The sequence below is a fragment of the Convolutriloba macropyga genome, chromosome 13, assembly GCF_964194025.1.
Source record: "Convolutriloba macropyga chromosome 13, txConMacr16.3, whole genome shotgun sequence".
Lineage (NCBI taxonomy): Eukaryota > Metazoa > Xenacoelomorpha > Acoela > Convolutidae > Convolutriloba > Convolutriloba macropyga.
This window is the reverse complement of record NC_134480.1, coordinates 38,157,823-38,213,641: the sequence shown is the minus strand read 5'-3', so window position 1 is coordinate 38,213,641 and position 55,819 is coordinate 38,157,823. Positions and strand designations below refer to the sequence as shown.

Genomic DNA, 55,819 nt, shown 5'->3' with positions numbered 1-55,819 from the left:
CGTGAAAATTTCAGACGCAAAAAAAGTGGCCAAAGTCACCAAAAAAAGAGCAATGCTGCTCATAAAAAGAACAGTCTGAAATGTGGGGTATAATAAGAAAAAGGGCAGCTGAGAACAGGCTACAGTAGGCCTAATGCTGTTCCGCTGCGATTACGCAGGAACCAAAATTATTATTATTATTATTATTATTATTATTATTATTATTATTATTATTATTATTATTATTATTTATTATTTTCGCTATCAAGACTGCTCTTGTTTCTATGTGGACAAAAGTCTACTAATTCGTTAAAGTACCTCACACAAGATTTGGGGTAATAAAATTTTTAAGAATTAGCGCTAACCTCAACAATGTTTCAGTGAGCAATTACAACTGCGTGAACAATGGAAGTCTCGAGTGCAGAAGGAGGATGAGGAGATCTTGTTCAGACATAGAGGGAGGAGTATTGTGTGGGGAGTGTCTCAGTGGATCTGAGGGGTCTCTCATCACTGTAACTGCATATGGACAAAAGAGAATAATAGAGGAAGAGGAATGCAGAGGTTTGAGAGAAAATTATATATAATGTAATAAATAAAATAATTATATAAATAAATATATAAAAATAACAAAATAATTGTATATGTATATTATATATATATATATATATATATATATATATATATATATATATATATATATATATAATTTAAGCCGTAAATAAGAGTAAAATAACTTAACAACCCGAAAAACAAAGACAAAGCGACAACTTAGCATTTTTTAGTTCAGTAGAATATATATATATATATATATATATATATATATATATATATATATATAAATAAATATATTCTACTGAACTAGAAAATGCTAAATTGTCGCTTTATCTTTGTTTTTTCGGGGTTTTATATTAGTTTGCTCTTGACTTACGGCTGGTTATAGTATACTGTGGCGTTAACAACTCCAGTTCTGCACTTGCAAATTGCTTTGGTTAGGAAGAATACTGCGTGACTGTTTCGAATTAACCAAGACGCATAATCAAGCAGCAGTTAATCTTGTGATGATGGTTTTCAGCTCAATAAACGCTAGCTCAGTTTGACCACTGAGCGTTAATGGTTTGTGCATGACTTGCAAGAAATATTTTTAGGTCTTGTTTTTATCGATTTAATGTGATTCAATTTTTTAGACAAAGTAGTAACGCCGATGAAAATTTATGCAACTACTTGTAAAACTGAATCAATTACAGAACAATTTTTGGTATGGTGTATTTATATAATAATAGTCAAATTAAATAATAAAGCAAAGTGTCACGACTTTTTCCTGAATTATTATGAAGTGTAATTACACTTCAATGACAACAATGTTTTTTATTGCTGTAAATTGATGGCAGATAATTTTTTAGACCTGTTCTCAAATATCGTGCAAAAAAAATTTGCTCGTGAGGTTAAGCATGAGGAAACGCGTGTTATCAATGAACAAACGGCAATATTAAAATTTGGTGTCAGGACAATTTACCCAGTTCCATTATACCCAATGCCATTTTACCCAATGCCAATTTACCCAATGCCACTTGACCCCATTTACCCCATTGCTAAATTAACCAGAACGACTATTTAGCCGACTATAAAATAAATGGCCCGTGGGACTTGGTATGAAACTATCACATCCGAACATGGGATTATATTGTCCACAAATATTTTAAATCATCCTTCTAATAGCGACTGCTAATTTGTAATCGGATAATTGAACGAAAAGATCAAAGAGCATTGGGTAAGTTGGTATTGGGTAAGTTGGTGTTGGGTAAAATGGCAGGTTGGGTAAAATGGCGTAGGGTAAAATGGAATTGGGCAAAATGGAATTGGGTAAATTGTCATGTAACCTTAAAATTTTATGCTTCAATTAGCGTGTAAGAAATCAGGGTTTCCAGTTTCATAGAAAATTATCTCTGAGGGGTGTATATAACTAAGATAAGATGTAACTATCTTTTTAAAATTAAAAGTTTTGACGCATAATTTTTTTATCCGGTGGTGAATGCGTTAAAAGAATTAAATTTTCAATGTTTTCATTGCATTTACCAAAAAATATAGCGGGAAAATTCAAAACTTTAAAACGCTAATTGCGTCTTATCGTACATAGTTTTTAAAGTTTCATCGGCTCGGGGCGGATGAGTTGGCCGGCAGATCCAAAAATTCTCTAATTAGACCATTCGCCAAGCATTCGCTTTGGATTAGACCAGAGTCCAGACTTTTTATAATTTAGATTTTTCCAGATACAGTTCGTTTCTGATGACGGAACGATACGGACCAGAGAAGATTTAATTCTGGCCCTTCAGCCTATATACATCAAATATGTAATATGTGATTTTTCAGACATTGACGAGTGTGACCTTGGCTATTGTGACCCAGACCCGTGTCAGAACCAGGATCCTGGATTCAACTGCATCTGTGGAGCTGGATTTGTCCCCAATGAGCAAAACAAGCGTCTTGGATGCATAGGTAGTTAAAATAGTTACCTCTAAATAAACTAATTTAATTCCGCAATAACGCTTTTTTGGCTCTTTTTTGTTAGAAAACTGGGATAGGAAATAACTTACTCGGCTTTTTTGGATTACATTATCTTAAAAATTACCTTAACTTCGCCTTAACTAAGCCAGAAATTTACCTTAAAATTACCTAATTACCTAAACTTTTTTTAGTGTGTATTGAGGGAAAACTTGACAGAATCATAAAAATCAAACAATGTTGCAATTGCATCCATTTTACACTCATTTGGTCAACAGCGAATGGTGACTGTCTTATGAAATACCGGCATATCACGTCCGTTCCAAGATACTGAACATTAAAACGTGTGCATTGGAGACTTGGTGAAAATTGAAGTGCACCCGTGAATATTTGGCTCTACGTCAATTTGACTGCAAAGGAAGGGCGTCATTAATGCGTGCACAAAAAATTCCGGCACACTTCGTTCACATTCTTGTGTTAATTTCTACCGAATGAAGCACAGATAATAATTTTTTTTAAAAAAAAAACCAAAGAAAATAATTCATCCTTTGTGATGCAAAACTGGATGGATTTTCAAATATGGACAGACATGTACACCATTGGGTTCAATACCAGTGAAGACAAACTTTCAATTCACTAGAATGAAGAAAAATTGAACCAGCGAAATATTTGGTGAAAAAAGTGAAACGAAGTATATTACTTTACGAAGGCCCCAACATTTTATTAAGTAGACACTTAATTTTTAATTATCAAGGCGAAACAAAAAAAGCTTGGTTGACCTCTAATTAAATTCAAATAAAATTTCAATTCTCAACATAAAATTATTAGATGAGAGCATAGGCTTCTTTTTCATGAAAACTCGAAACAAATGAACTAATGCTCTCCAAATACAATGGTTATCCGTAGTTTTCATCTTTAAAATTGTTCTTTAGTGTTTTGGCATTTGGTAAGCTGGCCGTAACGAAAATAAAGCATGACCACGTATAAAAAATACATTAGATCTTGTAAGAAAAATTTTAAAGAAAGAATTAAACTAATGACTTGAGTGGCAAACATGCTTAGTGTAACGACAGCCTTTGAAAGCCAACATGACATTTGACAATACAAACGCAGAAGCAGATAACAAAAATGAAAAAAATCCGGAAATGAAAGTTCCGTTCTATTCACAAATAATAGATTCTGAATTGACTTAACGATGAGATTAGAAAAAGATCCAGAAAATGGCGACAGAACACAACAAATCAACAAATTTTTACAACTCAAATAGTGTCAAAATTATAGAAAAATTTATTAATGGAACAGTTTTTTGCCAAGATTTAATTAACCATCATCATAAGCAAATGATAAAAAAAACCTGAAAGACTAGAGAAGAATTCAAAACCTACAACAAATACGGGCAAAAATCGATTATTCAGGACAATTTTATTAATACAAATACCACAAACAATGATACTATTTGAAAAACTCTGTGTACCTCGTTCGAAATCTTATACTGTAGATTACTAAATCAGGTTACTGACACAGGTCACTAAATCAGCTTACAGAAAAAAAGGGAGGCTAAATCCAAAAAATGATACTCAGATCTTTCAAAACAAGTAGTGAATAGTTTCAATCAACCCTCATTTAAAAGCTTATAGAATTTAAGTACCAAAAAGAACGAAATATTGGGCAAAAATTCCAAATTTGAAGTTAAACAAAAATTGCTAAAGTATCAGGACAATTTTTTAGCGGAACGCTGAAACTATTGAAAGTAAATTCTCTGTCCCAACATACAGCCAATTTAATTTGTCATTCAATTAACTGAGCGATCAAAAAAACAAAAGAACACTCATGATTTGAAAAAAATAAAAAAACACTAATCAATTTTTTGAAAAAGAAAAGTCAAAATCATTCAAACCAATTAATATAACTTGAAATTTTCAATTAGACACACGTAGGCTCTCTGGATACATTTTAATTAGATACATTTAGGCTCTCTGGGACAAACTTCGAAAAGGACTAATGTTTTCTTGAAAAAAGAAGATCATAGTAAGAAAAAAATCAAATCGCTTGCTAAAGAACAACACAGGTTCAAAAAAATTCAATGGTAAGCCACTGTAATCTGTCATTATTCAACGTAATTCATATTGTCAAAAAGAGCAAGTTCTAAAAAGCACGATTACCTTATGAACGCAAGGAGAATAAATGTTATTAAAAATCAACTGTTTTTTCAGGTTTAGAATGTCCTCTTATTTTAAAGCAAATGCAATACATTTTTTTGCCTTCGCAAGAAAATTTGAGAAAAACAGAAACAACACAAAATTAAAAGACAAGTTGCTTCAAGCGTTAAAACTTATAGGTGAGAAACCGATAAAATTTCCAAATAAAATTTCTCACTCGACTATGAGAGAACGTTGAAAAAACTCAAGCTTCGAACTCCCTTTACGACTACAAACAACACAGTTATTCGTCATCTCAATGACACCATAGCGTCAAAAAGAAGCAAATAAAAATCAAATAGCTGCGGCAATCGATTACATTTATTAAAAAGTGACTATTGAAACATTTTATTACTCGAAAATAAAAACAAACGTGCACAGAAGTTATTGAAATTGATCAGAAATGACCGCAAAATTTGAAAAATCTTCCAACTATACCATTCCCTTGGTTTTGGAAAAAAACTACCAACAACCCTATATTAAAAAGTCTTTCGCACTAATAAATCTCTACGGTAAATAAATCAGCCGACCAAAATTGAGAGAACTAAAAATGTTGAGCATATAGTTTCTGCAGCCCCCTCTAGCCCTCTAAGTTTTTTGGGGACTGGAACAAATATTCAATCCATTTTCATTCACAAAATAAACAAAGGACTATTACCAATTATGAACAGCTTACAAATGGGTTACCATTTATAAGTTTTACTTAAAAAAACGCGGCCACTGAGAGTGATCAATAAAACAAATCAATCTCACTCCAACTATGCAAAATTATGCTCAAAAAGAAAGAAGGTACTCAAAATGTCCGTTTGTGTCTTTAGATAGAAACCGGCAGATTCTGAAAGCTTTTTTCGTGGGATCTTTGATCCATTTATATTCCTTAGTTGAAAGTATCTTTAGAAAATTAGATCGAATCATTAAAACAAATTAAGTCCGCATCAAATCGCATAAAATCATTCGGTTTTCAGTGACAACAGATTACGTTTCTGCACGATACTGATGACCCGGTCAAAATATGACAGTCTTATGTTGCAGAAAAAACTTTAGTAGGAAGCTTGCACGGCTCCTTAAATAAGATCTAATGAGCCCTGTTACCTAATCCGATTTTGACATTCAGATTCGAACAGGATATCTCATCAATTACACTAAAAGAAGATAATATTCACAAATTTTTTTCAACTATTCCAGTCGTTGTATTACAGAAACGCCAAAGTTGAATTGTTGAAGCACTCTCGGTAGAAATTTTAGGATGGTTTAACTTAAAAAAGCTACAAGATTCAAAACACAGAACAAAAAATTGAAAGAAACGAATGCAAGCTAATGAGTAATAACAGGCGGATAGCAAAAACCTTAAACTAGACTCAGCGAAAGATAAAAAGAATCACTCAACTCTTCTCAAATTTCATTCCTGATTTTTTTTTAATTTGGTGGTTCGGGGTTAGGTTTCAAACAACTGTGAGCACCAAGTGAGAATCGAAAAAAAGGATTCAACTCTAATTTTAATGATTGGATTAGTTCGCGCTAAACTGACCAACTAAAATTTTACAATACTGGAGAAGATACTGCAGAGATACTGAAAGTTACAAAGATGCACATCAATATAAATGAAAAGGGATCAAACACCGTTTTGATTGATTACGTTTAATTTTTGAAAACAACTTAATTGTGAAATGGAAAATGATGCTATGGTGGAACATATTGGTGAAAAAAATTTCGATAAAAACAAACAATTGAAAATTGCTGCAGTGTGATCACACCCCTTGCAGCAAAAAATCTGGTATTTGAATAAAAACTGGACGAGGGTCAATTAAGCCCAAGAAATTGTTGAATTTTTATAAAATTAGTAGGGGTTATACCCAAAGAAAAACTGGTCTACGAAAAACAGATGAAGTCAGAATTCAGGCTACAAGTAATTCAGGAAAATCTGCAGTTACTACTTGGTTATAAATACCATTAAATATAAAATGAAGAATTTTAATCTAAAAACAATCGGCTTGTACTATAATTTATTTACTTACAGACTTGGAAATTTTGAGATTCTTTGTTATATTTCAAGCAGAAAAGATATTAGATATTTTGAGAATGCTTCAAATAATTTCATTAACAAACAAGGAGGCTCGATATTGTGCGTTTGTGATGAGATATGCCATTAAAAAGAATACGAGAAAGGACAAACAAAATCAAATAGAAAAGTAATGAAAACCATTATTTATCAACTGAAATAGTTAAATGCGTGCATTTGTACTCCAGAAGAAGTCATTGATACCTCTCATTATCCAGATTATGTTTTGTGACCAATAAAAGGAAAACAAATGCCAAAAACAAGGAAAATTTTGATAAACATTTTTTTTAAAATCATTGTCCAATCCATTAAAAACCTAAGTTTTGACATAGCTAAAATTACATATATTTAATTGATCCTGCGTTCAGTCCCAATAGGACTTGAGTTTGGATTGCTAATCTGACAAAACACCCGAAATCAAATCTCAAATATGGGCAAAATTTCCTAAATCACAAAAAGTTTTAACAGGGCACTCCTAGAATCCAAACCAGAAACCATTATTTCAAGCATTAAAAGGCTATTTTAAAATTATATTTAAGTTCTCAAAAATATGCAAGGTGTTAATGATAAAATGAAGCTGCAAGTTAACAGAATTAAGAAAATAAGAAGAAAATGCAAGATATGTTAAAAAATGATATTATGGAAACAAACAAAACAAAGTCACGAAGACATCTTTTCATGGACGCACACACCCTTGGAAGTTAGAGGACTGTCATCATCCAGAATATAGAATATGACTACAAAGAGCACAACATATGGACGGCGGTTAAAACCATTGCCTTTTGACTAAGAATCATAGGTTTGTTCAAATGCGCTTTCAACGGCGTTGTTGTGATTTTCGTCCCAGCCTTCAGCCTAAACATGTAACTGAAGGAAAAAAATCAATTGTGCAGAAATTAAAAAACTGACGAATGCACAAAAGTGAAAAAAAAAGAGAAAACTCTTAATCTCAAAGCCAAAACCTTTTCCGAAAATATTAAGCGCAGTAACTACAAAACCTTTATTCACTAAAAAGTTTATGCAATCTCTTTGATGGTATTGAGCAACAAGTGGGCTGAAATAAGATACAAATATGGCAAAAGCTCAAAAAGCTCGAACTTTTTTGTTTTGAGAAAAAAATATATTTGAAAAACAAAAGAACAATTAGCTTTCATTTAGGGAAAATTGATAGATTTTGTTTTTTTTATTCAATAGGAGGTCAGTTGGACGTTTCATAAGCGAGACTACGTCTGATGACTACGAAATACCAACAAACCAAAAATACAAAAAAAAAAACAATTTTACGCAAACAAGTGTAGAAACCAAAAAATTTCAATTTCTTAGTGAATATTATATATAATCACTGGCCTCATTTGTACGTAAAAACGATTTGTCGGTAATTGAGCAATAAAATGAAATCTTTCCGGAATAATAACAATCTGGTAATTAACTTAAAAGAAAAAAAACGAAAATAAATATAAAAATTAAAGAAACAGAAAACAGCGACCTATGCACTTAGATCAACTGATTGGATGAAAGCTGGCCCTGATATTGTTGTTTGAAACAGATATTTGTTCCGAATGTTAGCAAAATACATAATTTTACGAAAAAAAAATCAATTCATCAAAAGTAATTGAGGAATTTTTGATAACTATTGAGTTAAATTGAAAAAAAACCGATGAAGAATTTATTTCAGAACAACCCATAGCAAGCAAAAATAAAAATTTCCATTGTTGAAGTTTGAGAAGATAAATTTGCTATAGAAAAGCATTTTTGTAGGAAAAACGGCTAAATTTTGAAAAATTTAGCCAAAAAGCTATTGAAAATTCTGGATCAAGCTGTTCAGAAACATTGTTCTGTCTTTAAGATTAAAATCATTTACATTTTTGTTGACAATTTTGAAAGTTTTTCGAATGTTCGAAAAACCTGAAACCTCGATAACTCTGTGCACAAACCAAATCAAAAAAAATTTTTTGATTCTCTATTCTACGCAAGCTGGACGGGCTTTTTGATGTTACCACACATAAATCTCTCCGATTAATTTATCAATCAGCGAAAATTGGCGAAACAAAAAAACCCATTTGAGTATATAGTTCCTCCCACGCCAAGGTGGCTCGGAACAACAAGAGCAATAGGAGGTCAGCTTGGATGAGTACAGACGTCCCCCTCCCCTCCGCCAAGTACCGTACATAAGTAGTCCTATTTTGAGGTGATGGGGTCTAATGTTAAGGACCCGACCACTGTTTTATTTGCTTTTGTTTATCTGTGAGAATACTTTACAAAATTGAACTCAAATGTGAAGCAAACAAAACACACGGAGAAGAGGCCTATTGAATTTTCACACTTTATTCACTGGTTGTTCACTTGACGACGTGGAGGTTTAGGTAAACGGGAGGGGGGGAGTTAGGTTGGCAGTAATATAAAAAAACTGTGTGGTGTGGTAACAAGTTGATCATTGTTCAGAAGTTGACGAATGTGGATCCGATATGAGTCTTTGCAATTCGACCAACATGTGGTGTGAGAATACAGTGGGTTCTTACGAGTGTGTCTGCGATGATGGATTTCAACTGTCATCCGACGAACCAGCCTGCATCGGTATACTTTTAGATCTTTTGCAACTGTCTCAAATCAAAGTTATGAAGACGGATTCGAAAATACCGTTGTTGAAAAGTGAGGAATTTATTCACCAACAATAGCCAGGGAAAAATAGTAGACAGACGATTTTACAGCTGATTCTGTCTTTTATTAGGGTGAAAACATTTGAAAATAATTCAGCAATAATTTTGAACATTTGAAGAAGAATTCATTTTGAAGTTTTAGGCGCGGAGTTGAAATGAAATATTTATCCTTACGCTGTTTTAATTACACAGTAAAACCTTCTGAATTCATTTTTTCAAAATAACCTTATCAACTGAACTTCATACACCTTGATACACGCTAAAACAATGTAAATGTTGTCAAGATTTTGACTTGGTACGTACTAAGCAAATATCAGGATTTGTTCTAACTTGCAAGATCTTTGCAAGATAACTAATAAAATTAACCATGGCAAAGGTGCTGTTTTAAAATTTATAATAAGCATTATAAATTTCACAACTTAGTATGTGTTGCCATGTCTTAAGACATGGCAACACATACTAAGTTGTGAAATTTATAATGCTTATTATAAATTTTAAAACAGCACCTTTATATTCAACTCTTCCCTTAGTTATCACCCCCATTCTAATCGAAAAACAGAGGGGATATCCTCTCATGCACAACATAAGCCAAAAATTATAATCTAGAGTAGGCCTTTTACTATTTTCGACCTCTGTTAAAACTTCTGTTTAAAAAACTTCTGTTAAACATAGTATGATTGTTTTAACCGTATTTTAAACTTTGGTGATTATCGTCATTAGGAGTAGTTAGACCATGCAATTATGGTGCAAATTTGCATTGATTCGTGAGTGAATCTCAGAACCAGTCTTAGAAAATGCATTCTTGATTAACCCTTGTTAACAGCGGTTACCTTAATATTAACTGCCGGCTTTTGAAACATATAAGCAAGAAAACGTGAGCAGAGTTCACAACAAAGAAACTGTTACGGAAAGTGGTCATTAGATTTCACGCTCTCAACGTAAGTACGTTTGGAAGGTTCTACTTCTTTTCACCCCGATTTATTTAACCCCCTATAATTTCACCCCGTATATAATCACCCCTCAGTCATTTAACCCCGCAATTTATTCACCCCGAAATCGGTTTAACACCGAAATCTTTTATCTATTTCGGCATCCAAAAGAACAATTAGCAAAGCTAAAGTTCAAAGTACACAAAACTACTGACCTTCAAGAGTGCGGCATTGAACAGCTTGCGTTTGTTTCAAATCAAAGAATAATGACGAGACTGCTTTTTAGAACAATGCTTTTGATCGAAAAAGAACACTTGACATGTCTGACCTCTTTTATGTCGCACTTTGATTTGAATCAAAAAATTCAAAAACTGTCCTAGTCTAGAAGACGGAAGAACCGGTACTTTTCAAATGAAAAGTTGTAAGCTAAATTTTAAAACCTACGTTCTGGGCAGGCATAAAATAGCAATTCAAAACATAATTCAACCGTGTAATTAACAGAATTTCCAATGAAATCCAGATTGATATTTTTGCTAGCAGCTACGCTGTGCAAGCTTCATATCTAAATGTTGCAAAACTGTGTTCCCAATTAGGGGTCCCATCACAGGGTTAACGCCCGGGATCAAACTCCCTAATAAGTCACGATATGAGGCTTTGACGTAACTCCATGAGGACGCAAGGAGGGTGCCAACTCAAAAATATTAAGATGGATTTCGAATTTAAATTTACACAAAAACAAACACAATAAAATACACAATAAATACACAACTAAATCAAACTGGCAATAGCCCTTAAAAATTGCATATCAGTTTCATCCCTGTAAATTTGCATCAAGTTTTGCACTTTCCCTTTCAAATTCTCATACTTCCTCTTCTTTGGGAATTTGTGACCGGATGAGGCATTCAAAAATTTTAATTTTTGCACCGCAGCGTCTTTTTGTAATTTAGTCAAAAGTTTCCAAATTCCGGGTTGGGATCCGCTGAATAAGGCCTGTATCCCATAATGCCAGACCTCATTGCATTGGCTGTTCTGGCAATTCCCTCAATGGCTGCGTCTCTTTGATTCCATATTTGTGGGGGGAATGTGGCAGGACGGTTCACTAGTGGACACTTGATATAATTTCTATTGAAATATAAACAAAGCTCGTCTATTTTCTCAATAACGAAGCTATCTAACTTCTGCTGATCCGCCACATTAGTTATTTCCTCAACAATCAATTCAAAAGATTTTTCTATTTGCTCATTTTTTTCGAAAGCTAGAGCAGGGATCGTTTTAAGCGCCATGGCCACTTCATGATTTTCTGACACCAGCTTTTTTTAGTCCAAGTTCTCCAATTTTTCTAACAAAATTTTGAGTTAAATGGAAATATCAGCCCAAAAACCTTGAAGCTGGATGATGTTTTTGAAAGGCAATAATAGGGGCAATTTCAAAATCCAACAGAATCGTATCCGGCTTATAACCTGGGGCAAAGGTGTCTAAGGCAACAAGTAATCGGCTGTACGTTTTTTCCGTTTTGTTGGGAAGGAGGGCATATAAACAAGCTGGGGCAATACCGAGAACATATACATGAAGGGTATACATTTGATAGAAGTTTTTGAGAGATAGTTTAAACGTTCCCACCCCGAGCCAAAACTTGGAGCTTTTGAGAACCGATGTCATATAGGGATCGCCGAAAACTAAAATACGCTCGTGGTCATCTTTTCCGCTATCATACCGCAAAAACTCTTGAAATTTATCAGTTATATCAAAATGCCGGTCCGATGGCTCATGAATTGACACTGTTTGTATAACCTGTCTCAAGCGCTGCGAGGTTTGTATTAAATTTGGTATTGACGGCAACGCATACTGGGTCGAAAGAACATCAGTTACTGGTAAAATTGCGGAAGCTACGGCTGCTGCGTGTGTTAGATTTTCACTCAGGGCTTTAATATCTTTTATAACTTCTCGTGTGGTTGGCTTTCCAATCGAAGCACTATGATTGTGCTCACCGTTCACGCGAATTAGTTGGTCATCTTGTGTTAAAGCGGAAACGCGGCACTTGTAACTTTGATATTTTGAGCAATTCCAAGCAGTGGTAAACTTATTTAATCTTTTAACATGAAACTCATGGCCTTCTACAACCAATATTTCTTTGTTTTTTAAAGAAATAGTAAACTCAAAGTCGGCAGTTATCATGCAGAATTCACAATGCAATAAAACAAGAAATGTTCTTGAGTTCGATCCACTTTTCAATTGCTCTTAATTGCCCCATTAAGGATTAGTTGAGATAACTAATTCGCTAATTGTTATAGTTTTGCATTAAACTATTGTGTCGTTAGCTCTATGTCCCTGACGTTTATGATCCATGAGTTCACAGATTAAAATCGGGTTAAAATGATTGAGGTGTGAAAAGTATGTTTACACCTCAGTCATTTCACCCCAATATTAATCTCCATTTATTAAATTAAAATTAATTGAGGCTTAATTATCCTCAATTATAGGAAGCTTAAAATCGGGGTGAAACAATATAGGGGTTAAATAATTGAGGGGTTAAATGATGTAGGGGTTAAAAAATCGGGGTTAAAATATAGGGGGTTAAAAGAATAGGGGTGAAAAAACAGGATACCCGTTTGGAAGATTTAATATAATTAGAAGTAATTACATTCCACGCGCTTTGTAATTAAAATCCGCGCTTAAAGTAATTGAGGTTCACGCTTAGTGTAACTAAAATTCATGCCCTCGATATTTACAGCTTTTATGTAGCTAGATTTCTAAAAATTAATGTATTTCGTTTAGACTATTTTTGATTTTTTTTCACAAAGATTCCTCAGCTGTCATTATGAATTTTAAGTAGAAAAATTTTTTGAAAGTACTTACAAAGCAACGTTTCAAATTGTCCAGCTAAAATGGTAAGTAGGTATCACGTCAACTCTACTTACGAAAGATAGCAATTGGAGTTTAAGAATTCAAAATGCGTAGTCCTCGGCCCCCCAATAGGGAAGCGAACTTCGCGTAGGGTCAAACAACTACTATTGGTTTTCGATTAGATTTTTTTAATTATTTAACCGCCTTTGACCAAACAGTCTTTACAATAACCGTATCTGACAAGGTCCTCCTCTAGTAATTTTTTAAGTTATGACACCTTTGGCACACTTTTGGTTTGATTTGCAGATCTTAGTTAACGATAAAAAAGAGTAAAGTTTGGTTTCTTAAGATAACAGACAACTGGGCTAAAAAAAATGAAAAAATGTAATCAAAGAAATAATTTAAGGATTTTTTGAAACATAGGAAAAACGATCAAAATTGTCTTCTAGAGAAATACATGTCAAAGTTGATGACCTCCTAAAAAAATGTGGTTAAAAACGACCATTACCTAAAATAAAGATTCAGTAGAAGAGATTTAAGACAGTATTTGATACTTTTTGTATAATGGGCTAATTTTTCATCAGACATTGACGAATGCAGTGAAGGTCACTGTGGTCACTTCCAATGTGTGAACACTGAGCCTGGATACCACTGTGTCTGTCCTGCGGGGTACGAAGTGAACATGCAAAATTACAGTGACACCAACGTGGAGCCATGCTCAGGTACCCAGCACCTTTTATCTTGCCTTAGCAGTTCATTGAGCTCAAAGTTGTATGAATTGTGGATTAAATCGTGCAAATTCATAATTCTCAAATTTTTCATGAAAGAATCTTTTAACTTAACAAAAACATCCAGCGCTCAATTTAATTGCGAAGTTTGCAAAGGTTTTGACATATATAAACTGTAGGTTTTGTTGCATAATTGTTGGTTGTGTTGCATTTTTGATTGAGAGCATTGCCCTAGACAAGAGGTCTACTTTAAAAAAAGACCTCGGGATTTGTTGACGGAGATTTTAATCTTTTTTTGGTAAGGTATCTACTCCAGAAAATAATTAATCCTTTCCGTTTGTGCACCCCGGGAAAAACTTAGTGGTTGCAGATTATTTCCATCCCTGCCCAGCCCCCCCCCCCCCCAGTGCACGTGCCATAGGTTTTATAAGTATAATGACACGTGCTCTGTAACTGGAGGTGCCCAGTGCTCGAACCCACTACATCCACGCCAAATCCACGCAAGATCTTGGATTCCATGCGTAAAATACTGGAGCGGGGGGGGGGGGTCGAGGAAAAATCGGAAAAATATGTAAGATATTGATAAAAAAAAAAGTTGTTTTTCACCGCAAAATTTGTACATAATTTCGCGGTGAAATTAATATGCGGTGAGCTTACAAAAAGTCGCCACATTTCACCACCTACTACTTATTACCGGCCTTACACGGATTCGAACCTCTCACCTCTTGCATGTCAGCCACTTCTTCTTCTTCCACTGGTCAATCTCTTACTAAATTCTAGCATATTTGTTTTGAATTTATATCAAATTCACTCTACTTTCTGTAAATCATGTGCGTTGAATTTTTGTAAGATTAGCAATGAAATTACAAATTTTAGCGGTGAAATGGGGTGACTTTTTGTAAATTCACAGCTTACTCTAGTAGTGGAATTACATAAATGTGCCGCTTAAAAAAGTTTCAAAAAGATGTATGATTATTCGACGATGAAATTTTCCGTGCGTCTTTTAATAAATGCATCTTTAGTTCTTTGACAAAAACAATTCGAAGCGTTTTCTAAACGGTGAAATTGTGTTATTTCACCACTATGTTAAGCGGTGAATTTATGTAATTTCACCGCATTCACCGCTTATCTCACATAATTCGGACGCTTTTTTCAAAGCGATGAATTTGTGTAATTTCACCGCTAAATTCAGCTGTGAAATTATGTAATTTCACTGCTACAGGCGATAAAGTTTTTTTTCACCGCATTCACCGCTTATGTTACACAATGTTGCGTTGAATGGCGGTGACACTTCGACCCGGGGGCAGACGGAAAAGATCCAGAGTTAGCATCGAAGTTTTAATCACTGCTCATTATTCGCAGACATAGACGAGTGTTCTAATGACGCGCAATTGTGCTCTGGTGAAAGCCAAACTTGCTACAACACACCAGGGTCCTATGAGTGCACGTGCCCTCTAGGATATGAAATCAGAAATGACAGTTGCAAAGGTAAGTTCAGTATAGACCCCAAAGTTGAGTCGTGTATTCATCAATCGAAATTCTGGAGATAAAAACATTAAATGGAGGACGCCGGTAGAGCCGAACGGGCGCAGAGCAGAATGCCATAAAATGAGGCTAAAAGGCGAATTTCCTGTGCCCTGATTGGTTTATCTTAGTCTCAGGACTTTAGAGGTGATTTTAATGAAAAAACACCACACCCACCACGCGAAAAATTCAGAGCGACAAAGAAATATAAAATAATTAATTCGCCATTTATTACATTTGTTGTAACTTAGTGTAAACCAAACAGATTATTTGCCCAATCAATTTTAAGCATTTGACCCTGATTCTCTTTTTTTCCAATTCGGCTCTGCTCCCAGTGCCTTCTGCTCTAATTCCTAGCTCTCATTGGTTTGGACAAAAACCGTACGAAATTTGGGCCATTGTGACCGCTAATGACCGTTTTTAATAAAAATAGTTTGCGGCTCTGGACTAAAATTACCATCTGTCAAGGTTTGCGAGAAATAACTGGTGTTGAACTGCTGGTAGAATTAGGAACTGTGCGATTTTAGACAACGATTGACAATTATTAGTCACTCAAGTAAAAAGTTATGCATGATTCGAAGTTTTTCCCAAATCTGGGTCCAGCTTTCAACGCTAAAAACTTTCCAGTATTGCTGCGAATGCGTTGAATGGTTGTAAGAATTCCGCTTTTAGCACTGAACTCATCGAAAACGGCGAAATATAAAGTATCACGGCTAAAAACCGCGCAACATATGTCAAATCACATGTAAAAAATCAGCGCCATTTTTGCAGCGAGAATTTTTTGTAACATTTGCGGTTCCTTGATATGGAATTTTAATATTTTTTGCTTTCTGTTAGTAGAAGTGGATTGTTTTCTTTTCAATGTTACTAATTTAAGCGGTGAAAAGAATGATTTAACTGTTAAAATTGCATATAAAATCAAAACCCATGTTTTCTGATTAAAATTCCATCTCTGATGAGGCTTAGTTATCACAACAATCGTCAGAAAATGCATTAGCATAAAAAATTGAGATAGGAAAACACTTTTGTATTAGTTGCTTTTTATTCATCGCAACAGTCCTAGTTTTAGTTATAGCTATTAGTATTCATAGTCACGTGATATGGAGGAGAAGAGTGAAATAACAAAAGCTACACCACACCACATAGCAGAAGCAGCCACAGAAAACGGATTTCTTGCTATACAGCAGCAAAGGATTGCAAAAATAAACTTACTTGAGCTTTAAATAACGTGTTACTGTGTCTTCCATTTAAATTTTTCTGGAACAGTAAATTGATAATGTGTCTTGTATTGAAATTTGTTCTTGAGCAATATATTATTTGTTACTTTGTCTTGTATCTTTAAGATATTGGAGATGCATTTCAATTGTGACTAATGCAATCTTTTGGTTTCTGAAATCGTCAGTACAACAAGCAAAACTGATATAAGATTAAATTTAAATTTTTTTGCATGGACAGGTCTTAGACATATATCTTTGTCTTCTATTTGTTTTCCAACGGAAATAATTGGCATACTCATAGGGATTCCGCATTTTGCGATCTGCAGCAATCCAGCCTGATTCGATACTGAATGAACTAAGAATAGCACTTAGTTCCGAACTGAATTGTAATGGTAGGAACAAAGCGGATATACGGTTACAAAAGCGATCTGCAAAAAAAAAACAGATATCCGGACACATTTTGAACCACTGAAACGATCTGGTCAGTGAAAAATTTTCTTTATAGCAACAAATTGGAAGATCAGCCGTTACATTGGGTCCGCATACCCGGACAATGGAAAACAAACTGCTGCCCAATTTATTGAGAGAAATCCGAAGGTAACTTATTAACAAGGTCAACAGAAAAAAACCAGGCTGCTTCCTGAACTACGGAACAAAATGACTCATTCAGAGGGTAGAAACAAGCTGGATAAGCAGATTAGGACCTACTCAGAACAAAAGCGACAAAAAACACAAATGTGTTACCATATTATAAAGAACAAAGACTGACTCACCCAACTCAAAACAGTTTATCAAGAGATACAATATATCAACAATCGAGTTCAGCAACTGCATGACAAACAGAGTGGTTTGAATTCATATCGCTCAGAACAACAGAAAGTCATTAAGCGCTAAAATAACTATTGGTTACTATATATATTCACGGAAAAAACGTATGTCAAAACAACAAAATCAGGAAAATGTTTCTGCGTATGAAGTAGAACAGCCAGTTAATGATTCAATTCCTACTGATCAAAACCGTTGTCTCTCAGAAAAAAAGACAACACGACCCACAGGAGACTGAAAGCCATTAAACGAAACGCACAATGAAACAATCAAAATAAAAAGAACGTTTTGGAAACATCCTCAGCGAAATGAAGTATTGAACAAAAAATAAGGGATTTCTAAAAAAGAATTCGAAACGAAATTGCAACTCGAAAGAATACAATTTGAGAGAAAGAAGCTTAGGTTGGAAATGCAGATAAAAAATTTGGAGATGTAGCATCAATTTCAGGAAAGAGAGTTAGAGCACAAAGTGCAAATCACAACACTGGAGAAGAATGATGTACATTCTCAGTCAACAAAAGAAAAGCTCGTTACAATTGGCCTCTAAATTGGATCATAAAAGGGAGAGATGTCTCGGCGAACACGTTGAGCGAAACCCATCAACTCGACCAAAAACCCATTTTGAGTTCAGCCCTTAGCGGAATGAAAATAGGCATTTTTCACGGTATCTATAATATACGGGTCGTTCATCAAGTGTTGAAGACAGAGATATTTTGCAGAAACTACGTATGCAAACAACATCGGACATTCAAGCAGTAGCAGTTTGCCAAACTTCGAGTTGATTAGTTTTAACGGAAACCCACGGGAGCGCCTGAATGGTCCAGCATGTTTATTGCAACAATAGCTAAACGCACGATTCCAATTTCCGCGGAAAAGGACCACTTGAAGACGCTACTTATTTGCGAAGCAAAATCCGCTATCTTTGGAATGGGATATTCTGGAGAGTTTTAAATCGCTGCCTGGAGCATACTAGAAGAAAAATTAGAAATCCGCATAAAATTATAGATGCGCGCTCGATAGCTTACGAAAAACAAATCAAGTGAAGCCTCATGACCAGCAAGCCTAATTCACTTTTCTGTTACTGTCTCTAACTTTGTGAACGTGCTCGAAGAGTAAAAACAAATTGGTTATCTGCAAAGAAGTCCAACATTGTAAACGGAAGTTGATAAGCTACCACATCAATGTCCGCTTGTTGATGGCACTCATCGTTTTGGGAACAGTCCAATATTCAAGAACATGGATATTAAAAATCGATACCTGGCAGCAAGGAAGCAACGCTTATGTTATGGATATCTCGGAAAGAAGCATGCAATCAAGTATTGCAAAGTCAACCCATCGGGTATAAATGGATCTTTCAAGAACCACAACTAAACGCTACATTCAGAAAACCCACTGAACGAGGGTAATCACCCCGTCAACGTAAGCGCTGCAACAATAAATCAAAGTAGCGAAAATACCAGCTTTCTTCAGATGGCTCCCGTCTCAATCCAGACAAGACGGAATTGGATAAAACATATGCTTTCCTCGATAGTGCTGCAACACTGTCATTTATTGATCAAAACAATCAAAAAGAAGTTGCAAGCCAAATTTAGCAAGGTAACGTTTTAACATAGCCGGCATACACGGAATGAAGGATCTGAAGAGATAAAAAGGTTCTGCGGGGAAAAACTAAGGGGACTGCATTCAATGGTGCATTCAATTGAAGCGTTTGTACATACGTCGATTTCATTGGGAAATAAAAACTATGACTACAACAAACTGAAACAAAGTTTCAACAACTTGAGTGTACTTCCGAATAAAAGTTTCAATTCGGTTGAAGTTGGAATAATTCTAGGTCAAGATTCCTATGAACTACAAAATTCATTATACTACAAGACAGGAGCACAAAGTGAACCTGTCGCTCTATTGTCGGAATTAGGATGAGTAATCAGTGAAGCACCACAGACGACGAAATGTTTGTCGTTTCGCCAGCACAGCAGACGTGAAAATGGTAGAGAACATTCAATACCGTTGGGACCTAGATGTCTATGCTTCCCATATAAATGTTGTAATTCAATCAAAGAGAGAACCCAGAAGTTCTTAGAGTGCGCGACAACGTTTACAGGCGAGCGGTGCAAAGTAGGCAAGCTCTGGAGTGAACCGGAACCTAATCTTCCGAACAATTACAGCTCAGCACAAGATTAGATCTACTAACTGGGACAATGATTCTATCGAGACCCAAATTTGAAAGAAATGTAGGAACAGTCAATTGATACAGATGTTGAAAAGGGATTTGTGAAGATCCTCGGTATATCGAAAATCAAACGAACTCTGAAAAAGGAATGGTTTTTGCCACATCAATCATTTGTGGACCCAAAAAGCCTGGAAATGCTCGCTGTGTTTGCAACTCTGCAGTAAAATACAAAAATGTATGCCTGAATAACAAGTTGTAAGCCGGACCCGATCTACTACACGGATTGGAACAATATTTGGATTTCTAGAAGGACAAATAGCCCTAACCGAAATGGAAAGACCAGCTTCAAGAAGTTGCGGAAACCACCATCGATAGAAGATACTTCGGCACAACTAAGAAAAAAATAGAACTTAATTTTTTAGCGGACGCATCGGAATACAATTTGTGCAGTGACAAATCTGCCTTCGCAGCCCAAGGAAAACTCAGCAGAAAATATCTTGTTGGAACTGCAAGCGGCAATCAAGGCAGTGAGGCTGAAAGAACAGATAGTTAAAGAACACGAATCAAATATTCAAAGTTATAACTTTTGCACAGACTCTACTACTGTTCTGCAATGGATACACAGCTCTCGCCGTAAACAACAATTGTTTGTAGCAAATCGAATTGCGGAGGTTTTAGATACTACTGACGTTTCACAGTGGAATCATGTGAGTGGTATCAACAATCCAGCTAGGAGCCATCAAAACCATCAACAACCATCGGGAGAGGAGCCATCAATGTTGATGAACTCAAGAGAAGTGAATGGCTCACTGAGAGTGCCTGCTTGAAGCAACAAGATAAAGTATGGCCTGAACAGGTGAATTTAGAGTTTACCTCAGAAAAACAAAAACGATAGGCCTCAATATCTTCAACAAAAGAAAAGGAACCAATCGGTCAATGGGAATGACGCAGAAATTTCAACCGACTGGTTAATACAATAGCAAATGTGCAGCCAGCGTTGAGCAAAACGAGAGAATTCAAAGCAACCATCTTCAAGTTACTGCAATAAGAAAGTTTGCTGAAGAGATGAAATCTTGTTATCAAAACATCTTAATTTGGGTGGGGGTTATCGTTCGAAAGTGCTAATAAAAAATGTTGTTGGTTATTTTGATTTAGATTAAATATATTAGCTTCTTTTGATTGCGAGTGTTTTGTATGATTGTAATTTGTGTTGTGTGGCTCGTGTCGAAAATCACTTCCGTTCGTTTTCGACAAAAGAAGTCATGTCAGTGACATCCTAGGCCCCAAGTGTAAGGTCACGAATTGTTGCTGAACTGTATGCTATCGGTGTAAAATCAGCAAGATAAGACAAGATAAGATAATCGATTGCAAATATAATAATTGGAAAAGGAAGTTTGGGAGGAACCAAATTTATGGGCGACTGAAAGGGACAAAAGGACGGACTGCAAATATGGTAACAATGCTTGACTAATGATCGCAAAAATTAGACAATCGATGTGAAACTTTGCAATAATGTAACTGGTTGCATCAACTTTTGGAGACGACTTGACTTACAATTCTATACTTTTTCCTATTGAAAACTAAAGTATACATCTTCTCGTGAGAACGAGAACACAAAATAATTCATTTGTTTATTAAGACTTTGCTTAGCTTGATGACTGGTCTTACTTTCTCACCATGTGGAGTTCTCAGTTTCACGGAGCATACTACACCATCTGAACCGGGGTAGATTTCTATAACTTTTGCAAGAGGCCAGAGACCTCGTTGCGTGAAGTCTTCAAGTAGCCAAACCAAATCATTTACCTTGAGGTTTTCAGAAGTTTTGTTCCACTTCGACCTTGTCTGTTGATTAGGGATGTATTCGCGAAGAAATCTATTCCAAAAGTGCGAGGCTAGTTCTTGAGCAGATTTCCATGACCTGGACACGGTGACTTTTTGCGATTCGAAGAGACCAGGAGGGTAGTTAAGTGACGCTCTTCCGAGTAAAAAGTGGTTAGGCGTGAGAGGCAGAGGATCGTTAATTTCACTCGGGACATTAGTTAGAGGTCTAGAATTCATATTGGATTCAATCTCACATACCAGTGTCCACAAAATGTCATCTGAAAGGGTTCTTGACCCAATTACTTTGTACAGAGATAACTTGAATATCTGCACTAGGCGTTCCCAACTTCCACCGAAGTGTTGAGCCGCAGGAGGGTTAAACACCCACTCAATTTCAACCTGCATCAGATGCAAGTGACTTGCAAAGTCTTGGTAATTTCTAAGGCTTGCAATACTGGATTGCAAAGAGTTATTTGATCCAACAAAAGATTTTCCACAATCGGAAAAGAACTTTTTTGGTTTTTCTCTACGGCTTATAAAGCGACGGATGCAATTGATTGTTGAATTTGAATCTGTTGTCAAGTATACGGCAACTTCTAGATGGACAGCGCGTACTACTAAGCACGTGAAGAGGAGTATGTATCTAGTCCTGTTTCTTCCATGTTCTTTAACTGGAAAGGGTCCTATGAAGTCTAAGCCTGTGGTTTGGAAAACGTGATGATTTTCTCTTGGTAGTCTGAACTCTGGGAGGTCAGCCATTTGGGGGGCAGCTACTTCTTGGATCATACGTCTGCATAGAATACATTGTCTAACTGTTTGTTTGACTACCGCCCTGCATCTAAGAATCCAATAGAGTTCCATTAATAAACTTCTAGTTTGTTCTGTGCCACAATGCATGTTTGTTCGGTGAAAATGTTTTATCAGTAGTTTAACACTCTGATTATTTCTATCTAGGATCAACGGGAAGCGCGCAGTTTCTAGTCTCAATGCTTTAGACAATCGTCCTCGAGCACGCAAGTGCTAGTTATGATCGACGTATGGTGATAAAGAGACAATTCTACTGGTAGATGATACTGCAATACCTTTTCTTAAGTTCGAAATTTCCAATTTAAAATCTTGATTTTGGGCACTTTTTATCAAGTAATTGTAAGCTTTTGTATAATGTGCTAGTAACAACTTGGATTCCTTTTTCCGGCATTTATCTGCAAACAAAAAGCAAAGCGCTGCAACTCTAATCAAACGATTCCAGTTGCTGAAAAGCGATATGTCAATTTGGCATTTCAGTTCTTTATAGAGGATCTGCCATTATAATTTTAACATGTTGAGCAGAGAGTAAATCTTGTTTCGGCCACGTGTTTTTATTTTGACACAAGAAGGATGGACCTAATAGCCAACGTGAGTTGACATTCATTTGGTGAACGTTGTAGCCTCGGGTACCATCGTCAGCGGGATTTCTGGTAGACGATATGTAAAACCAATCTTGGGCGGAGGAAACGTATAAAATTTTGGCTAGTCTGTTAGCAATGAAGATCCGATGGCGAATCTCAGGAGTCCGTAGCCAATACAAAACGGTCGTGCTATCCGACCAAAAAACTTGTTTATGGATTTCAATATCCATCTCATCTCTGACAAATTGCGCTAGTTGAGCACCATATACTGCAGCCTGTAGTTCCAAATTAGGAATCGTCATCCGTTTTATTGGCGCAACTCTTGCTTTACCGATCACAAATGCGACTGAGACGGATTCGTCAATGTGTTCAATTCGTAGATAACTGACTGCTGATAATGCTAACTCGGATGCATCTGTGAACGTGTGTAGTTCAATCGATGAAATCGGTATCTCGTTTAACAGTTTGCGAGGAAGATGTACATCCTTGAAAGAGGAAAGTTCTTTTTTCAGATTCTCGAAATCAGAATTCTCATCAAGTTGTAATGGCTTGTCCCATTTTGGACCGTGGTTCCATGCTGCTTGGAGAACTTTGCGGAATCTTATTGTAAAGGGGACGATAATTCCTAAGGGATCAAAGATGGAAGCAACAAAACGAAGTAGTTTACGCTGACTCGTTTTTTCATCGAGTTTGATCTTATGGAACAATTTTTGCTCTATAACAAATGTATCTGCTTCTGGAAACCAGGGCAAACCAAGAACCTTTTGACTTTGTGGTGCGGATGTTTCTGGATTAAGTCGGATATCCGGATTCAGCAGGCCAAGAACTTGATGACTATTTGAATTCCACTTTGTCAGATTGAAGCCACCAGTAGCAAGAACCTTGCGAGTGTCAGGGATAATGTTTGTAGCTTCATTTGGACTTGATACGGCAACAAACAAATCATCCATGTAAACGTTCCGCTCTATAACCTTTTGAACACTTGGATATGTTTTTGCATTGTCCTGAGCAGATCTTCTGAGCGCGTAAGAAGCTATGCAGGGTGAATCTGTTGCCCGAAAAATATGCCCTGTGTATTCGTAAGTCTCTATGCGTCCATTGTTCTTCCAGAGGAAGCGTAAGTAGGGTCGGTCTTCAGGGTCAACTTTCACCTGCATGAACATTTGTTCTATGTCTGCGCACAGCGCAATTCGATTCTCACGAAACCTCATAATGACACCAGTTAAATTGCTGAGCAGATCTGGCCCTTTCAGTAAATTAGAGTTGAGGGACTGACCCTGGAAAATGCTGGAGGCATTTGCAACTCTAAAAACCTTACCAGAATTATTTTCATTGGTCACTGGGTGATGAGGCAAAAAGGAGACATTCGGAATAATGAACTTTAACAACGTATCTTTTTTCCAAGTCTGCGTCCAGAGTAGCCTGGTACTTTTCCTTTAGTATCGGATTTTTTGAAAGCTTTTGATCTAATTGGTCAAGTTGTTTTAATGCTAACCATCTGTTGTTCGGAAGAAATGCACCTTGCTTCCAGAGGAGACCTATTTGATAATGACCGTCAACAATTTTGGTCGTGGACTCTAAAATTTCAATCGCTCTTTTATCGTTTTCCGACAAAGCTTTTCGGGGCGATGCAATGCCCAAATTTTCCACTTTCATCCAATCTTGGACTAATTTGAAAACAGAGTCGTCCATATTAGGGCAATTTTGCACCTGAGTATACTGTACAGGTGTAGACTCATTGAAAACTAAATTCGTTTTACCGGCGCACGTCCAGCCTAATGGAGTTTCAACGCCCCATGGGGCATTTTTTGGACCTTTTATAATTTGTTTATAGTGAATCAAGTCTAAGTTGTCAATGCCTATAATAATTGAGACATTGTTCCGTTCAAGTTCAGGAAAATTTATATGACTGAGATGATCATAATTATTGCACAAAGCGTTTAGTTGAGCTACATTCACTGCGGACATGTTCAAATCTGGTACTGCCATAATATCATTAAGTCTGACAGGTTCGACTGAGCTATCTATTGGCTTTATGTCAAAGCAAACTTTGGAGCAATCAATTTCCTTAGTCGTGTGATACCCACTTATAGACATTTTACCTGTTTTTTTGAGGTTAAGACCAAGTTCTTTTGCTGTTGATTTTAGAAGTAGACTTTGACAGCTACCGTTGTCTAGGTATGCGTATGTTTTCAGAGACTGGTTTCCAATTATCAATTGAACTGCCACAAAAGCCACCTGGCCTGTTCAAACAAACTGCACTGGTTTAACGTTTGAGTTGCTTTTGTTCATAAAACTATCGTGCAGAAGTGTGTTATGTCTTTTGCCGCAGCCCTTTGAGCGGCAGAAGTTTTTTGAATTGCATTGATCTACATGATGATGTCTAAAACAATTGAAACAAAGCTTTTGTTTCATTACATGATCTCTCCGTTTCAGGGGACTCAGTGCTTGGAAATGTATGCATTTGTAGAGGTATTGGCAATTGTCATTGTTCGGACAACTAACGCTTTCTTTCGTCTTAGACTGAATTTGCCCTTGTTCCCTGTTACTCAAAAATTGATGCTTTGGGTTCGGATTTTCATTAATTCTAGTAGAGTGCGACGTTTTCCAAGCCATTTTATGAACACCAATGTTTTGAGAAGATGGGAAATTTGAGTTTGTCGGTAAATCTCGGCATGCTTTCGCATAGTTTAGGAGCCACTCAGCAAGCGCGTTTAAAGATGGCTGTATGATGGTTTTTTCTAGGACGTAACGGTTCCATTCGAGTCTGACTGGATTTGGTAATTTTGTTAAAGCTATGTTCATGTTGATTGTGGAGTGAAGATCATGAATAAAACCGAGTTGTTGAAAGGTGTCGACGAGCGTTAGAAGAAATGAGGAGTACTGTGTATAACTTTCCGGATTTGATAAGTATGGCTTTCTAAAGTTTGACAATTTGTCCAGAAAAGCATTGACAATCCTCTTTGAATTGCCAAAATGTTCTTGCAGTCTTGATAGAGCTGCTGCTTATAAATCAACGTTGCAACCGTAGCCATCAACTAGTGCCTTAGCTTCACCTGTGAGCAGTGATTGCAAATGGATCATTTTTTCAGCTGAAGACATGGGTGACTGGTCGATAGTTGCTTTGAAAATGCTATACCATTTTATCTACTACTTCATTGGATCGCCATTGAACGTTTCTGCGTGCAGTTTCGGGACAGATTTTTGTCATTGAGCTGGTTGAACATTGGTTTGAACTTTCCGCGTTTAGAAGTCCTCGATGATCGAAGTTGTTGCTTGATGCGTTACGATTTGTTTCAGGAAAAATACTCTGAGTGGGCCAATTGAAGGAATGTGCGTTAAGCAATGACGATGGAGCGGCGTTAGCATCAAATAGTAACCTGCTGGGTGCAGAAAAACTAACATTGTTGTTCACAGCGGGCGCTGATGAACTAACTTTATATTGCTCCTGGTTGCTGATATCAAGACCAGATTGAACTGGGTTAGAAAATTGGAAATTAGAGCTGTCCGGCGGACAATTCGGTCTTTTGATGGCACCAACACTGAGACTGAAATCCTCTCCAGTATTTAACTGTGACTTCCCCTTGACGTATTTTTTGAAATTATCGATACACTTTTTAACTTCTATCTTAAGACGACTATGTTTCCGAGAACAATTGCTCTGTTCTGATGGATCAATCAGGATTATTAATTGAGACACTACGGTTTCAAGTTTTCGCTGCTTCTCTTTTATCTCTTCAACTGTTTCCTGTAGTATGTCAACATCTTCTGATTCATCAATCGAGGAGTTTAGGTAGTCAAGGTGATAATGTATATCGTCCGTTATCATCGTTTTGGAAGATTCGAGCATCTTCTGTTCTTGAAGTGTTTCTGGATTTTCTTCAGAGAGGCTCTCTGTTGGAGCACTGGAACATTGGTGAAGATTTCCCAAGGTAGTTGTTTCTCTCTGGTCACTCTCGGAGTTAGCTGTTGACCGAGTGTCTACCATTACTAAAACGTAGACTGTTTTCTTTACTTTGCTGGAGAAAAGTTTTTGGTTTTTGGTTTATGCAACTCCCACCAGATAAGCAAAAACAATTTTAACTTCAAATTACTTACTGCTTGACAATTATCTTGTACAAATGTTTTCAAAGGGCTACTTACCAGCGCTATCTGGGTCTTTCTAAATATACCAGTTACCTACCTGTTAAATGCCTACCTGTTACCTGCTACCTAACTGCTGAAACTTATACAAATTAGGTCTAATTAAGGATTGTTGATAATCCAACTAACTAACACTTGCTACCTACCTGCAAACTTATACCAAACTTACCTAGCTAGAAGCTCCCAAATTTTACCTACCTAATACCTGCTACCTACCTGCTGCAATTTTTACCTACTTATACCTACCTGCAAACTTATACCAAACTTACCTACCTAGAAGCTCCCGAATTTTACCTACCTAATACCTGCTATCTAACTTCTGCAACTTGTACCAACTTATACCTAAGTTCTAACTACCGGTAACTCTGTTTCTGGATACTTGCAATCTGCCTGTAAGACTTTTTACCAATAGGTCCACACCTATAAGTGAAATGCAGAAAACTTGAGATAGTAATCAAGCTGGGTAGTAGACGAAAAGCAAAGATAGCGTGAGTGGTATGGGAGAAAGGAGACCGGGGAGTTTGGGGCGGATAAAACCCCAAAACTGGAAAGCAAAGAAAGAGCGTGGGGTTGGGAAGGCAACCAACCTGTGGGGTTTGGGGTTGGTAAAAACCCCAAAAACCGAAAGCAAAGAAAGCGCGGGAGGTTGGGAAGGCAACCAATCTGGGGGGATTTGGGGCGGGTAAAACCCCAAAAACCGAAAGCAAAGAAAGCGCGGGGGGTTGGGGAGGCAACCAACCTGGGGGGATTTGGGGCGGGTAAAACCCCAAAAACCGAAAGCAAAGAAAGCGCAGGGGGTTGGGCAGGCAACCAACCTGGGGGGATTTGGGGCGGGTAAAACCCCGAAAACCGAAAGCAAAGAAAGCGCGGGGGGTTTGGGAAGGCAACCAACCTGGGGGGATTTGGGGCGGGTAAAACCCCAAAAACCGAAAGCAAAGAAAGCGCGGGGGGTTGGGAAGGCAACCAACCTGGGGGGATTTGGGGCGGGTAAAACCCCAAAAACCGAAAGCAAAGAAAGCGCGGGGGGTTGGGAAGGCAACCAACCTGGGGGAATTTGGGGCGGTTAAAACCCCAAAAACCGAAAGCAAAGAAAGCGCGGGGGGTTGGGGAGGCTACCAACCTGGGGGGATTTGGGGCGGGTAAAATCCCAAAAACCGAAAGCAAAGAAAGCACGGGGGGTTGGGAAGGCAACCAACCTGGAGGGATTTGGGGCGGGTAAAACCCCAAAAACTGAAAGCAAAGAAAGCGCGGGGGGTTGGGAAGGCAACCAACCTGGGGGGATTTGGGGCGGGTAAAACCCCAAAACCAAACAGAGCGCGCGGGTAAATAATAAGATAAATTTTTAAGGACTGTCTTTTGGTCTTTTGGATCTGCTTTCAGTCTGTTGTGATGTTTTGCGAACCCTCTTGCTGTTACATTTGGACTGTTTTTGTAAAATTTCTAAATCTTTGGATACTGAAACATCAAAAAATCTCATGGTGCAGATCAATTGTTTCCCATTTCAATCAATTTTTTAGATTAATACTTAGCTTTTTCAGGGGTTGAATTCGTTGCCTGATGTGGTTGGGCGTCAAAATATGTTATCAAAACATCTTAATTTGGGTGGGGGTTAGCGTTCGAAAGTGCTATTAAAAAATGTTGTTGGTTAATTTGATTTAGATTAAATATATTAGTTTCCTTTGATTGCGAGTGTTTTGTATGATTGTAATTTGTGTTGTGTGGCTCGTGTCGAAAATCACTTCCGTTCGTTTTCGACAAAAGAAGTCATGTCAGTGACAAATCTCTCAAGGCTGAAAAGGAAAGTCCAAAAACAGCAATTTTCTGCAGTTTTTACCCTTTATTGACAAAAGGGGTTTTTTTGGTTTTAATGCAAAGCATACAATATTGTTACATTGGAAAAATCACGTTTTAGAATTATTCTTGCGTAACGAGCACGAGGAAAACAACCATGAAGGGACTGAACATGTCACAAACACTGTTCAGCAACGATACGGGATTATTGGCGTAACAAATGCTTTGCGTTCAATAAAGAATTATTGTATCACGTGCCGAAAAGGCAGAGCACAGGCAAAGGCTCCAATCATGGCTGAACTATCACAGAAAAGCTGGATGATTCAAATAAAAAATGGATCTTTTGCAAATGTTGGAGTAGACTACTTTGGCACTTTTGCTGTAAAAATTGGGAGCAGAAATGAAAAACGATGGTATTGTTTGTTCACAAGTCTGATAGTTTGAGCAGTGCATATAACGATAGTCCGAAAGTTGGATACTGACAGTTTTCTGATTGCAATTATGCGGTTCATATCTCAATGAGGCAAACCGGTAACAATGAATAGTGACATCGGGTCAAAATTCCTTGGAGCAGATCGAGAGTTCAAAGAGTATGTCGCAGCATGGAACCAAGAAAGAGTTGAAGAACCTTGGATTGAACAAGGGATCAAAAGGAAATTCAATCCGGCTGCTGCACCTCACGTTGGAGGAGTGTGGGAGCGACTAGTCAAAAGTTGTAAGAGGCAACCTATGCAGTCTTAGGAAACCGATCAGTTAAGGAAGACGTTCTCTCAACCACAATATGTCATGTTGAGCAAACATTGAAGGCAAGACCAATGACAGCAGTCAGTTCTGACGTGAAGGATTTAGACGCTATTACCTCAAGTCATTTCTTGCTTGGTAACAAAAAGATTTGTCTACCATATTTACCATGCCCAGAGGATTTCGTCGATCATCGAAAACTCTTTCGACAAACACAAGCTTACTCAAATCTCATCTTGGAAAAATTTTGAAAAGAGTATCTGCCAATTTTGAGCAGTCGAAACAAATGGAAAGGCGAATCCGACAGGAAGCTGCACCAAGGTGATCTCTGTTGGTTGGTCGAGGATAGTTGCAAACGAGGTTATTTCAAACTTCGCCGAGTTAAAGAAGGTTTTGCGTTGAGAAAAACATTTTGCGCCCATTTTCACCGCAATTTTTCATTAAATTCAAACATGCACCGCCTGGACTTGGGATTTGTTGACTAGATTAAAATTTTACACAGAAATTGACTGCTGAAAACCTCAATTCAATCGACCAGACAGTACGAAATTGTGTGTGTGCATCATTTGATAAGCCATATTTGAAAGAGTTAAAAGTGAATTGAAGAAAGAATCACAAAATGATTAATTGTTGAAAATCTTTCACTAAAATTAAGTTCATTCTCTTAATTCCGTAACATCTACAACATCCACTGCAAAAACTGAGAACGCTTTATTTGATTATGCCTCTGAAAAGAATTCTCCTTAAAAAATGAAGCAATATTAGACAATCAAGTGGGGGGTCAGACTCAACATATCATCTGAACAGTAATATCAATTACAAAAACTGAAGAACACTTCATTCGACTTGTGCAACAAAGTAGATTTCTGGGCCACAATTCAGAGATTCTGTTGTGTTTCATCTTATTGTAGCTTCGGGACTCTAGTACTATTATGTAACCAATCGATCTAACTGAATCTTAGTAAATTGTGTTGCTCTTTTTTTACAAATTATGTACAGCAAAATACAATTAGGTAGACGGCCCAGTAATCTCTTAAAATTTTTGAACTGCCAATGAGGTCTTAAGATATTAACAATTAGACGAGAAGACTTTTTCCATAACAGCCACATTTGGTTTTTTGCCTCCATTATAATGACAGGTGGCGTAATTCTGCCAACTTGCTTTCGAATTAGACGTCTTGGGTGGCTCAAACACTCGATTGCATAGTCATCGAGATTCTAACAAAGCATTTTGAATAAAATTTATGCAAATATCCTTGATAGTTGCGCATGTTGAAACAACAGCAATCTATCCTAATCAACTCTATGGAAAAAAGTTTATTTTTTCGGTAAGGCATCACCTATGTGACTTCCTTGCATCACTTTGTGATCCGTCAAAAGACCCTATCGTACAATATCATTGGCAAAATTGGGCACTAAGTAAAACAGATGGTTCAAATAGTTAACAAAAGTTTTGATATTCTCTGATGCCAGTTAATAACTATAATTGATCAATTATAGGAAAGATTTTTAAAAATTTTTGCGTATAAAATCAAATTGGTTTTGTGAACATGTTGAAATTGCAAATTTTCTTTTTTGCGCACACGAAGAATAAAATGTGGAGTGCAAATGCAATAAACTAATTTATGGTCTTCTGACTATATTGTTCGAAAATTTGTGGCACCACTCAATGGTTTCCAGGTGCCATATATGACCTAGTATGGTTTCCAGGAAAATTAAATCATAATAAAGCAACAAAATGGATCCTTCGAAACTCCACCGACTACAAAAACAGGCTTCTAATTCTTAATATTCTACCTATTGCGATGTACTTCGAACTCTGTCCCTTACTTTACTGTAATATTGCCGACGGCGAACACAACAACAATATAAATCAATTTATTAAGTACAAAACAAATCAAAGAACAAGACAAGGCACAAATAAAGATATTGTTGCAAAAACAAGACTATATAAAAGAGATTGTAGAACAACAAATCTAAGGAGCAGACCGCAAAGAAAAGGAAAGATGACCAAAATCTACACACAATTCTTTAAGAAACAGTTTATGGAGGTCGACTACTGAACCTGGAGAGTTTGTTGCTTATGTACCAACTGTGACATCCAAACAAAGCTCATCTAACTGACGAATAAGCGTGTGGGCCACCTCGGATGAATTCCAGAAGCCTTCTCTACTACTTCTACTTAAATGAAAATTATACATTTTTCTGGATTTGAAATTTTTTGTATGATCTTGGCATGATTTCGGAGATCTCATATATGACCTTGAATGATTACTAAGAATCATATATGATTTAATATTAATAATAATAACAATACTAATAATAATGGAATTTAGAGTTAGCACCCAAGGGAAGGAATATTTCCGTAGTTTCAGTTTTGCCAAAGAGTTTATTTCAGTTTAATAAGATTTTTGCAAATTGCACAAAGACAAGACAATCTCAATGTGCACACATTCTCAGGATCGTAATATTCGGTGAAGAAATTTGTGTAGACTTCTCTTATCTTTTTCTTTCTGCTTGCGGCTGGTTTAGAGTTGACACTTTGACCATTTATTCGACCAATGAGGTTCGCAAGGTAGACGCCTCCCGTCCAGAAGTTGCTCTCTTGTTTCTGTCCGGAGAATTTTCTGGTCTTGAAACGTCTAGTATCTCCCATTCTTGTGTTCTGGTCATGCTATTCGGTAGCCTGTATGAAATTTTGCCATTCAATTTTGTATCTGTCACTGACAGTGTCCAGAAATAACAACAGCACATGAAACTCATGATAGAGCGATAGAGGAAGGATATCTAGCCTGCGAAATCTGTCTTTGTATGTCAGTTGTCCAGTGGATGAGATCAATTTTGTAGCTTTCATCTGGATTGCTTCAACTTTCTTCAGATCTTGACGTTTGGTTTTCATAGAACTGACCCGTACGAGAGGATTGGTACGATATAGCTCCAATATAGATTTTTCTTAGCTGACAAGTCTGTTCCTCTTGCAAGGTTCCATTTGTTGAAGAAAACCTTCACCGCATTTTCGCATCGGCTGCTGGCGTTTGCAGTCCAGGCGAGATCCATGTGGATCATGATTCCAAGCTCCTTCTCCTTTTCTGGCTTTCCAAGCTTCCATCCATTTATTGTAACCTTCGTTTCTCCATTTATACAGAGGACTTTGCATTTGCTGATATTAAGTTTCATCAAATTTTCAGTGCACCGTTTCCAGACTTTAACAGCATCGATTCGCATCGAATTGCTCGATAAGTTATGACAAACATTTTTCCTACGTCAAAAAATTACCGAAATATGGGACGATCTATGCTTCAATGCGGAGTTAGTTCTGAAACAATCAAAAGCGCTGGACATAAATGAGTTCATGGATCCCGAAAACTTAAACACATGGTTTTTTTTATAAAACGCAAAACGGAAACGCTTTGACACAGAATTTCAAGCTCCAGACAAGCATGAATAACTACACAAATTTCAGCGTGACTTCATTATGTAGCAAGATCATGGCGTAAATTATTCGTCTAGATCGCATTCCAAATAGCTTTTGACAGCGTTCCACATCAAAGTTTACTTGGAAATCAAGTCAAATACGACATTCAAGTTAAAACCATTAAATGGATTTGAGACTACCTATTCAACAGAGCCATTTTGTAATTAGTAAAGTTACTTGATACGGGCACTATTTAAAAGTAAATTTTTTAGCGTGCATTCATAAGATCCGTGCTTTTCATTGTTGTTTCAATTTGAAAATTTGAATGTGTCTTGAAATTTTATGATTTGTTGATGATGTCAAGTTATAACGGACATTATTGAGAGACAAAGTTACAGCGCAACTCCAGAAAAACTTTTTTTGCTTTGTAAATGAAAAGATGCTGGTCTCTAGAATTCCAATTTGCCTAGTGGCACCACTTAAAGATAACAAGAAGATGTACAGGACGAGCGATACTTACTCAACAAACGTCAATAAAGCCCCGAGAAGTGTTCAAAATGAAAAAGACATCGAAGTAAGCCTCCACTGTTGATTTTTTTTCAGTGGGTGTATTACGAAAACCTAAAACAATGAAAAGTTAAAACTATCTATCCTTCTATCTCAGCAATCTTTGTAAATTTTTTAATAAAAAAAGCGAAATCATTAGTGTCGACCAAAAATTAACTAACAAACGTTGTAAGACTTGCTCAACAAAGATTGGAGCAAATTCGGCCATTTTCAATTGCGTAACATGTAGTGAGTGCATGCACCTTACAAAAATTACTGGCATAACCCAAGGCTATTGGCATCAGTAGCATTATGAAAAATGTTCTCCTAATATGCCAAATGTGCCTAGAGAGCTAAAAAAGAAGAACAAGGTACTTGATGTAATTGTAAGTTCGAGGACTAACGAAGACATCAGAGAGTATAATCAGGAAATTGTAAAAATAAAAGGGAAACTAATTGGAACCAACTCAAAGATATTAAAAGTGCTATTAAAATTAAAAGTGTACAACCCTCACCAGAAGTAAGAAAACCTGTATATGCATCACGAACACAACGAAAAATTCTGAAAAAGGAATACTATGATGGTATTCGATTCAGAGGCGTCCCTGAACTAATCTCCACAAATAGTAGAGACAGATACAAACACGATTTAAAAGAGGTGACAGCTATCGCAAAATATCTCAGAGTCAACTGCAATGTCACAGATTTGAAACGATTAGGCAAATATGACGAAGGAAAAAATGGAACATTGGTCGCTAATATAGACAGTGACTATGCAAAAAGGCAAAAGTCTAATTCTACTCTCGCTTTCAAAAATGAAAGGTTACGGCAAATCAGTTTTTACGAGTAAAGAACTCAACGCAAGCGAAAAAACCATCGAAAACGAGATTCTCCAGACAAGGAAAGAAATGATCAAAACAGGAACAAATTCTAAAAAACTTATATTTGTATACTCGTATCCCAGATAGAAGTCAACAGAAAGCAAAAAAATATCCAAATGAATTAAAATGCCATATTTTCAAACAAATGATTATTACACGCAGAATCGAAAATTTTAACTCTAAAACGGAGAACCAAGTTTGCACACTGTTCGTCAATTGAAAATGATCTAGGTATTTGCTTAACAGAAACCTGGCTCACTGGTGATATCACGGACGAAGCTCTTTTCCTTAAAGACTATACGATTCAAAGGAGAGACAGAAAAAGCGACCCGCAAAAAACTAAACACGGGGGAGTCCTCGTTGCCGTACGAAAAATACCTCATGAGATGGTTACTTTGAATTCTGAAAACGAATGCGTTGCTATCAATGTTAAGACAAATGATGTCTCAATATTGATTTGCTACTTATACAACCCTCCATAAAACAGTCAAACAGATGGTAGTCAAAATCCTTGATCTGCTTATCCAATCAACTGAATCAATATGCTAAAACGGAAAACAGCAACTCCATTTTTATGACAGGTGACTTTAATTTTGACAACCCAAAGTAGGAAACTGTAATTTCTAACAATGAGCAGGAAAACACTGTACTCGAGAGCCTAGGTAAACATGATTTCAAGGAAAATCTTAGACAAAAAGATAAGAATCAACTAGATATTTTCCTCGTTAATATTTCCAGCGACGAGATTAACTGTTCAGAAGTGACCGCACTTAACAGATCTTTCAGATCAGTTTATAAAGCTCGTAAAAAAGTTTTAAAACTACCACATAAAATTATTTTTAGATGTAAAAGACAAAATGATGCTTTCAATAAAGTCGGCTCAAACACGCTAAACGCAATCACAGCTGAAAATACTTTTAACCCTTACTTCTACAGTAACGTAGACGTACTTATAAAGCAATGGTACAAATGGATTGAAAATTGTTTTGGCAAGAAACTGTCCAAAGACAACTGAACACAGGGCGAATCTCCTGCCCTGGGATAAAAAGAAGCATCACGCTTAACTAAAACTATCACTACATTGAAAAGATTTTGAAAAATTCAAGTCTGGCGAAATTTTTAAAACTGAATAGAAAAAAAAGTCAATTACAAAAAAAGTATTTGAATTCCCAGCTGAATTTGAAGAAAAAGTTTTTCGCGGTAGAAAAATTTCAAATCTACAAAAATCTTTGTAATGCATCCATAAAAGTATTGGATTTCCCGAGACAATGAAATACGACGATGAAAAATGGATTGACAATGCACATAAAAAAAGGTTTTCAGCGACTTTTATGTTAGTGTTTTCTAAAAAGTAGTCAAGTTTTTGAAAATCGAACCTTCGCGAAAATACTTTATAACCTTGTGAACATAAGTGAAACAAAAATTTTTACAAATCCTACCGAAACTTGAAGCTAGTAAAGCACGTGGCCCAGACAACAGAGGTAATCTTGCGCTCAAAAACTTGCCAGCACTCTTGAAATCCTTACTGATAGTGTTTAAGGCTGCGCTAAAAAAGTTTTTTTCCCTCGTTTTGTAAAATAAGTGAAGTTAATCTCGTCTTTGAAGACGAAGACAGAACAGACGTGAAGGAATACAGACCTATAGGCCCTCTGCAAATTTTTAAAAAATACATATTTAAAAACAAATTTGACCTTGTAAAAACGACACTATACAATGCACTATATAATTCTGGAATAAAAATTGAATTGATCTTAGTGTAGTAAGTGTAAATAAAATGATGTAATTGTTGTTTCAACTGTAAACAATTCAAAGATTCGATGTTGTTTTAACTCATTTCTTAGAATTAGAGTCAAAGGCAAGTTTATACACTCTGTAAATGATTTCAATTAATTTTTAAAACCGAAGTTGAACGCAATGTTTGAAAACGTTTGTTTTTGTATTCAATTTATTTTTTAAATGACAATTATTTCTTCTCTGCAGCTTTATTTAATAGTAGTTTAGGTTTCAGTGTCCTGGCACTAGGATTGACATCCCTTTATTGGTCGACCTTTATGACGTTCTGTACAGGGATGCAGTTGTCGCAGTTGCAAAGGTCCACGTACAAGAATTGGCTTCAGAGTAATGTCTAAAGGAATTATTCCAGTATAATTCTGTTAATCGTTTTTTGTTTAAGCTTTCAATAACTAAATTTGTAACTTTCCGAATAATACTTAAAAGTTGACTAGAACACCTCCAAAATATTTCATCTGCCTTTTTTATTTTTTTCTGATAGATGATTATTAGCTCAAATTGTCTGGTATTTGGTTTATCATCACAGTTTTCGTTTTTAGTGATCGAAATGTTGACATTGTAATTTCCCGAGAGAAAAGCAATTAAGAGCAATAGATCACGTAGCTCTATATATAAGGAACGTGGAAAATGAGTTTTCCAAACTTTTTCTTGTAATTCAGTTCCCAGTTGCTTAGAATCCAACTGATGGCTTTCTTTTGACCGCGCTCAGTTTCTTTCGTCTCCGTTTTGTTAGCAAACCAGGCATGAGTTGCATATTTAACAATAGCTATCACATATTCTGCGTACGCATTGAGTTTCGGACTTAGATTTGTGGACGATGAAGTGTTTCTTTCGTGGACGCTGATGTGTTTTTTTAAGAAGTAGAACGCTTTCATTGCCTCTGAGCACCTTCTTTCGTTATTAGGTTTCCAGTTGAGCTTTGGCGCTATTGTAATGTGAAAATCTGTTTGTTCACTCTGGTAAAGTTTTGCTGTTTAAACTTAAATTGGGTTTGCCTTGTCTTTTGACTGGCAAGATAGAACACTAATTTTCAATTTATGTCATTTTAATGTTTAAACACCATTCTTCTATTTGATTTTTATTGTCTTGCAAGTTTCCACTGCTCGTTGCAATAATCTTGAAATCGTCTGCCTTAACCCCGGGTTACTTTTAGAGGAAGATCGTTAGCAAAAATGATGAATAGACCTGGACGAAGTAGTGTTCCTTGTGGGAAAATCACTTGTTACCAGCACTGTTTCAGAGTGAAAATCATTAAGGTTTACATAATGTTTTCATTTACTTAAATAGCTGGCAATAATTTTCATGAGATTACCAACATTGCCATGCATTTCAATTTTCCTGATAAGATGTCATGTGGAACGCTATAGAAGGCTTTTTTGATGTCCATATACATAACCAAGAGTTCTTCTTCATTACCGTCAAAATTGTTGTAAAGATGATTTAGGATCAACACCCTCTGCGTTATCACCCACCTGTGTCTTCGAAATCCATGTTGTGCATTGTGTAGTGTCGTTTTTACAATGTCATATAGTTCGTTAAATATAACTTTTTCGAAAACCTTTGATGTGTTGCGTTGCAGAGAAGGTTTATAGGTCTGTATTGTTTCGCGTCTGCTCTGTCTTCGTCTTTAACCATCTTCGATTTTGAGCTGTGATTGCGTTTAGCGTGTTCGAGCAGACTTTAATGAAAGCATCATTTTGTCTTTTACATCTAAAAATATTTTCATGTAGTTGTAAAACTTTTTTACAAGCTTCATAAACACATCTGAATGATCTGTTAAGTGCAGTCACTTCTGAACAGTTAATCTCGTTGCTGGAAATTTTAACGAGGAAAATATCTAGTTGATTTTTATATTTTTGTCTAAGATTTTCCATGAAATAATGGTTACCCAGGCTCTCGGGTACCGTGTTTTCCTGCTCATTGTTAGAAATTACAGTTTCCTACACTGGGTTGTCAAAATTAAAGCCCCCTGTGATAAATATCGAGTTGCTGTTTTCCGTTTTAGCATATTGATTCAGTTGATTGGATAAGCAGATCAAGGACTCCGACTACCATCTGTATGACTGTTTTTTGGAGGGTTGTAGAAGTAGCAAATCGATATTGAGACACCATTTGTCTTAAAATTGATAACAACGTATTCATTTTCAGTATTCAAAGTAGCCCCTTCATGAGGTATTTTACGTACGGCAATGAGGACTCCCCGTGTTTAGTTTTGTGCGGGTCGCCTTTTCTGTCTCTCTTAAGAATCATGTAGTCTTTAAGGAAGAGGGCTTCGTCCGTGATATCACTAGTGAGCCAGGTTTCTGTTAGGCAGATATCTAGATCGTTTTCAATTGACACAGTTTGCAAACTTACTTATCCGTTTCAGATCAATTAGGCTTCGTATCCTATTGGTTAAAATTTTCAATTCTGCGTGTAATAGTCATTCGTTTGAATTTGGGGCATTTTCATTCAATTGGATATTTCTTCATACAGTGTTGACTTCTATCTGGAATACGAGTAGACAAATATAAGTTTTGTAGGATTTGTTCCTGTTTTGATCATTTCTCTCCCTGTTCGGAGAATCTCGTTCTCGATAGATTTTTCACATATGTTGAAGTTTTTACTCATATAAACTGGTTTAATGCAATCTTTCATTTTTGCAAGCGAGAGTAGAATCAGCCTTTTTGCATAGTCACTCTATTTTAGCGACCAATGTTCGACTTTTTCCTTCCTGATATTTGCCTGATCGCTTTAAATCTGTAACATTGCACGTGACTGTAAAATGTTTTGCGATAGTTTTCACCTCTTTTAAATCGTGTTCGTATCTAATTCTACTATTAGTGGAGATTAGTTCAGGGCTACCTGTGAATCGAGTACCATCATAGTTTTCCTCTTTCAAAATTTTTTGTTTTGTTCGTGGAGCATATACAGGTTTCCTTACTGCTGGTGAGGGTTGTACACTTTTGATTTTAATAGCTTTTTCTGTCTGTTTGAGTTGGTTCCCAGTTAACTTTGCTTCCCCTCTTATTTCAACAACTTCCTGTTTAATTTCTCTGATGGTTTTGTCAGTCCTCGAACTAACAATAACATCAAGTAGCTTGTTCTTCTCTATTAGCTCTCTAGGCACATTTGGCATATTAGGAGAACATTTTGCATAATACTACTGATGACAATAATAGCCTTGGGACATGCCAGTACATTTTTTTGTAAGGTGCTTGCACTGACTACATGTTAAGCAATGGAAAATGGCCGAATTTGCTTAAATTTTTGTTGAGCAAGTCTTATAACGTTTGTTAGTTAATTTTTGGTCGCCAATAATGATTTCGCTTTTTTATTAATGAATTTACTTATACAACAGATTGTTGAGATAGAAGAATAGATAGATTTAAATTTTCAGTGTTTTAGGTTTTCGTAATACGCTCACTGAAAAAATATTAACAGTAGACGTTTACTTCAATTTTTTTTTATTTTGTACATTTATCGGGGCTTTTTTGACGTTTGTTGACTAAGTATCGCTCGTCCTTTACATCTTGTTATCTTTAAGTGGTGGCACTTGGCAAATTGAAATTCTAGAGACCAGCATTTTTTTTTTACATGGCAAATAAGTTTTTCTGGAGTTGCGCTGTAACTGTTTCACTCAATAATGTCCGTTATAACTTGACATCATCAACAAAAACACAAAATTTCTAGATACATTTAACCTTTCAAATTGAAACAACAATGAAAAGCACAGATCTTATGAATGCACGCTAAAGAATTTTGTTAACTAGTGCCCATATCAATTAACGTTACTAATTACAAAATGTCTCTGTTGAAGAGGGAGTCTCAATTCCATTTAAAGGTTTTAACTTGAGTGTCGTATTTGACATAATTTCCTAGTAAACTTTGATGTGGAAGGCTGTCAGAGGCCAGTTGGAATGCGCTGTCAAAAGGTTATTTTCCATCGTTTTGGAAAATAAGTGAAGTTATTCCCGTCTTCAAAGACGAAGACAGAGCAGACGTGAAACAATTCAGACCTATAAGCCTTCTCTGCAACACATCAAAAGTTTTCGAAAAAGTAATATTTAACGAACTATATGACATTGTAAAAACGACACTACACAATGCACAATATGGATTTCGAAGACACGGGTCGGTGGTAACACAGATGTTGCTGTTCCTAAATCATCTTTACAATAAATTTGATGGAAATGAACAAGAATTTTTGGTTCTGTATCTGGACTTCAAAAAAGCCTTCGATGGCGTTCCACATGACATCTTGCTACAGAAAATTGAAATGCTAGGCATTGGCGGTAACTTCTTGAAAATTATTGCCAGCTACTTAAGTAAAAGAAAACAATACGTAAAGCTTAATGGTTTTAACTCTGAAACAGGGCAAGTAACAAGTGGTGATCCACAAGGATCACTACTAGGTCCACTTCTATTCATCATTTTTGTTAACGATCTTCCTCTACAAGTATCTAATTGTGAAACCTTTGGTTATGCAGAAGATTTCAAGCTCGTTGCAACGAATAGTGAAAACATGCAATACGATATAAAACAAATAGAAGAATGCTCTTTAAACAATAAAATGACATTAAATGAAAATAAGTATTATATCTTGCCAATCAAAAGTCAAGACGTTCCCAAGTTAAATTTAAACAACAAAACTTTACTTTATCAGAGCGAGCAAAAAGATCTAGGCATTAAAATGGCGCCAAAGCTGAACTGGAAACCTAATGTCGAAAAAAGGTGCTCAAAGGCACTGAAAGCGTTTTACTTCATAAAACGAAACACTTCAACGTCCACGAAACTAAGCTCAAAATTCAATGCGTACGCAGGATATGTCGTACCATTTAAAGGTTTTAACTTGAGTGTCGTATTTGACATGATTTCATAGTAAACTTTGATGTGGAAGGCTGTCAGAGGCCAGTTGGAATGCGCTGTCAAAAGGTTATTTTCCATCGTTTTGGAAAATAAGTGAAGTTATTCCCGTCTTCAAAGACGAAGACAGAGCAGACATGAAACAATTCAGACCTATAAGCCTTCTCTGCAACACATCAAAAGTTTTCGAAAAAGTTATATTTAACGAACTATATGACATTGTAAAAACGACACTACACAATGCACAACATGGATTTCGAAGACACAGGTCGGTGGTAACACAGATGTTGCTGTTCCTAAATCATCTTTACAATAAATTTGATGGAAATGAACAAGAATTTTTGGTTCTGTATCTGGACTTCAAAAAAGCCTTCGATAGCGTTCCACATGACATCTTGCTACAGAAAAATGAAATGCTAGGCATTGGCGGTAACTTCTTGAAGATTATTGCCAGCTACTTAAGTAAAAGAAAACAATACGTAAAGCTTGATGGTTCTAACTCTGAAACAGGGCAAGTAACAAGTGGTGATCCAAAAGGATCACTACTAGGTCCACTTCTATTCATCATTTTTGTTAACGATCTTCCTCTACAAGTATCTAATTGTGAAACCTTTGGTTATGGAGAAGATTTCAAGCTCGTTGCACCGAATAGTGAAAACATGCAATACGATATAAAACAAATAGAAGAATGCTGTTTACACAATAAAATGACATTAAATGAAAATAAGTGTTATATCTTGCCAATCAAAAGTCAAGACGTTCCCAAGTTAAGTTTAAACAACAAAACTTTACTTTACGAGAGCGAGCAAAAAGATCTAGGCATTACAATGGCGCCAAAGCTGAACTGGAAACCTAATGTCGAAAAAAGGTGCTCAAAGGCACTGAAAGCGTTCTACTTCATAAAATTAAACACTTCAACGTCCACGAAACTAAGCTCAATACTCAATGCGTACGCAGGATATGTCGTACCAATTGTTACATATGCAACTCAAGCCTGGTTCGCTAACAAAACGGAGACGAAAGAAATTGAGCGCGCTCAAAAGAAAGCTACCAGTTGGATCCTAAACAACTGGGAACTGAATTACAAGAAGAGGCTTGGAAAGCTCAATTTACTTCCTCTCTCCTTATATATAGAACTACACGATCTACTTCTCTTAATTGCTTTTCTCAGGAAATTACAATATCAATATTCTCTTAATTGCTTTTCTCTCAGGAAATTACAGTATCAATATTCCGATCAATAGAAACCAAAACTGTGATGATCAACCAAATACCAGACAATTTGAGCTGATAAACATTAATCAAACAAGAACGAAAAAGCAGATGAAAATTTCTGGAAGCATTCTAGTCAACTTTTGAATATTATCTGTAAAACCACAAATTTAGCTATTGAAAGCTTAAGCAAAAAACGATTAACCGAATTATACGAATTATTTCTCTAGACAGTATTCTGAAGCCAATTCTTGTACGTGGACCTTTTTGTGCAACTGCAACAACTGCAATCCAGTACAGTAGGTCAAATTAGCCAGCCAATAAAGGGATGTCAACCCTAGTGCCACGACACTGAAGCCTAAACTACTACTACTACTACTATCTATACGATGTCGATTTTATTACTATTTTCGGCTCTTGACTCAAATCATCCATGGCTGCCATTTTTTGAACAATCTGTCATAAAAGGATATCGGCTGTTCGGTATTAGGCTGCTTCATGACAGTAACTGAAGTTTAGGTTTCCTATTATTTTACTCGATGATCGTGCTATATAATGAAGTCAGGCTGAAATTTGTGTAGTTATTGATGTTTGTCTGGAGCATGAAATTCTGTGTCAAAGCGTATCCGTTTTGCGTTTTTTAAAAAAAATCGTGGGTTCAAGTTTTCGGGATCCATGAACTCATTTATGTCCAGCGCTTTTGATTGTTTCAGAACTAACTCCGCATTGAAGCATAGATCGTCCCATATTTCGGTACATGCTGTTTGCCAAAATCTCAAACTTCAGGAGTCTGATTTGTGAAGACCAACAAAACTTTTTTTCGGTTGTGTCTTTGCGCATTTTCCGATTTCTTGTTAATGCTGAAAAGTGATGGTACACGTGATTATTCTTTCTTTGCTTTTTCAAATTGCATAATTTCTGTAGTTGTTATGGATCTAGTTTTTAGTAGACATCTTCCACATCTGCTTTTTTTCAGCAAGTACCTCTGTTATTTCTTGTGGGATATTGTGTTTGCGGTTTAATTTGATTTTCGTCACGAGAACGTGTTGACTCATTTTTATAGACTCGTAGATTGCTTAAATTGCGTTCCGTTCAGTTGCGTTTGCATTTCAAATTATTGTTTCATTGTTTTGCAACCGAATTCATTCCGACATGTTGTCTAATCCCTGGACATGGCCTTAAGCAAAGCGTGGTCTCCTTGTCCCAGAGAAGGTTTTTGATCAATCATTGTAAGTTCCAGCGACGTGACGTCCAGCAGAAGATTCAAAAATGGCGGTTTGTTGCATGACAAAACCCGTGGGTATCTCTACGTATTGATCTAAGCAAAACTTTTTAACCGCTTCTAAAAGTGAACGTAATTTTTTGACGTAGGAAAACTTTTTGTCGTAAATTAAAGAGCCTTCTTTTCCTGCAATAAAAGCGCTTTTTGTCGTTACGCGCCTAAAAATACTCTAAAAAGTTTGGCTACAGTTTGCAAAGCTATGTCATTTGATTCATTGACCCGGTATTTTCTGTTATATGTACTGCTTTGACCGGGTATACTGCATTTCACAAACGGAGGTCGAAACAGCTCTCAAAAATCTGCACCTTGGGAATGCTAAAGACCCAGATGGAAACTGCCTCTCAAACGACCAGCTCGATCTCTCAAGCTTGTTTTCAACACAATCACGAATAAGCACAGGTTTCCAGCCGAATGGAAAACTAGCAATATCAGTCCGCGTTACAAGGACGGAGACAAACAATGTATCTCCAATTATCGCCTCATCTCCCTCTTAGCTTGTGTCTCTAAAGTTCTGGAGTCCCTGATTTTCGACAAACTATACAGCGCAGTTGGGAGTGTTATACGTCCTGAACAGTACGGCTTCACGAAACAAAAATCAACAGTCACGCAAATGATTCTCTATCTAAGAGCACTCTTTGACAATCTGGACGCAGACACTCTTGCAACAACCTATTTGGACTTTTAAAAAACCTTTGATAAAGTTGGATAAACCTTTGGAGCTCTGGAGCTGATTGAGAGCTACCTGCAGGGACGGAAACAAAGAGTACGAATAGGAAACGCAGTGTCATCTGAGCTCGATGTTCCAAGTGGAGTGCCACAAGGCTCAGTACTAGGACCCCTTCCTTTCGTTCTTTTCATCACAGATCTGCCTCAATGCGTAGTATCTGATTGCTATGGCTATGCTGACGACTATAAAATTGTTGGCACCAACATCATGCAAATCAAATCGATGCTGTTAAAGTCTGGAAATGGTGCACTGAAAATTAGGTGAAACTTAATATCAGAAAATGCAAAGTCCTGTATAAATGGAGAAACGAAGGTTACGATAAATGGATGGAAGCTTGGAAAGCCAGAAAAGGAGAAGGAGCTTTGAATCATGATCCACATGGATCTCGCCTGGACAGCAAACTCCAACAGCTGATGCGAAAAAGGCGTTGAAAGCTTTCTTCACCAAAAGGAACCTTGCAAGAGGAACAGCCTCGCAAGCTCAGAAAAATCTATCGGAGCTATATCGTACCAATCCTCTCGTACGGGTCAGTTCTATGAAAACCAAGTATCAAGATCTGAAGAAAGTTGAAGCAATCCAGATGAAAGCTACGAAATTGATCTCATCCACTGGACAACAGACATACAAAGACAGATTTCTCAGGCTAGATATCCTTCCTCTATCGCTCTATCATGAGCTTCATGTGCTTTTGTTTTTTCTGGACATTGTCAGTGACCGATACATTGAATGGCGAAATTTCATGCAGGTTACCGAACAGCATGACCAGAACACAAGAAGGGGAGATACTAGACGTTTCAAGACCAGGAATTTCTCGGAACAGAAACAGGAGAGCAACTTCTGGGCGAGAGGCGTCTATCTTGCGAACCTCATTGGTCGAACAGTTAGTCAAAGTGTCAACTCTAAACCAGCCGCAAGCAGAAAGAAAAATATAACAGAAGTCTAAACAAATTTCTTTACCGAATATTACGATCACGAGAATGTGTGCACATTGAGATTTTCTTTGTGCACTTTGCAGAAATCTTATTAAACTGAAATAAACTCTTTGGCGAAACTGAAACTCCGGGAATATTCCTTCCCTTGGGTGCTGACTCTAAATTCCATTATTATTAATATTAATAATAGGTCATATATGATTCTTAGAAATCATACAAGGTCATACATGAGTTCTCATACCGAGATCATACCAAAAATTCTAAAAATCCTAAAAAATGTATGATTTTCATTTTTGTAGAAGTAGTAGAGAAGGCTTCTGGAATTCATCCAAGGGTGGCCCACACCCTTATTCGTCACTTAGATGAGCTTTTTGTGGATGTTACAGTTACTACATAAGCAACAAACTTTGCAAGTTCAGAATTCGATCTCCAATTAATCGTTTCCCAAGGAATTGTGTGTAGATTTTGTTTATCCTTCCTTTTATTTTTGGTCCTTAGATCTGTTGTTCTACAAAAAATATTATATAAGGTTGCTGTTCTTATCCAAAAATTTTCATCTCTTTTACATTGTCTTGTTTTTGCAACAATAATTGCATATGTGCCTTGTCTTGTTCTTTTAATAAACTGATTTATACCTATATTGTATTCGCCGTCGGCATTATTAAAGTAAAGTAGGAGACAGTGGAGTTCCAATTACATCGCAATAGGTTTTTGTAGTCGATGGAGTTTCGAAGGATCCATTTTGTTGCCTCATTATGATTTAATCTGGTATTCTGATTTGATTCGCTTTAATCAATTCATCTTCAATGCTATCGAATTTGAAAAATTTTTCTGGAAACCATACTTGGTCATATATGGCACATAAACCATTGAGTGGTTCAACAAATTCTCGAACATTATATTCAGAAGACATATTAAATTATTGTATTGCATTTGCATTCCATATTTGATTCTTTGTGTGCGCAAAAAGGAAAATTTGCAATTTCAATATGTTCACAAACCAATTTGAGTTTATATGCAAAATTTTAAAATGTTTCCTATAAATGAGCAATTTAAGTAGAAAATTACATTTGTCAACAAATATATTGTCGACGTTTCAATTTTTGATGTGCCTTTTTTATGCAACCGTGTGCTTGAGCGTTATGGTTTGGTGTATGACTGTGAATTATGAATAGGTTACATGACTCTGATGAAGTTAGTTATGTTCCAGCATTGCTTCCATAGTTGAAACAAAAAACTCAAGTGTTGTTGTTTCTTTTAGAAATCTACCCTAGTTGGTTCAAGAGAGTGCTTACTTTCACCTCGGATTCCAATAACTCTTTTGAAGATCTTTTCGATAATCTATATGGCGGGAACGAATTTCAAAACCTGTCCGGGGGAAATTATATTAGCGAAAATATACACGATGAATTGTCGCAGTCCTCGGAAATCATTGTTATTCTGTTCAACAGAAGAAATAAAACGGTGGCCGAAGTAAGATTCCGAGGCGTGAACCATTTTTCCAATTGGTTTCGTGCTGAAAACATCATCAGCTCGTACCCTTGGGCCTTGACGCAAACGAGTGGATCTGCTAACTTTTCATTCGGCTATAGCAACGGAAGGTTTCGCTTCAGCATTCTAGAAAGCGATAATAATTCATCGAGACCTGATCCAAGGAAAGAAAAATATTTATACTTAAAGATCAAGTATTTCCATTGCCAAAGCAATGGCAATGAAAACCAAACAAAATCGAGCTGTATTCATTACTCGCCCACGGAAAAGGCACTGTCAAAAGAATATTCTAATGAAGCGTCTTATATCTTGATTATTCGAAAGCCCTTGAACTATTATATTGACATGCAGCTTGTTTTTCGATATACTACCGGAACAGTTTTTTCATCATTGGAAAATTTCTTTTTCGGCTATAATACTGCGTCGAAAAGACCCTATGACCATAAACTGTTCAGATCTTTGAATATGGAGCAAGAATTAATGGTTTCGCAAGTTGTCGCAATAGCGTTCTATCCACACGATGAAAGTGAATGGACCTCGTTGGATTATTATTGGTTTTGGGATAAAATAGTCACTTTTTCTGATATTTTTGAAAGTATCCAATCAGGAGCAGCAGTGGTTGAAATCTATCACGTTCCACTTGTGAAGCTATTTACATACACAAGTGGATGTGGAATTTTGTTCAGACCATTTTACAACTCGGGGAAATTCGAAAGTATCGGACATGCAAATCTGCCGGAAAAATTTGATCATGACACAGCCTTCCGGCATTACGATTTCACTAAAATCAAGAGCACCAGATCTAACGGAATCAAATTTCTGCTCTTTGATGACAAGGAAATTGTGCAGCAAATTTTGTTTCATATTAGCGATGAAAATAGTTGGTTTTCATTGCAAAACGTCATTGCGACTTCTTCCTGGAACTTAAGCCGGGTTCAAAATATGAAATTTGAAGACATTGATCGTAAATATACTGATGAGCAATTTTTCAGCGTGTTCTACGGAGGGGACATTTGCAATTCGGATAAAGGATTCATGTCTGGATCGTGTGGTGATCTGTGTCCACGAGATAAAAACTTCATGCAAGAGGAATGTATAATACTCTACACGTCCAAGTACGGCGGTGATCTGGCAGAAAATTTCAGATTAGCGACCAAAGTAGAACTGTATCTCATTCAACAGCATTCTTCTAAAAATTGGCAAACAGTATTTTGGGTAGACGCGTTCTGTGGTATTGATGTCCACAAGTATTTCCAAAAAGGAACAGCAGTTCCTGCTCACGATGGAATAAGGAATTTAGATCATTCTAGATTCTTCCGAGATCCAAACCTTCAAGGGAAAATGGAGAACAGTGATGTGATGAAGCTGCTCGTGTACGATTTTGATGGCGAAGATATTGTCGTAGACCTGCATTTGTCGCAAGGATCAATTGCGTATGCATCCCATTGGCCAACAGAAATGTATTTTCAATTCGGGAAATATATTGATGGAATTTTTTCCAGTTTCTTCTCCTTAACGGCCAGTGACGATAGGATTTCTTGCGAAACTCTATCGTGGTGTACGGCTGTTTCGGTAAAAAAATCAAATATAACATCTGAAAATTGTACCTTGAAGAACTGGTGGAATCATCCGCAAGTTATGGAGAGAAATATGCAAGAAGCAGTGAAATTGAGACCCCCTGCTTTCTTTTACACGGATGGGGAGAAACCAGAGCGTACGGAAGACATGAAAATGTCTGGAAAGATTGAGATTCAAGTAACAATCGACCCTTCCCATTCTGGTAGATAGAATAACAATTTATTTGAAGTTCTAAATAGTTCATGACTATTATTAGAAAATTGTGTATTTATTACAGTAAAATGCAGAAAGAACTAAGTTCTATTACACCGAAGTTGCTCCGAATTTACGTTCACTTCGCAAGTTTTTCCTCTATTTGCAGAAATAGCATTTTTTAAGCGTCTACTTTGACAATATGATTAGTTATGTTCACAAAACGCAAAATATGCAGATTTAGACTTGATTTAATAGAGAAAATTGATCATCAAAAAATTTCATGGCTAATAAATATAGAACCAAAAGATTAAAAACTTAAGACCAAAAATTCATAAAACGAAGAGGTGGGGCCAAGATTTTGGCTAAAATCAACGAAGTAAGGAGATGATAAGAAGATGCAATTTTTTAATCTCAATGCTTTCCGAAAAAAAGCCACTTAAAAGATGCCGTCATCGGCTTAAAATGAGTCAATGTTTTAATTCTAAATACTCTCCGAAATAAAGTCAAGTTTAAAAAAAAAATCTGAAATTTACAAAATGGACATTTCTTGAACGATACTACTTCTTATGCGGAAAAGGACTATCGGCGAGATTTAACTGACTAGAGGATACCCTTTATGTACTCGTTTCTCCTCGCTTTCAAATGCTGTTGGAACAAAAGAGCTCAATTTCACAAATGCTACCAAGATATTGGCATTTATTAATTGCTCTCAAACGAAGTTTGTAGCAATTATATTAGTCCTGTCGGTCTTTTTTATGCAATTTTTCGCTTGACCGATTTTTCGTCTGACGCTTTTGACTTTTCGTCCTCAAAAACGGGACAAGCAGTTATCGCCCAGCGGACATTAAGTGCTCTTAGAGCCTTTCAGCTCTGTTTCTGCTAAAAACTGTTTTAGAGACTTATACTTAAGGTGTGAAGGGCGGTTCTTATAGGTTGAAGACACCCCCACTATTGCCCCCACCCCACCGCGCTGTTTCCCCCACCACCTCCCTCCCCATCAGCCCTTGGTGCACCGCCCTTATTAGATGGATAATAAGTTACTGAAAAGTTTTTATTTGCCATGGAATAGCATTCAATTTTTTAATATGACCAATTTTAGCGATTTTTTCTTTTTTATAAAACTTGCATTTTTTTTCAAGTTTTTTAAAAAATTTTTGTTGTTTTTTAGGTTTCTCCAACCTTAAGAGCCAAGGAACCTCCTGTAGGGTTTGACAATAGGTTACTGTATAGTTTCTAAATGTAATGGAATGTTTTTCAAGATTTCAACACCACGAATTTTAGCATTTTTTATAAAACTTTTTTTACAAAACATTTTTCAAGTTTTTTTGAAAAATTTTTGTTGTTTTTTAGGTTTCTCCAACCTTAAGAGCCAAGGAACCTCCTCTAGGGTTTGACAATAGGTTACTGTATAGTTTCTAAATGTAATGGAATGTTTTTCAAGATTTCAACACCACGAATTTTAGCATTTTTTTACAAAACTTTTTTTACAAAACTTTTTTTTCAATTTTTTTTGACATTGATTGTCATTATTCAGGTTTTCCCAACAGTAAATCTCGGCTAGGTTTTAATAATAAGTTACCGAAAAAAAAGATTTTTGGCGATGGATTGTTTTTCAACTTTTTTTATCACAAAATTTAGCAGTTTTTTATGCAACTTGCAATTTTTTTTCAAGTTTTTTTTTGTCGTTTCGTTAGGTTTATCCAGCCTCAACAGCCAATAGCGTCCTATATGGTTTGATTATAGGTCACTGCATAGCTTATAGATGTAATGGAATGTTTTTTCAAGATTTTAATATCCAATTTTCTAAAAAATTTTTTGCAATTTTTTCAAGTTCCGGCACCAGGGTTCTAGGGACCTCCTCCAAATTAATAAGCTGTCACATAATTTTTAGAATTATTGGAATGGTTATCAATATTTTCATTACTCCAGCTTTACAAATTTTTTGATAGTTTAATTTTCAAATTTTCGGAAAATTATTCATGTTCCAAGTTTATGGATCTTTATGAGCCAGTGAAACTATTTAAAGCTTGAAATAGGGATTCTGGATAGTCTCTTGAGACAATGAAATGGTTTTGATGATTTTGATTTCTTGAATTTTAGCAAGTTTTTGTTAAAATTTGCTGTTGCTTTCAAAATTTTTGAATATTTTTGTCCTTTTCTTGAGTTCAACGATCATTACTGGCCAACGAAGCTTTTCAAGTCTTGCAGATGGGTTACTTCGCATAACGCCAGAGATTATAAAAATAGTTTTGAACATTTTTACTACAAAATGTGGAAGCTTTTCTTTCAAATTTGCAATTTTGCAAATTTTTTTAATATCAGTTTTTTGATTTTTTTTTACTAACATGGCTAAAGAAATTAAAAACTGCGGAGTTGAATCAAGCTAAAGCTAGCTTCACTAAACCGTGGCTAGCTACTGACGAAGCCAACCGCTCGCCGGTCGTTTGAGAGCAATTTGCCCGACGTTAATCGGTTATGTGTTCATCAAATGTTTTTAATGATACCTGAAAAAATTCAAACTTTTGACGCAACAGACTTGATCAAGCAGGAAACTCGGTGTACTTGGATTTTTGCAATTTGAGGAAGTTGGAAAGAGCAGGAAAATAGCAGTAGCATTTTTGGTTTTTATGTGGAAGCCTACTTTTTTCTTCGGGTTTTGAATACACTATGGTACCAAAAAGCTACGTACACCTGAAGAATTTTTGAGCGCCACGAGTATGAAAAAAAAATTGTATAGCAGTTATATTGACTTCAAATCAGTTCTATGGTAACTATTCATTTAGCATTTTCTAAAAACATCTATTGGAGGAATTGCGCAGTTTTCATAAAGGTTTCTAGCGACATCTGAGTCTATTTAGCTTCAAGATTCAGTCTTATTTTTCTAAATTTTTGTCCAAACTGACTGAAAGTCTCACTCGTCTTCTCAGGAAAATGGCGAATAATCTTTGATTTATGCCCAGGGGTTTCAGCTTGTTGAAAAAATAAGGCACTTGAAATGCATATTTTCGTAATTTCTACTACAAACAGCGTTTAGCATGTTGGGACCTCTAGCCGCCCTCGTCTTCTCAGCAGGCTACTATTGCGCTCTTGTTTTACAACTCAAAGAATATGAATTTTATTGGGGGCATTTTCCATTTAATATCTGTTCACACATATTTTCTTGATTTTTGAAGTCAAATTGAAATAAATATTTTGGTCCGACCGAAACAGGAGTTGGAGCGAAAAAGCAGTTGGTTTTGCGGCGTGAATTCTTTTTGCTCTAATTTCCATGTAGAGAGAAAATGGTGTTTGGACAAAAATGGGCTCTCTTTAGTGGTTTTTTGTTCACATGCAGCCTTTGGATATTTTTCACTGGTTTTTTGTTTATTTTTTTAATCTGTTTTTTTTCCTCAATGGTATTCTTAATCCATTATAATTGTAGTGTTTTATTTAGTCATTGAAAATTCTCTGAACTGTGTCAGGACGTGTCCTGCTTTGTTTTTTCACTTCGTCGAGTAAAAATTTGTTTCGCGTTACCTCATTTTGTCGCTTCTTTTACATTTTGCGTAGTGTTTGTGACTTCTCTGGACTAGTTTTATTCTTCTCTCTCTCTCTCTCTCTCTCTCTCTCTCTCTCTCTCTCTCTCTCTCTCTCTCTCTCTCTCTCTCTCTCTCTCTCTCTGCACGAAGTGCTTTCAAACAGCAGTTGCTCAGCAAATATATTGGACATGATCGGTGTCATAAAAGCGAAATCAAGAAACGAAACGGGGTTAACACTAAGACCAATTTTAGATGCAGGCTAATTGAACTTATAAATCTTAGTTACCATCTCTAATGCTTATTGGCTTTGATACTCGCCCTTGTATCATCCCAACAAGAGGCAGGAGTATGGCGGAATGAAATCAATATAGTTCGCACTTTAATTTTTTTGTGCATCAATCAATTTTTTTCGATTTCCTTTGTTCTGGCGATCCTAATCGGGGTTATGAGAATCAATGGCGGCTTTTTTCCTGCAACATTGCCGGTACGTTTTGTAAAGGTATCTATATAAATTGACTAAAACTTGCTTCGAATTTCAGTTTTAAATGTTTTACATAACTTCTGTGAAGTCAATTAACTCCAAATGTTTAGCAAGCAGTTACTTGTTCAGGCGTTTGGCATCACTTTCATCCAAAAATGTCATCGCAGGTTTATACGTTGATGCCGACGGTAATCCCAATGCGAGTGGGGCATTTGAAAAGAGCAGTCAGCTAGAAACTAGCGTAAAGAACAGCGTGACAACTTTTCTGAAAGACAAACAGATGTTGATAAAGCCCGGTACATCCAGAACTTTATGTTGGCCAGGGAAAACTATGCCATACAAAACGCTCAGGTCAGTGAAATAAATTAGTTGTCGCCCTCACAAATAATCGTTCACGAAATTGTAACAGAAAAGGGGCTGTTATTAATTGCTCTCAAACGAAGTTTGTAGCAATTATATTAGTCCTGTCGGTCTTTTTTATGCGATTTTTCACTTGACCGATTGTTCGTCTGACGCTTTTGACTTTTCGTCCTCAAAAACGGGATAAACAGGTAGCGCCCAGCGGGCATTAAGTGCTATTAGAGCCTTTCAGCTCAAACTGTTTTGGAGACTTATACTTATGGTGTTCACTATTTTCTTTATTATTTTAATCAGTTTTTTTGCTATGTTGTAAACCGTGGATCCCCAGAGGTTGAATTGAAACTTCATGCGACTTCATAAAAATAATGAGAAACGAGATCTCATCATAAAGAACTTGACTCAGAAATGGAAGCTGAAATGGACCTTAAATTTTTCTTTCATGAAAAAGGAGCGTAGTTTGTTGTTCAGTATTATTTCTTGTATTAAGCCGCGCCATATAACTTGCGAGAACAAAGAAGGAGGGTTTCTGAACTGATTTGACGTTCGGGTAGGGCAGTTATTCTTCAAAAGTGTTATTACATCAGTGCAACTCACTTTACTCCTTTTGTAACAGGTTCGACAAAATTTATAAAGGTTAAGTCAAAGAGAAGAATGTTAAGCTTAAAATCGTTCGTGCTTTCCCAAGACCGTGTTCGTGAAAATTAGCACTCCAAATGCAGAAATGGGTGGAAACTTACTCCTTATATTGACAATATGTGTTCGAGTGCTTCAGCTGTATGTCTATCTGCTCCGATAATTGAAAGAAATTATCTGTATTCAACTTTTTTATGGTTAATATCCGCGTCAGCAATTTCAGGCGGCTATTATAGCGCTCCTAATTTTGTTTACAGATCAAAGAATTTGAATTGTATTGGGGCGCTGTCTTTTTAAGATCTGTTCACACATTTTCATCATTTTTGAAGTCAAATTGGAGTAATGATTTTGGTCACGCCGAAGCAGGAAGTGGAGCGAAAAAGCGAGTGGTTTTGCGGCGTGAATTTTTTTGCTCTAATTTTAAAGTAGAGTGAGAAAACGGTGTTTGAACAGAAATTCGCTTTCTCGCTGGTGGTTTTTTGTTCACATACGGCAATTTCACTTTGATTTTTAATGTTTTTTCCAACTTTTGGATCGGATTTTTTTACAAATGGTTTTCCCATTCCATTCAGTTCATTCTAGGCCAAGTTTATTGTTTGAACCAAATTTCCATTTCTCGCTAGTTTTTTTTTCACATGCGGCATTTTCACATTGATTTTCTGTTTTTTTTCTCATGTGATTTTTAGTAATGGTGTTCCCAATTCACTCATAGTCCGTTCTAGTTCTAGTTGTTTGTTTATTCAATGAAAATTCTTTGAATTGTACGTCAGGACTTGTCCTGCTATGGTTTTACTTCGCTCAACAGATTTTTGTTTCGTCTTACCCTGACTTCTTGGAATTGACTTTCTCGATGACTTCAGTGACTTCCACTGCTTTGCAATTAAAATTTGTTTTCGCGACGTCATTTCTGCTTTAAGGTCAATTGCGTGACTTGTAGAACTTTAAATTTTATGAACATTTAACTAATTTAAGGTCAATAGTGTGCATCTAAGTAGTGCCAAACTTATATGCTCTAATTCCTGAGTAATAGAGTCTTGAGTTTTTTATTGCGGCTGAGCTTACTAACTCAATTGCCAAATTGAAAAGCGCTTCAAGGCCATTTCAAGCGTTAAAGCTAGAATAGCGTGACAAGCGAAATTTAATGCTACATTCTATCGAAGCCAAACATATTTGTTCACTTTGTTCAACATTTTTATTTAGCAACTATTATTAGTACACAATTGCCATACATAAAGTGAAACTAAAACTCGAACTACCTCAACCACCAACAAAACAATACTACGACTTAACAGTATTGCGTCAGATTCTTTGCGATTGGATTGCGAATCAACCTGTTATTGATACAGAATATTCGACAAAACTTCTACATGGTTAACAAACTTCCCATGACATCAAATTTACACTGAAAAAGTGACGTTATGGAAAAGTGTTCACATTCTGTTGACATTATTATCTACAACCAATCGACAGTTGAATTTGACATGTAAATCCACGTGACTAGCAGCATACAAGGAGCTTGAAAAACTACCAAAAATCAGTTGAAACTCGTAAATTTGGTTATATTAAACTGACATACAGTGCGCATTGAAGCACACTTATCTGAGCGGTAAATTACTTGTTATCGTGTCTTGTTTCTGTAGATCATATTAGTGATTGTAAAGTTTTAAATTTACTTTAGCTTATTGAGAAGAGAATTAACTTTGATATTCTTAATCTTTCTTTCTGAGGAACAAAGTTCCTAAGTAAGAGAAACTTTGTGCAAAGCACATAGTCAGATGTTCTTACTGGCTTTAACGAAGCCTACTCTAGTTCGAAACTGGTCTTATTGAAACCAACAGAGAGACTTGCTAACATTGAAGTTAGAAAATTATTATTCTTGTTCAGTTATAGTTACAGTAACTCACCCTCTTTCTGTAATCTTTGTAGCAGAAAGCTGAAACTTTGTACAAGTATAGCCAATTTGAAAGGCTACAATTTGTTGGAAACGGAATTCCTAAATTCGGTTTATAACTTGAGTTATTAACCAAAACTCAAGCAAAATTTGATTGTTTCAATTGAATTATTTGCGGCTATTTTCCGGCAATCTGCCGTCTATGTTTATGAGCCACGGTGTTCCTGATTTAGCAATTTTATCCGTAAGAATTGGTTTGGGATTTATCGCTAGTTTCATTTTCTGACTTCACCATGCTCAAGGAGTTTGCGTTTTCAGTGTCAGTCGTGAAGTAATAACAATTTGATTTTTCAAAAACTTTCTTAGAAGGCGCCCATCTCTTAAGCAACTGATATAAATTTGAATTACATTTGTGTTCAGTGCTGTTCAATCAGCTTTTTCTGCATTACTAGATCAAATTGATGCGAGTCTAGGGCATTTTTGAGAGTCAGTTTTGCTGCATTAACAGCGAAAAGCATGGGAACT

At 36.3% G+C, this 55,819-nt stretch overlaps 1 protein-coding gene across 1 annotated transcript; it reads left to right on the top strand.

Moving 5' to 3' along the window:
• The first annotated feature begins 15,282 nt into the window (after positions 1-15,282).
• Positions 15,283-48,738, top strand: LOC142352182 (uncharacterized). Its single transcript, XM_075404593.1, has 2 exons — positions 15,283-15,381; positions 46,409-48,738. The coding sequence occupies exon 2, from the start codon at positions 46,984-46,986 to the stop codon at positions 48,424-48,426; it is 1,443 nt and encodes a 480-aa protein (XP_075260708.1). The 5' UTR covers positions 15,283-15,381; positions 46,409-46,983; the 3' UTR covers positions 48,427-48,738.
• The last annotated feature ends 7,081 nt before the right edge of the window (positions 48,739-55,819 follow it).

Coding starts and splice junctions, on each gene's coding strand:
- LOC142352182 (XM_075404593.1), top strand. CDS start 46,984: ATGCAGCTTGTTTTTCGATATACTACCGGAACAGTTTTTTCATCATTG.